Raw genomic sequence first — 72,089 nt, forward strand, 5'->3', positions numbered from 1 at the left:
TATAGAAGAGCTTAACTGAGCCAGTATTGCAGTTTAATGGCACAATGTACAGAATCTGTAAAGTCCTGCAGATGTTAATGAAGGGATCCAATTCTCCTTTCCAGGTTTATCTGTAGATTTTATGAAGGACACCAGACACATTACAATTGTATCCATTTATTTTAACTTTATTTAGTTTACCTTCAAAGATCCAGAAACAATAGCGATGTTACTCAGTGATATTGGAATAAAGGCTGTGTAGTGTCTCTTCGTTGAACTTTCATATCTAAATGTAATAGTGGAGGGTTTAAAGGCTTTTATTTTTCTTTTCTTTTTTTCCTGTGGAGAAATAGAGTTGTGGTATCGTGTAGACTTTGAGCACACTGGCCAAATGAGATGAATCTGAAACCCTTGTGAAAACACTGAGGAAAAGCCAAACACTTAACCAAATTGATTAATGTGTTGTTAGATTCCTACGGAGCACAGTGACATGGAAATAAATGTACATGCCAACTTTCACTATTCAACAACGATTTCCCTAATTTGGATTCAAAGTGGGGCGGTAATGATATGCATGTGCTGAAGCAGATGCACTTTCCAAATTTATTTTCCTTTTGTAACAGTAGACAGACTTGACAGGACAGAGAGTACAAATTTGACAAAATACTGTCCGTACGGCATTGTTCTGCTTCCCCGATGTATGACGCTGTTGACTGTATTTAGTTTTCACTCAGGCTCACAGGAATTAAGACCCTTTCTATTGACCCAGTCTGACAGAAAATTCCAGACTACACAGGCGTTTCATTTCAAGAGCTTGTTAAAAAGGTATCACTAAGGTCATTCTCCTCTGGGAGAAGTTCAAATACACACCAATCTGTCAATCACGATTAATGTCGAACACTGGGAGAGGAGGTAGCATGAGGGAGCGATCCGGCAGGACTTCACACAGGTTTCACTACGTGTTACTGGGTCATGACACACTTTCCTCACTTTGAATTGGGCAAAAATAGTCCTCTACATGCCTTTTTAGTGACAAAGTGGGCCAATATCTGCATAAAGTGGAAAAGCTAATGCGCTCTGTCATATGCTCAAGAGTCCTGAGTCTAAAAAGCTTTGCCCTTTAAGTGATTTGTCTGCTATCATAAATAAGATGGAAAATAGAGAAAGGAAGCACTAGACAAAGCTACACAGTATAGATACGGACCCAGCATTTTAGAATCAATAGACAAGTTATTCAATCAATAGGCCGTTTGGTGGCAAAAACCCTCTCTGTCTGACAAAAGTACTGCTAGATGCTGAATAAGATGGCCGATTAAGTGTCATGCAGACATAAGTGTCTCATCTTTGGGCTTTGCACACAGAGCATGTCGCCACCCTCTTGAGCTGTGTGTTGAAGTGAAAGGTAAGAATGACACTGAGCTTTTTATGGAGCACATTGAACGATGAGTTTCGTAGTTTGTGCGGCTTTTAAATCTCTTATAGAAGAGAGCTCTCATTAGCATTTGCTCTAAGCAAGTATCATAGATAACGATGAAGACCATCTTGGCTGGAGGTGGTTTCAGTTTGAGTTGGCTGGGATTTTCAAGGTTTGCATCAGTTTGCATGCATTAAGCACATCACAACATATGTTGATTCCTGCAACCTATAGGAAACCTTTTTTTTTTTTTGCATTTCAGGACATTACCTAAAGCACACAGCAATGTTTATCATCTTCGCTCTGTGTGTGCTTTATGATGTGAAAGGACTGTGTTTGCTCATTTTGTGTTGTACTGTTCAGATTGAAATTTAAAAAAAAAATAAAGATATATCGTATTTAAGAGCACTGTGACATACTATCAGGAATATCCAATTGAGAAACCCAAACTCAAGTGAGCCATCATTGATTGTGTGAAAGGGATAATGCAAAATTGTATTTTAAAGTTTACTCATTTTACAGCCATTTCACAAGTGCGATGCCCTAATACACCCATGATCCACCCACACAGGTGTTTTCACTTGTTTTGGCTGATTAAAGCTCGCCTGAGGACTGTGTGGGTGTGTACAGACGAGAGCCCGACTGACATCTCCCTCACTCTCCCGTTAGTTTTATTGCACCTGTAGGGTCAGTCAATTTACACCTTTATGATTATTAGTACACGGAGTTTGGGGACCGCATCATGTAATTCTCAGCCAAGCTCTGCCCATCAGAGGTCTGATGCAGCAGAATCGGTGAAAAATGCCTGTGCAAAGACTTTTGCGTGTCGGGTGTCAGCGCCTTGCAGACTATGCCACATCATAAAACATACAACATGTCTGCGTCTATGTTTGTGCATGTGCACAGTGAGAGAGAGAGAGAGAGAGAGAGAGAGAGAGAGAGAGAGAGAGAGAGAGAGAGAGAGAGATGCTAATTACAGATCTGTCAATGCTTTATGGGAAATTTTACAGAAATGAATAATTTAGCATTTTAATTCTTTTTTTTTTTGGTGCAGTTTGTTTGTTTTAATTAACACTGGAGCTCAAATTATACCGTGTCACCTTTTCTTCCACCGTCTTTCACATCCTGCCTTTTTGCTGTAATGCACTCTTTTTCGGGACTTGCTGTTTTCACTTGTTTATTGTTAAGCCGTTTACAGATGCTACATATTGTTTCTTTCCCCCTTCCAATCTATCGATGTGCTGCAGTTTCATTCTATGTAATACTTGGAGAAGAATGTCTATATGGGTCACCTTTTTTTATTACCTTATACAGCTCAGTCAGTGAATCATTAAACTTGTCTCACTGTGAATAAAATCATGTTTTCTGAGTCATGTGTCGGTTACCAGTCACCTACGGGATGTAACATTCTTTTAAGGTTCAGTGGTTAGAGCAACTGGTAGATAGGAAGTAACCTTAGAGCGAGAGGTCATCTTTCACACACATGCAACTCGGTATACACTTGTAACACATACTCAAGTACATAGGCTAAGTTGTTTTCATGCAACTTTGATATCATGTGATTGCGGTATCATAAATAAAGCATTTCAGAGAATCATCTTATCCAACTATCAAGGCGTCTCTTCCAGAGATGAAGCAGTCTGCTGGCAGAAATCTATGAAAGGCAGCTGCCAGGAACTCTCTCCTGCTTAGAATGAGCAAAAGTAGGTTAACCACAACACTGTGGAAGTTGGGTAAACATCGCTGCAAGTCAAGCCTTTTAACCTCATAATGAAAGCACTGATCTCTACGAAGTGTTATGGGTTACTTGTCACAACTCAACCTCAACGTTACGGGATTTCCGTAAGTCATACAAAGACAAGATTGTCCATGCAAATACATGCGACAGCTAACAGAGTTCACGCAGCGGTTTAACTACAAAGATAAACACGTAGCGAGCCTCAGTGTTATTACAAGGGATCGCGTTATTGCGGTGTCCATGATTATGTGTAATCTATTTAGTCATTACACACAGTGCACACTTGAAATGATGCGCACGTATTGATGAATGTTCTCGTCCTTTTCATTTTCCCTGGCAGCTGCTTGATGATGGGGTCTCACAAAAGGCATTCATCAACCACAATACAATTGTGAGACCCACAGACTTGATGTGGATGTCCTACAGTGGTGTCTTTCCCCAAGCACAGTGCATTAGAGATGTGTAATGGATTCATCATCGATGCCCAGTTAAACTGTAGAGAACAATCCATAATGTTTTAAGAAGTAATGCCAAATCCAATAGTTTTGGCAGCCGCAGAAATGCATGTAAATAGTGTGACCTTACGCCAGGATAAAAATATGATTTGTTTAAAGAAGTGCATGACAAGGTGCCATGGCACTTGAGTGGATTAGTACAACCCCCTGGGAAATCATCCATTTTCAGCTCCTGCATGGGTTTGAATATAATTGCGTGCAATACCATTATGTCTCTCTTCTCGGTCCTGTTCATGATCACTATAGCTTCGTAAAACCCAAATTATGAAGACAGATGACTTTTTAGGTGAAGCCTGCATGCCCTTGAAAGTAACTGATAATAAAAACCTTTTTAAAAAGACTTTTTTTGGGTAATTTTACATTTCAAGAGTACTCTTGACTATTGGCCACAACCGAGTTACAAAATGATGTTTTTGTCAGTTATTAAATCATTATGAAGATTTACAAAAGTTGGAAAAAAAATGGATTCCAATCTTTATATCAATTTCTTTCAATGAAGTGCTATATTTCATTTTCATGTCTTACAAACCAGACAATCTGCTCTAATATCTTATAGAGGGGTGTCTATCAAGCCCACTTTAGTAAGCTCACTTATTTGCAGACTTCCACTCACACATGTTTACATGTAAGCTCAAAGCCGTTAAGGTGCCATACCTTCATCAGATCCAAAACCTGCCAATTGTGCATGTGCATTCACTTAAACCTAAACCAGAGCTCGAATTGTCTGATGTGTTTTTTTTCTTTTGCGATCTTTGTTTCTGCTTTTAAATAATCAAATTCATTCATTTCCACAAAAAACAAATTCCTCCTCATCAGTAGCCTCGGGTGCATCTTTATTTGCAGAGTTGCCATCATCAAAACTATCTTGTATCAAAGAAGCTGCTGCTGAACTGAACCTGCAACACTGCTGCTGCACTGTGTTACTGTGACAATGAGCCAAACAAGCACATCCTTCTATCATTGTGTTTAGGTTTAAGTGGTGTACAAGAGAGAAAATACAATCACAAGGGCAAACTGGACATAAGAGGCTTGAGCTTCAGGATGTTGATCCAGCAAGTTATTATCTACTGAACATTTCACATACAAGTTTGATAAGAAAAATGTAAAGCAGACATTTTTTTGACAACATGACATAAGAATAATGTTCGGGAAAAGGCGCAAGAAAATATCCTCTTAAACTGCCTAGAATTCATATTCAAGAGGCTATAGGGTTTGTGTGGCTTGCAAAAAAAAAAAAAAAAGAAAAGAAAAGAACCCACTGAGTGCCAAAGGGTACAATGCAGAACGTTAGGAAAGCTGAGAACAAAAAAAGAACATGTAAGGGTCAATTTGCAAAGATTTGGTGACCTCTGTGTTCATCCCACAATGATGATAATGGTCCGTAATTAAAGTCTGAAACCTCTGTGCTCGCATGGTGCCACGTCTGTGCTGATTAGAGGTTAAGAAGGTCTCAATGTTGACCTGAATCTTAAATGTGTGCCAGCGGGAGTCTTTTATGAAAGCCATAAAACACAAACAACTAGTTGACAGAAGTGTCAAATGCTAAGACATCAATCATTGAAAAGTCTCCCAAACGCATCCACACTCTGCGGGGCAAAGGGGTATTTTGTCATTTCAAGCAATAACTGGAAGTAAATTTGAATAAGCAAATGTTTGGATCTTTGGGAGCACAAGGATCAAAACTGTTTGTGTTCGAGTCAAAACACTGTTTGCAATATTGACCCCCAGCTGCAGCTACTACAGTGAGATCTGGCTCTGACACTCGCTGTAGATCTGATTCATCTCCTCCCAGACGTTTTAAACGACAGTCTCTGGTTGTGGTTCTTTTGAACAGTCCTTTGTGAAATAATTAAGCTGTCAAAACATCCAAAGTGCGATGGGAGGTGTGTTTACTGTTTGTCTGCGGGCTGAACAAAACCAGAAACAAAAACTCCCAAAAAAACAAAATTGCCAGATCCCCATTTCAAACCTACAAGCCTTAACATACGCAGACTGTAGACTTCACATTAGACCATGATGCAATTCCTCCCATCAAATCCACTCTCATTTTAATTCTCATTGTTGTGTGTCTGCAACAAGGACACCACGTGCAACCCAGAGGAAAAGACAAAAAGGAAAGGGGAAAAAAAAAAAAGAGCAGAAAACAAGACCATAACTCAAGTAGCTCTCGATATTTAAACTTTTGTAATTAGATGAGCTTCTCCTCAAGGTCACTCGTGTTGTCGATAATAACCCCAAAAAAATAAATTAAAAAATGTTTCATAGAAATGCTTCACTGACGAGTTCCTGTGGCTCTTCAAAACCTTCCTCCTTATCACCAAATCCTTGGCAGGATTTTATGCAATTTGTGATGGCAAATGTGTTCTTTTCACTTTTTTCCCCTTTCCTGAAAAATCCACGTGTGGATGGAAATGGCAGCCAAAGTGGAGTTTCATTCGGGCTCAGATGAGGTGAGGGAGCATTTACATTCCCTCAACCGCTCCCGCCCCCCACACACCACCCCTCTTCAGTGTGGGGTATGTAACATGACCATCCACAGCTTTACAGTTAAATCCTACAAAAATCAGCATCACTATGAACCTTCCTGCCGGTCCAAACAAACACATTCTGTTGCCGATTGAACCCAAATCGAATGTGATTAATTAAATGAATATTTTAATAATCAAAATCAGATTAACTTGGAAGGCCTGTCGGAGTCACGAAAATTGCCACCATGGCAGAGGCAGCAAACCTGCTTCCAGGTTATTTGATTGGTCGACATGCTACTAGAGTGCTCCACTGGATATGCTCCAAAGGTACAATAAATGAGAAACTGAACACATTTTGAGCTGCCTTGAACAAATCGAATGTTTATGAGGAGTTTCCTTTGGGGATTTAGTTCTTGCACCAGAGGGAGGAGTGATTGCGTGGGCTCTCGTCATCTTTTTTTCCCAATCCATTATAAAGACTCTTCCGTCATATGTGATCCTTTCCCTCCATCATCTTGAAAAAGGAGATTAGACCTGGATCTCAATACTTCTAACTCACAATCCTGCTTTGCTGCGGCAGACTTTTAGTTTTTTTTTTTTTTTCATAACTGCCTCTAATTGACCTCGTTGGAAATGCGTCATGAGGTCAAGCAAAATGTGCAACAGAGAAGTTTTAAGATATAACCAGATAGCTGCAGTGCTGGGAAAAAAATACTGCTAAAAGAAAACTTGGTGTAAAAAGAAACAACAGTTCATAGCGACACCTGAATAGAGGGTCATTGTGGAATAAGGACAATATCTTCTTTTCTTCCAATACAGTCATTTTTTTCAGGCTGGAGGAAATAAAAGGAAGAACCATGAAGAACTTTATAGGGGAGCGTCACTACTGACTTTAGTGCAGCATCTGACAACCACTTTAAGAACTTTATCTTAAGGCAGTTTTGCATAGAGCGCAGAAGTCTCCCCTCTTTTCAAAGCTTGCCTTTGTTCTACTGGTCTCAGCTCCAAAACACATTTTCTCATGCAGAGTTTCTTTTCATAGCCTTTCTAAGAAACTGTAATATGATAACCGTGCTTATTGTCTGTGTGGAACTCTGAGCTAAGTTTAGCAGTGTAGGTGCAACCAGGTTTGATCACTTGGCCCTTTTAACAGTGAAATAAAGCAAACATTTTGTCAGAAACTGCTCCGTCTATTAGCAGCACGCTTACTCCGCAAATACACAGTTGTCAACACCTTCCCGGAGAAATAGCTCAGAGAATACATCGCAATGGTGAAGAGAATAATTGGCCATTTTAGCAGGAGAAATCCAATGTAATGACATTGCATCTTCTGACAAATGAGTTAGTCCAAAATAAAAGACAATTTAACAGGATGCTGCCGAAAAACGTAGCTTACAGCAAAACATTTCATTGCATTTGCACAGTGTGGGGAGGAAAAAAAACCCGTTTATGCAGCTGATTAGATGAGACTGAAATGGCAAAATACAGAAAAATGCCATTCTATTCATCTTCTATACCTCTTTATCCAATTTACACAGCTGTGGGGGTGGGGGTGGGGGCCAGAGCTCATCTGGTGGCTGTGGGCAATGGCAGAGGCCATCCTGGAAAAGGTCGTCAGTCCATCACAGGGCAAACTCTGACAGACACACACAGTCACACACACTCACAATCACAATTTGAAATACCCGACTGCAAACATGCAAACTCCACAGAGAAAGGCCCCAAAGTCTTGCTGATTGAACATAGCGACTTTCACACATCATACAAATGTTATTCTCAATCAGATGTATTCCTCTGTATCGTTGTGTGACGAATTAGTCCACATTTCAAACTGGATCGCAGGATCTTTTTTTCTTACCCCATATGGAGAAGAACAAAAACAAGGAAACAAAAGCGGAATAAATTATTTGTTGTTTGAGACAACTTCTGACTGAATTTCAGTTTATTTATCTGTCGTGTTTCACGTGGGAATTTTTCCAGAGGAAAGTGATTTACATGAATGAAACGCCGCTTCACAGGCAGCGCAACTTATCATTTGGAAATGTACAGTATCTAAGTGGAAATAATGAAAAATAGGGAAATTGTTTCTACTTCAGTGTGACAGACGTGTCATGTTTTAAATTGAACATTTCAGTGGTGTTCCATAGTGTGGATCAAAGTTATTCTGTCTGACACGGTATCAGTCAGGTTTTGTTCCCTCGGCAACTTCATGGGCTCTGAAAATTATCTGTGGTCGAAATGATTAAAGGTCCAGGTCGATGTGTGCAACTATACGCATCATTTGTCAGAAAATATCCCTCCGCTTCCACAGCGCTGTTATTCAAAAAGTCAAAAAGGTAATGAGCGACATTAAAACCACGTCTGCAGCATGTGACCTTGGTCTGTCTGAACAATCTTTGTTGACAAACCTGATATGACATTTTGAGTGTCTTGGGTTATTCTGTGAATGAGAGTTCAATCATCACATCATTAATAGGTTTGGAGTGGGGCCAATCATTCATGACACTGTGCTTTATAGCTTTGCCAGAAATCTCAGTGCTGAAATGAGAAGGTTGCAGATATTTTCTATGGAGCTATTTCCTGACCAGAGGGTGCCTTTGATTAATGGCTTTCTCCCTGCAAAGCCATTTAGGTAATCCAAAAGAATAATCTCCCGCTGTCTTTGAAACCTTAAACTGGGAACATTGACCAGAGCTGACTGTCTCCTCCTCGTCAATTACTGGGATAATTAGTATTTATGGTTTTTGTCAGTCAAGATCTTTTGAGTCGATTGTTTTGTCTTTATGGCTTTGATTTATGCTTCACCTTTTTTTTTTTTTCATTTTCAAGTAATTCAACAGTATTTCTCTGCTGCTACAACATTAGCCATGTGTATGAATAGGTCCTAGACAACCAATAGATCCAGAGAAGCTATTTTGCATGATTATATTTATTCAGCTCTAGTGGCGCCTTATCCAACAAAAGCAATTTACAGCCATATTGATCATAGGCTCTGTTTTATTAGTCAACAAAATCAGTTTTTATCGGCCACGGACTTCTTTTGGTTAGGAGAGCCCCAGTGTTGACTGATCCTGATTTGTGTGTACTCAAGTTATTGTTTTCTGTTTTTATTTCTTTTGAACTTCATGCCTTCCATCACACTCCAGACTGTTGTAAAGCTTTAAAAAAAAGAGAGAGAAAGAAAGAAAGAAAGAATGAAAGAAAGAAAGAAAGAACCCCCCCCCCCCCCCCCCCAAAATCCATCTCAGTAAGTAAATATAACTGCTTCCCTTCAAAGCCTGTTGAGTGTTTCTCTTGACTCACATTGACTGGGCATTGCCTGGGAGACTCAGCCTGCGCTCCACACCACAAGTGTTAACGCCAATTAAACCCCTGGCACCACCCTGTCAGTCTCCACGTTTGGTGACATATGAGTGATAACACACACCCTTACCTACAGCTCTCATCTGATGCACATTAAATGGCACTAGACCCGCGCGTTTCCTGACATTTTGCAGAAATCGATTGCAATTTAATCAGTGTGAGCATGCTGCTATCAGCCATGCTTGCACCAGCTGTGTTTTGTGTTGCCTGGACTGAGTTCTCTATGCCGTGGATAGAGGTGGAGGGAAAACTGTAAAGATCGACAGCAATTTTTAACTCTAACAATATAAATTTCTCATTAAATCAACCACAGAAAAGATCCGGACAAGACCAGAGCTTCAAAGTTGATAATAGTAATCAAAGATTGGATGTTCCTGTGAAAGCATATTTCCATTCAATTTGCACGCTATTAGATTTATTGTCTATTTTGAACATTCATTACTCCCACCCCCACCCCTTTCTCTCTCTCTCTCTGTCTGTCTCATGTGTCTCCCTCTCTCCTGTTCTCTTTTTCCTCCAGTGGTAAGTACAATAATTACCCCATTATTCTTTGAAGTCTTCATAAAATCCAAGGCCCCCAAAACAATCCCCAAACATGTGAATACATAGTCCTTTTAAGTATATAGAGGGGAGTCCTATGAGGTAGCCCACAGCTGAAGTGTTCACTCTTTCAGATTGCAGGAGGTCAAAAAGAATGTGAAAAACATTGTTCTCAAGAGAAAAAAAAAAGTGTAGATCATGTCATTTCTTGGTGCTTAAATAATACTCAAGCCATTTCTTTTGAAAAAAAGAAGGTCCCGAAGCCAAAATTAAACTTCTGAAAATTATCTCTGAAAACATAGCAATGTGTGCCTTTTGAATCCTCATAACACCGCCGATGCTTGCTGAAGAGACCACACAAACGCTCGCAGATGCCTCAAGGTAACGACAAATAAAGTCTATAGAGCGAAACTCTGAGATTAACAGACTAGAGGTTTCAAAGTGTGCTCAGCGCCAGTTTTCTAAATGACTTAATAGGGTGATGATGTGTTAAAAACAAAAATTTGTCTCTATTTTAAGCAAACCTTGAGTTGTATTGCCGGCTGCATGTACTCACACGTGTGCGAGCACACACAGGCAGGTGTTATTACCCTCTCATCTTTTGAATTTGCAATTAAGTATGCAGAGAGTCTCATCTTTCACTGAGAATTCAGTCAAATGAATATACCAGCACATGTTCCTATTTCTATGCACATTCAGATGAGATATTGATTATGAATGGCGGCAATGAACCCAGGCTATTAGGTGGAATAACATCTCACAAACATGCACTCTCCCCCTAATTGAGTAGAAACATTAATATATCACTGATGTACATATGTCTGAGTCCTACCTGCCACTAGGTATTAGTCTGGTTTTCTGCCTGGGGCAATACAAATATGAGCTGAAAATGAAAGTAACTCCATAACAGTTTGGATGGTGGATGGTCCGATAAACGTGATAGAAATACTCATGCTGTTCATGTCGTCTCAGCCGGTGCCCCTGCTTTATAACTAAATCCACATGAGGGGTGATGGTCAGCTGAATGATCCTCGTCAGTGCGGAACAGGGACACAACATCAAGCCACAGCAACACATGTTGATGCACGCACTCAGGCAGGAACGCGGCCTTAAACATACAGCAATACACTCTCGGGCGGCATGACACAACATGCATGCAAACACACACAGTGAGCTAATTATCATGTGTAAACAAATGAGTGACACGCACAGTGTTTCTCATTACTCAGCGCATATGAAATTAGAAAAACACACACGACCCCATAACTTATTAAACACTCGGGATCAGAGCAGTGCGAGTTCGATACTCGTGTGGCTGCAAATGATCAGGCAAAATCTGATGTGAGCAGAGGCTGTCATTAAAGGCACAATGTGTGTTACCGTGGCAACATCATAGAGGCCTCCATCTTTTTAATGCAGTGGTTAGGAACAATCGACATTGCACCCATTCCCCACGTGAATTAAAGGCACATTGCTAAATAAAGCTCAAGTACCCTGCTGCTACACTTTTACAAGCCACAGTTTGTCTCTTCTCTGTGGGGAATTCTGTAGCAACCTGTTTCTGCAGGGAAAGTAGGCAACGTGTCAGCACTCCACAATCAAAGCGTTTTTGCGTTTAGCCAGATTTTAATTTCAAAACAATTACACAAAAAAACAAAATGCCAGAACTCTCGAATTGTTATCGCAAAAACACTTGTGGATGGCATTAATAGGACGACAAAATATTCCTTGTCTCTGTTCACCCATCTTTGTTCTGACTGATTCAAAACAATCACCAAGGTGACATATTCTTCATTCGCTTGCTGTTTCATTTATTGCTCTTTCTCCAGCCTGGTTAAACTAAGTTTAGCTCCCATTTCATTTTGTTCCACAATGACCTCTCTGACCAAGGTAATTACCTCTCTGAGTCCACTGAGTCAAAGCTGAAGCCCCCAGAGACCTTTGCAGCATCAGAATAGCACTGCAGCTTTGCTGCCTCCTCTGAGCTGCAGAGCAGTTGTTTGTTGTAGACTAGAAGGATAATTTTGGCTTGTTTGTGTTATTAATTAGCATTTGATCTGTCAGCCAAAGAAGTCATCTCTGGTTTACAGGAGAGTCTTGTCAGCATGAAGAGCAGAGATAAGGTGAATGTAGTATTTAATTAAGAGGGAAGGAAGCCCTCTTGGTATCTGGGTACATACAGACACCGCACAGCAATTGACCTTAGTGAACATGTCAAGACTTTATCTTGCTCCCATCAGCCCTGAGCAGGAGTTGTGAAGACAGTAAATAGCTTTGCTCTCAGGAAGCCCACAAACAGAGCATTTTCAAGTGGGTGCTCAACGTGTTGTGGATATTATTTGTCATCCAAGTGTGGCAACATTATTTTATGCTTCTTGTCATAATGTTTCCAAAATACCTAAATGCTAATTAATGCGTGTCATGTTTTCCCTCTGCACAACCAAATTAAGTTTAGCAATGCTTTACTTCAAAATAACTGTGACAGAATTAAATGAGTTCATAGATTTTTTTTTTTTCTTTAAACAAATCAAATTAGGGGAGCATTTCCCCAAGCTGTACCACTAATAGAAGACAGACTTAAAGGGAAAACCCACTCCAAAAACACAGTCTGCACTGCACTACTCTTCAACAATAAAACCCAGTACATTTTACACCCCCCCCCCCCCCCCAAAAAAAACAACTGTCACTAAAAGCTGCAAATCAGAACATTGACATTAAACGTGTGAAAGTGCAGCTTTTAACAGTGTTGCTCCATCTACAAGCAGTCAGTTTTGAAATGTTATTCTTTTCACTGACTCATTCAAACAGGTTTCATCATCTAATGTTCTCCTGCGCAGTGCCCACACTAAAGACTAACAATGAGGGGAATAATCAGGGTAAGCTTACAAAATTCATTCCTAAGTCAGCAGTGACACCTTGAGGTTCAATATAAAATGACATGGCTTTTTGAGAGTCTTGGTGTGGCCCACATGACCATAAGATTTATTGTATCATAACCACAACTGCACAGATACAATAAAACTTGTTTTCCGTTCAGACACGGTCAATCCTCAACTTTTCAAAGTGAACCAGTATGAACTAACATGCGGGCTGCCGAACTTGTTACTTCAGACTACGTACAGGCATTTCCAAGGATGCAGCGTTCTGTTGTGACCTTCAGAGAGTTGGAGTCAGTTGCTTTGTTAACACTGAGCCTGGTATTACATTCAGACGTCGCCTCTGCAGCAGAAAGCTGCCCTCTATTATCCAATTCACTGTTTCCTTTTGCAAAGTCAGACACAAAAGGGGTAATTCAGTTTGTCCTGGCATTTAAAATAATAATGTGTGTCTTTACAGGTGATTACAAAAAAACAGAGAGTGGCTGTAAGCGTTCTTTTCATTGCAGGCTGACTTTTTAATCTGCATGGATTAAAACATAAAAGCAAAAAAAAACAAAAACAAAACCAAGGTTAGTCATCAAAATGCCTTCTTTAAAAAAAATAGAATAAAATAAAATAATAATAAGTCTGCTTCTGTATCTGGATTCACATTACTTGCTATGCAAACTAGTATGTTTGCCTTCTGTAACCCTGTGTTTTATTTATTTATTAAATATTTTGTTTGTTCTGTGGTTAAAACTGTGTAAAGCACCTCGTGGCATATGTTTATGGAAATTGCTGTTTACAATTGCTACTGGTGGTTTTAAACTGGTGTATTTCTTACATTTGACCAACAGGTGGTGCTACAGCAGCTAATAAAAAAAAAAAAAAAACTGATCCCTGATTTTGTTTCTTTTCAAAAGCAGTGGGATGCACACTGAGGCTCATGGACCACCTGGTGTCATATGAGTATGTTCAAAAGGTCCCTGGGAAGAAATGAGATGGCTCCTGTTATTTCTCATTATCTTTTGCACCAAAGATTCCCTCAGGCATAAATGCACCCCAGTCAAGGTCACAGTTGTGTAATGGTTTGTACTCTCACAATACAGTGAATATGCCAGTTCGAGTCTGGGCTTGGGAGCCTTTCTGTGTGGAGTTTACATGTACTTCTTCTGTGTTTTGGGGATTTCTTTACGGGTCCTTCAACAGAACAAAAGCAACGACTGTGTGTTTGCCCAATGATGGACTGACGACCTGTCCAGGGTGACCTGCCCTCGCCTATAGCCAGCTGGAATCAGCTGGCCAAGATTGATAAGGTGGAGCAGTAGATGGATGAATGCAACTCATGCCTGCTTCAATGAGTGAGATTAGATGAGCTGGAGTCTAATCTTGCACAACGGGAGGGACACTCTGGGCATGAGTATTTGTGGAAAAATACCATACTATAATTCTTGTGTATATATAATGTAAATATAGTAGGATGCTAAAGAAAAAGGTGGCCGATACTTGCACAGTTTATTGTATTTGTTAGCTATGCTGTCTAGTTTAATAGAATTTCCATATCAAATCCATGATGCAAACTCTAAAGTGTAAAGTTTAACGCGGTCATGCTGGATAAAGTGAGTACAGGTTACTCTAAGAGCTTATGCAGATGCGTGTAGTTTGAATTAATCAGGAATAAGGGCGATCCGTTGGTTTTAAGAAGCAAACTGAATAACAAAGCAGAGTTTTAGTCCTTTGCAGAAATAAATTATCTGAGTCCTTTATTTAATTTTTATTTTTTTTTAACTTAATGTGATTGAGGAGTGTTTTTTTTTTCTAAATTGGAACATGTCGTCCCTAAAAGAAAAACAGCAGCGGTCATGCTTGAGCAGTCGGTGATGGATTTTGATAATAAAGTATGTCCAGAGTTGTTTGTGAATCCATAATAATAAATATGGAAAATGGAAAAGAAACGTGGCAACAATGGGAGAGACTGACACACATGGTCAGCGTGTCTTTTATTATTGGAGCTGCCTGTCATTGAAGGAGCTGCACTCAACACTGAAGGATGTGTGCGGAGGGTTGGAGGTGTCATCCATTACGGCTGATAATGTGGCCAACATCTTTTCCTCCCTCTCTTCCTCAAGGCAGTGCAGACTCAGGCAGACACTCTCGGAGGCATGTGCTCCGACTGCCTGTTGTTGAAAGTGCTTGTATTCATAGACGTCTTTCATGGCCCTACAGACACACTCACATTCTTCTGCCTGTCTGTCCTTTGTCTGCCTCCATTCACTGTTCCACCAACTGCAGTTTTTCATTGTCCCCATCATTTTGTGGACCCTTAAACTCATTATCAAGCCGATTATACAGCATGTCAGGCTGTCTGCAACGTCCTAACCTTGAAGCACAGTTTCTTGCGACTTGCTCTGACATGATCACTCAAAGGTTAGTTGGCTGGTGTGTAACCTGTCAAAAATCTTGTACATACAACCTATAGCTGTACTCCAACTGCCATGTCCCTCATATTTCACATAGTCAAAGCCCTTGTAAAAGAAAACAGATGTAACACTACAGAGCCCACTTGTGTTACCTTTTGGATGTCACCAATGTTTTCAAGATTTGTCCATCCGTACATTAGTCCGTCCAGCAATAGCTTTTTTTTTAATAAACTGAACAGATTGCCTGTTCATAGCACATCATTACTGTAAAGTACATTCAGTAGGCTGTGTTTTATCCAAGTTACTTGCATACATGCTTGGATTTTTGACCCCACATTGAATTTGTGCCTCTGTTATAAACTTGAAAATCACTAATATTTACACATTTATAACAAAGAAAAGCGCTTGTATTTGCAAAGCTGCATCAATTGAAGTTATATTTCTCTTTCTTCAGAAAACCCTGCAGAAATGATCCATCCTTATTCTCTACAGCTTAATATAACTCAGGGTCATGGAACGCTGGAGCCAATCCCCACTGACTATAGGCAAAGGCAGGATACATCCTGTACCAGTTACCAGTCCATCACAGGGCTGACTAGGAGAGGCAGACAACACGCACTCACATTCACCGATCGGAAATTTAGATTCACTCGTTGCCTTGAGGCGCATGTTTTTTTTGTTTATTTGTTTTTTTCACTGTGGGAGGAAAATGGGGAACCCAGCCCACGCAGGTACAGGACAAACATGCAAACTCCAAAACAGAAAGTAACACTTGTAATATTTAACATTTTATCATTTAATATGATCTACTACAATCCATTCATCTATGAAGCCATCGTCTATACCACCTCAGGGTCACAGGAAGCTAGAACCAATCCTGGCTCACTCCGAGCTGGACTGTACATTACAGGACAAACACAATTTAGGATCACTGGTTCAGCTTGAATACAGTTTTCTTTTTTGACTGTGGGAGGAAACCAGACATTGAGAATATACGACAGAGAACGGCCTGGCATGGACCACAAGGCACAATCTTCTCGCTATGAGTCTAGAGTGCTAACCATTACACCACGGTGCAGCCATCTGCCATAAAGGATTGCCCAAATATTTGTAACGTATAATGTGCTTGATGTTGAATAGATTTTTTTTTTCGTCTTCTTGTGTGTTGTCACAAATGTATCATTTAGTACAAAAGCGACAGTCGATTTACTGCGACTTACTTTTACAGTACCAAAAGTCCTTGTGTAATGCTGTGACATAATATTCCTAAACAAACTCAGCGCTGCATGCTTGTTTGCTTTACAACAGCTCTTCTCATGCAACACAGCCCTGTGAGAGCCCGGACAGCGGGGATACTGCCAGACAATGGCTGAACAGTTTAGTGGGAAGCCAAGTGTTCTTGTATACTCCAGCTGGACACAGATGACGAAATGCAACCTACCATCTGTAAGGAAGATATATCAGAACCGCTAACCATCATGGTTTGTGGCAAGACTCCAACTCCATTTGTGTATTTCTGACCTTGGAGCACATAATTGTTAGTCATCGTCCCTTTTTGTTTTTTTTACTTCCAGTCATTTGTTATGCTGATTCCTAGTGTGCATGCATATGTGTGTGTGGGTGCGTGAGTGGTTGTGTAGGGAGAGACAACTCCCAGTTGCTGAAGATTATGTTCAGTGTCGTGGAAGACTCGGCGGGATATTAAATGAGCCACATATCATGCGTTGCCTGTGTGTGTGTCTCATGTTCCCCATGCACATTATAACCAAGAAGAAAATAATGAATTATGTCACCGGAAGAGATCTTAACATGCATGTAACTATAAACAAATGCTAATACAGAAAAGTGCACATAAATCTGGAAGTGTAATGAATTATTGTTCAAGGTATTTGGGATGTCAGCTATTTTAGTGTGATAAAGTGTCAGCCATCTGCACAGTTTGTTTATCATACTGCAACAAACATAAATGCAAATGAATGCAGGAATAGTGGCATAATGACGGGGTTCAGCTATAGCTGAGGGTCTAACCCACTACGAGGAGGAAATCTCTTAAGGCATTGGAAGTAGAAGCACAAATGAATTGCATGCACACTGAATGCAGCCTTCATACTCTTTAATATGAGCCACAGGCGGTGTCCCTGATGTGCCTGCTCTCCTCCCATGTGAGCAAGAGCCAAGTGGAGAGGATGATGGATATGGCTTCATGAGGACACAGCAGTATGCAACGATACTTGACATGTTTCCACATGAGTGCCACCACATCAAATCTAGAGGGGCATGACAGGTCTTCTTCTTTACCTTTTCCCTTTTCACATTACTGACATGACATCTTGGCTGCAACAGATGCTAGATCGAGATGAATGAAGATGAAAGTGCTGAAACATCCATCGCATTATACATCTGCGAGGACTGAATCCTGCTCGCCTTTCATCCAGGTAGCTGCAAACACTTTCAGTGGGGACAGTGAGTCATACTCTGTGACTCATAGTTTACTATTTATTTGGACTAAACAAAAAAATATCATACTTTCAAGGGAAGCTTGTCACTGGCAGAGGGGAGTTGATCAATACTACACCACCATGAAGAAATCCTGGTGTGTCCATGCATTATGGAGTGACATGATTATCAAAGCTGTTCTGCACAGGCCATATAAGCACTTTAGTGGTGCTTTTAAAGAGTTATAATGGGATCAGTGTGATAGCTCTTTCAGCAGATGCTGTTACTTGGATTTTGACACAATACTCTGACTTCACCATAAAATGTGTTCAACCCTCAGACCCAATAAAACCCAACAACCCCTGACTTGTGCTTGATAGAGGTAATAAGGACAGACAGCTGTCTGATCAGTCAAGCCCTTGAACCGTGTATTTTGGGTGAAGTGACCAAATATAGCAGCCGGGACGTGAGAAAGAAACCTGCCAAGTCGGTGTTGCGGTGATGCAATCGATTCCTGCCAGGTGACAATAAAAACACAGTGACACAAGTGTTTCAGGCTAAATTCCCCCACTGCAACCCTCTGCTTTGGAAAAAGAAAGAAAGAAAGAAAGAAATGATAGTCGTGAATATTGTTCTTGTTTTGCGCCACTGTGACAACCAATCATGTAATAAATCCAATCATGTAATAACGTGCCAGTAATGTAATAGCAAAGTAAAATATTCACTGCAACCATGACTGAGAGAGTGTGTTGCATTTATCTCCAGTGAATAAATATGATGACTATCTCATACACTATTTCAACTAAACTGCATAAAACTTTCAAACATGTTTTATTTCCAAGTAATACAGTTCTATTTATGTACTATAAGATTATTGGCTGCAGCTATTACAGTATTTAAAATTGTTGTTTATTATGTTGTGTCAAGGGTGGCTGTGTTAGTAGAGCTGCTGTCTACCAATCGGAAGGTTGCAGGTTCGACACCCCATCTCCACATGTTGAAGTGTCCTTTGGCAAGACACTGAACCCCAAATTCCATCCCAATGGGAGTGAATGTGATTAATGACGTAAAGCTCTTTGGTACTGCAGTTGAAAAGCGCTCTATAAGTGAAATCCATTTACCATACTACATTATGGGCTGTGTAACGTTGGTTGTTGCAGCACTTAAGCTGCTTAGACTGCTTGATTGTTAAATGCACTACAGAACCAGATGCTGGAGAGAAAAATGTCACACGTGGAAACATCACGGTCTTTTTACCCCACCACCCAGCCCCCACCACCCTCAATGTATCTGGGTCGGCCCCTGATTAATGACTGAAAGAAAAAAAAAAAAAAAAAAAAGTGTTTCTGTTCATTTCCCCGTTAAGAATGACTAGAAAAGCTCATGTTGAGAAAGTAAGGGAGGTTTTGTTTTCGGGATGGATGACATGATAAACGGTTTTTAACACGCTGTTTAACGCAGCAGCACGCCTCGTCCGGTGAATTATTGATTTATTTATTTTTTAAGGGGGGGGACATCTTCTCAGTAGGTAGGTCAACATGTTTTTCGGGGATGCATATCTGAGAACGATGCTCCAGTGCGCTGATTTTTGTTTTGTGCATGAAATGACTTGACGTCCCCCACCACCACCGTGCGTGCGCGCGCGCCCACAGAGCGAGAGAGAGAGAGAGAGAGAGAGAGAGAGAGAGAGAGAGAGAGAGAGAGAGAGAGAGAGAGAGAGAGAGAGAGAGAGAGAGAGAGAGAGAGAATAAGCAACTTTGTTACCAGGCATAGCAGTGTCTCCTCCGGCTCAGCGTGGTTAAAGAGAGGCAGTTGGCAGTTATGGTTGATCAGCGTTTCTTTCGTCCTCTCTCGTGCGTTAGTGACGGCGGACTTGCGCGCGTACAATAGCTCCTGTTTCCCATTTGGCGGATTAAAAATTAAAACATAGAAGAAAAAAAAAAAAAGAAAAGAAAAGATGCGCTGAAACATCCCACAGCCTACATCTCCATCAATGTGCGTGAGGTATGTATTTACTCCAAAGAGTTGACATTGTGCATGCTGGTTTGACAATTTCTCCAAACCTTCTGGAATTTGCACAGTTTTAGTCTGAGGCCGTTCTTTAATTGCATTTTTCATGCAAATGCACCGTGGATCCCCTCTCACGGCGGATTTTAAGACCTTTGTTTCACGCTTATGACTTGCGCTGACCTTGCCTTTCATGTTGTTATTTAGATAGCTTGAAGGAGTTGCTTTCTATCCTGCTTTTGTTTGAGCTATTGTAAATCAGCAGCCACACAGGCAGAAGTTACCTCTGGGTAACGGCAGCTTTGACTCACTGCTGAAGTTGCTTTCACTGCAGCCTGTCGGTTTTACATCACTCTGTGTGTCTTTTGTTTCTAGATGACATTGAGGATACCTTAGCAGGACTGTGAGCTTGGCCATCGTTTGCTGGAAAATGCATCTCTGGATTCCTTATATTCTGCTAAGTGCAACATCAGTGTGCATTGTTGAAATGTTTGGCCATTATGGAGAAATATGTGAAGGACTTTGTGCCTGCGAGGAGAGAGAGGGGATCCTTACTGTGAGCTGTGAAAACAGAGGGATTGTAAGTGTCTCAGACATAAATCCTGTGCACTTCTCTCAGTATCATCTACTGCTTACTGGAAATCTCCTGAAAAAGCTATCGACCAATGAATTTGCTGAGTACAAAGGACTTACAATATTGCATCTGGGAAACAATGAAATATCCGATGTTGAAGCAGGAGCTTTCAATGGACTACAGGGATTAAAGCGATTACATCTCAACAATAACAAAATTGATGCCTTGAAGGAAGAGTTTTTCTTTGGCCTTGAAAGTTTGGAATACCTACAAATCGATTATAATTACATCACTCATGTGGTGCCGAATACCTTCAGCAGACTTCATCATCTGGAGGTCTTAATTCTAAATGACAATCTAATATCCAGTCTGCCTGTAAACATCTTCCAGCATGTACCCTTGACGCATTTAGACTTGAGGGGAAATCAGCTCAAAGTGCTTCCCTACACAGGTCTGCTGGAGCACATGAACAGTGTCGTGGAGCTGCAGCTGGAGGAGAATCCGTGGAACTGTTCCTGCGAGTTGATCGCTCTGAAGACTTGGCTTGAGAGCATATCGTACACAGCTCTGGTCGGGGATGTTGTTTGTGAGTTCCCCTTTCGGCTTCACGGGAGAGATCTTGATGAGGTTTCAAAACAAGAGTTGTGCCCGAGGAGAGCCATCGCTGAATATGAGATGCCCCCGCTGCCACATTTGAGCACCGATGCATACTATAGAACAACGCCGGCTCTCGTTACAGCTTCCCTCACTTCTTCTGGAATTGCACGGTCTTCATCAAGACCCACCAAGGGACCTCGCCAGTCAGCTAAATTAAAATCAAGACCAACTGCTCGCATCCCATCTAACAAACCACAGAACTATGGCCAAATTATTTCATATCAGACCAAATCCCCTGTGCCTTTAGATTGCCCGACTGCTTGCACCTGCAATCTTCAAATTTCAGACCTTGGCCTGAACGTGAACTGCCAGGAACGAAAGATAGAACATATCTCTGACTTACATCCCAAACCTTACAATCCAAAAAAGATGTACCTCACAGGGAATTACATTCCTGTGGTTCGGAGATCTGATTTTATCGAGGCAACTGGATTAGACTTACTTCATCTGGGCAACAATCGAATATCTCGCGTACATGACAGGTCTTTTGCCGATTTGACACATCTAAGAAGACTTTACCTTAATGGGAATTTGATAGACCATCTTACAGCGGATATCTTTTATGGATTAGAGAGCCTGCAGTTCTTATATTTAGAATACAATGTCATTAAAGAGGTTACCTCAGACACTTTTCTGCATGTACCCAAACTTCAGCTTCTTTTTCTCAACAATAACCTCCTGAAAACTTTACCAGAGGGTACTTTCAACGGTTTGACACTAGCCAGACTAAATCTCCGCAACAACCACCTCAGATATTTACCAGTCGGTGGTGTCCTCGATCAGCTTACAGCACTGGTGCAGGTCGATTTGTTTGAGAATCCCTGGGATTGCTCCTGCAGCATACTGGAGCTGAAGATGTGGCTCGAGCAGCTTAGTACAGGCACAGTTGTAAACAATGTGATCTGCGGCTCCCCTAAGAGACTAGCTGGAGAGGATATGAGATACATTAAGACAAGTAATTTCTGCCCTAATAACTCTGATATACTAGCGTCTATGATCCCACCCTCTGAGGAATATTTTCCTGGCAGCACTATCACCATAGAAACATCTTTGGACTCCGACGCTCATTACAGCGCCATCCCTTTATCGGTGATGATCCTTGCTCTTCTCCTCATGTTCATCATGTCCGTGTTTGTGGCTGCTGGATTATTTGTGGCGATGAAAAAGAAACATCAAAAGAGCCAGAACGAGCAGAATAACTCCATGAACGCTTGCATCAGCTCTCTCAATATGGAATATGGCCTTTACAAGAAGGGATCTATCCCCAAAGTCAGAACCTCTGCTGGACATGTGTACGAGTATATCCCACCTCCCACGGAGCCCGCATGCAGAACTGCTGCGCAGACCCCGAACGACAATAAATCAGTGGATGGATTTAGAGACTTTGATGAGTTGAGTGGTGCTTTTCTGGGCAACTCAGATGAAGAGGGAGCCAGTAATGTAATAAGCTCAGAATACAGTGCCACCACTCCAGAGCCTCTTAACAAGCCCTCCACCCCACACCGAGATGATCCGTGCTACTACAGAGATGTACTTGAGCCTGACAAGCACAGGCGCTACAGCAGCACATTGCCGTGCAGGCATGCAGCACATTCATCGAATCAGTATACCTCAGACTTTGATGCAAGGCATCAATATGTGCAGCCGGAGAGAATTCAACAGACGATACTCTACTGTACAGCGCCAAGTACTGTTTACGTGGAGCCCAACCGGAGCGAGTACTGGGAACTAAAAGCAAAGCTTCATATTGATCCAGATTATCTTGAGGTTCTTGAAAAACGAACTACATTTACACAGTTTTAGGAATCCTGACCTTCAGGTGGTCAGGGTGGACATATTTGTGTAATGTTTATTCAGGAATCACAACAATAAACTGGCTTTTTTTTTTTTTTTTTTCTCAAGTTCTCAAGGTGCAGTACATTGTGAGCAACGAAAAGCTTTTTTTTTTTTTTTTTTCACTTCATGCTTCACGGACGTAAAAAAAAAATAAAATATGGACACTGCTCTTTTTAAAGTATCACCTAACACTTTATCTCTGTGTTGTTTTAACAGTTTGGTTTAAATGTGTAAATATGAACACGCAACCCCAGATTCAGGGCTTTTATGACTCATCCTATCATGAAACACATCCTAGAGTCGTATCATCAACAGTAATCTGAGACTGAGCTTTAACTCTTAAATTAGCAGCATTTTAGAAGCGGTAATGAACCAGATGGACATGTTAGTGTCCCTAAATAAACCAGTCAGGTTCTTGTGACTGAGATGGCAGACACACTCATGACGGCCAATTCTGTCATTGCAAGTTTGATGAAAATGAGACAAACACAAATGACTAAATTGAATGTGTGTGTTTAAACATCCATACGCGGAGTGAGGCACACTAAGCAAGTCATTTTGTCCTACAGGATGCACAGCTTTGGGATGATCATATTAGCTGCATTCAAAATCATTCTAATGTGATATCTCAAACCACAGATTATGAGTCTATTAAATCTCTGCTCTCTTGTTTGCAGATTTGGCGAATACAAATTAATGTACTAAAAATAAACTGAACCCTCCTCGTGGATATCCTTTGGAAATTCAGTAGTTGGCCCACAAGTTGTTTATGCATTCAAACCAGCAGTGCTTGTGGTTTAAGAAGACATGTTGTTGCCCTTGTATTGAATTGAAAAAAAAAAAGAAGATGCATCCTCACAGAAAGGTTCATAAGATAATTACAATAATAATCATAACAGCATTTAGATGTATTGTAACTGACTGAAGAATAAGCTTTAACTGTTTATATGTAATTTTACGTAAAGTATTTTAAATCATTTACTATTTATTTGCATCACGACAAAAGCAATCTTAAAACAAAAACAAATGTAATATGCAACCTTTGGCCCCTTTTGTTTATATCAAAAGATAGTCCATAGTGCAGCCTTTTGTAACCATTTAATCCTCAGTAAACTTCAATGTGTATTTCAGTTTTAGGCATTTGAGCATACGTATTTGCAATAGATAAAGATTTCCTCCAGGGATTAATAAAATATTTGTATTCTATTCTATAAATATCCCTTCACAATTCACCCTGGGAAACTCAGAGAATCATAAAAGATTCTTGGTCTCAAGCCCATATAAACATATTTTTATGAACAAAAATCCATACGATATATTTTTTTCATGTAACACGCTATTGACTTCTATCAGTCAACAATGATGTCACTTTCTAAACTGCACAATATACGTACACAGAGCCATAGAACTACAGTAGGTCTGATAAATCATACATAGTGCTTACCTCTTGCACTATGGACAGATTTGGATTATATTTTGACAATCTCGACAGGATACACCCACTGCTCAGTCACCAACTGACTGCAATGAGGACAACATTTAAGAATGCTGTCACGTTTCATAGCTCTTCATTTTAATTTTTAGCACACATGAATAATGAAATGTACTTTTGTACCACATTTCAGATGATTCATTCATTCTAAAACTTTATGTATTTTTAATTACTTGTGTTTTTATGGGAATACTGATTGGCTTTGTGCGTATTGCCTTGGAAAGAAAATAATGTCTAATTTCTTGGCATTGTTTGTCTCATTTATTTGTTTTTGAGGTCATATGAAATCAGGCATTTTGACTGCAATTAGCGATCTCTTTCTTTCCTTTGTAGGGAGGGACTGATGGGTTGAAGCAAATGTGTGTAGATCTGCTTGAGATATAGCCATTAGAATGAAAAGCACAATAAAATGACGCCAGTCGAATTGATATCAGTTATCTTTATGCATAAAATATTCTTTGCTCCGAAGGAATCAAAGCACATCATCCAGTCATAATACAGTTTAAGCATACTCTGGGTCAATCCTATAAGCCAAGAAACGTGACTTTCCCTGAGAGTTTAATACACAGAGTAATTCACATCATATGCAGTATTATGCACTGAACCTGTCATCTTAACTCCGCTAATTAGAGGACATGGTGTATCTGGACTCTGTCTGCATGTCACCAAGTATTACACTGCAGCATTAGTCACGCTGTTTACCAAGGATGCAGTCTTGGTGTGTTGCCTTTTACATGTTCACAGTCATTTTGTGATGATTTTGTCACTTGACTTGTTCGTCAGAAAAACTGGGCTGAAAGCTATACAGTGGAGCATGACGACTACTTTGCACAGGGTTGTTTTTAATCGATGTAATTGCTTTGAAGTTTGTGGCAAAAACACTGTAAACCTGCAAACAATTACAAATATTGCACATACATGATGTTTTTGTCGTGAACAGTGGCTGGAAGTGGGTTGATTGTTTCAGTAATCTAATGAATTATCTTTTTGTACATCCAGACTAAAGCTTTGAAAGGTATTACAAATGACGTATTTATTGTATATAAAAAAAGAACATACATGTTTTGTCATCCAGGTTTTTGTAATCACTGACCAAATGCAAGTAGTTTGCCACATGTGAGATGACAGAAACTGATAATCCAAAAAATGTGTTTGATTGAAATGTGACTGTCCTGTTTATATATGCAGATGATTCATTTGCAACAAAGAAGAGGTGAAGTCAGTGTCTTATTCTTATTCCGGCTCTTATGTTTGCTTTTGCTCATTTGATTTTCATATGAAACAGTGATTTTCTGTGTCAACCTCTGATGTGTAAATAGAACACTTTGTCAGCATTTTTATGCAAACTCGCACCATCTTTGAAAAGCAAAAACCTGGTTTCTTATCTCAAAAAAAAGAAAAAAGAAAAACACAATACAACAAGGAATATGTGGGGTAAATATATCTGCAGTGTGCTGTTTCTTTAGTTGTTAGCTAATGAATAAAAGATATGCATTCATTTGATATACTGGTGTATTTGTCTTCCCTTCACTCTGTGAACAATGATGTGTGCATTAAATGCCACTGTGCGCAGGGAGGCCAGATTTTAAAATGTTGCACAAGACCCACTGGCATTTTTCAGAGCATCGCTGGAATTGCAACATCTAATTGAAATGTGCAGATCAAGCGTCTGTCATAGTTTAATTTAGACATATGGTAAATAATGAGATGGGCTGGGTTACATAATCAAGATGACAGTCTGTGCTCTGTGATGCCTCTTACTTATTAAATTTTTTTTTTTCCTCAGTTCCACTGACTAAAAACTTCAAACTTCCAAATCCTTATGTGTGTATTAAATAAGCCTTTCTCATGCACAAATGTTCCACCATCTGCATAAATGGCAGGAGCTGGAAAAGCTGTGAAGAGTATTTCAAAACGGAGGCCCCGGTAAATGATCCCGTTGAGGAGGCCTGATATCGAGCTTGTTATTGAAAAAGAAATGACATTCAAGATGGTGATCAATGTTTAAATGTGAAGACCAGCTGAGCTCACTTTAACTGTGCAGCCTGAATACATCTGCATGGGTATGCTAGCACACAGTTGCAGAGAAACTATATTCTTTGCAGAAATAGCTTTCTGGAAGCCCTGTATCCATGGAAACATCCAATTACCTGACACAGGGAAAAAAAGAAAAGAAAAAAAAAAAAACAATCTAGAGCAAAAGGTATATGCCTGCATAGAGTGTGAACAAATTTGTAGCTCAGATCTTTGAGGCATGTGTAATTACTGTCTTTTGCACATCCTTTAATTTTACACACTGTACATAAAGCACTTTCTGGATGCATTTCCTGTTAGTGTTACATTAAGACATAAGTGGCAAACAAAGGATCTGTCTCTTGAAACTGTCAATTTTAATTAAAAAAAAAAAACTAACCGTGGATCACCTTTGACTCAGTCTGCTTGTCAGATTGATGGTGCTGTGTTGCTTAGCTGCTTGAAGACCCCAGTTTTGCGAGGGAGAAGGAAATTAGGGCAGATCTACATTATGTAAGCTTGAAGAGATGTGTCAGGCTGTGTGAAGACAGCATATGACTGTAAGCATTCACCAAAAGGAAATGTCTTTGTGTCTATCGGCAAGCAAACACATTGGAAATTTGACTTATTCAAATCTCTTTGATTTTTCTTTCCATGTGAAGACTAGAATAAAATCTGCTCAAGCAACACATGTGTGCGTTTTTGTTTGTTTTTTTTGGGTTTTTTTTAATCGATGTTAGTCTCAGACTAGGTTCTTATCCCTGAAGATTTTTAAGTCTTCTGTTTCCCTGTGCAGCGCTGCTCCAGTTCTCTCTCTCTCTCTCTCTCTCTCTCTCTCTCTCTCTCTTTGTGTGCTTGTGTGTGTGTGTGTGTGTGTGTGTGTGTGTGTGTGTGTGTGTGTGTGTGTGTGTGTGTGTGTGTGTGTGTGTGTGTGTGTGTGTGTGTGTGTGTGTGTGTGTGTGCATAAATTATTGACTCAGAGTGTATTCATGCTTGCCTCAAGGACTTCAGCCAACCAACATGGCAATACCTTTATCCACTTTCCGTCTTTCAATATTTTTCTTTAGCAAACCTTCACACAACTCCGTACAAAACTAAAAGTCTTCAGTAATAATTCATGGGTCACATCTCCACCATAAACTGCCCTTTATCTATGTCCAGGACGCTTGTAAATCATGTATGTCTGGGTAACGTCCATTGTCTTAGTCTGATCTGAAGAAGAAATGACGCTGCGCTGATGGTGTTGCGTTCACACACTTAGAGATGGGGATTTGGATTTAGACTCAATTTTTCCAGTTTATTTGCAACAACTGGAAACAGTATGTGTGAGTCTCACTAATATTTATGAGGGCTTATCCAGGCTTATGACTGCCAACCTGAGGAAAGTGACACAATCCTTTCTCATCCTCCCATTTATAGTACTCAGAGTGAACATGAAAATGATATTTCAAATCAGGAAAAGAGAAAAGCTTCGGCAATGGGCGATATAAAAGCCCATGTTGTGAATACACTGAATTGATGTTTATAAGAGGCTTTCACACTTCTTGAGTACAATGTCAGACAGTTGGCTGTATGAATAATATCATTCCGAAATTTCCTGCCAGTGTGGAGAGAAATTAATAATACTCCTCGGTTCAAGATGATCCAGTCTGAATATCATGTTTTCCTTCCATCAGTCACCAACATACAGTGTTGCTCTAATGCTGCCCTGCAGAGTCGCTCGTCTCACATTAACCTCTGTCTCTGCCTGATATTCAACCTCTTTTATATCAGCCCTTTCTTCCCTATGGCTCCTCATCACATCAAGGGCACGTCCTTCTTTATATCTTGGCCTGAAGTGGCACTATAACCGTTATAAGCCTGGCATGTCTGTTGACCTGCGATTTGTAGTGACAACAAACAGACAGTTCACACCTGTGAATATGTAATAGAATATGTCTTTATCAAAACACTGAATCTCATGTTGTGTTTGTTTCATGGCGGATTTATTTATAAATGTGACACACCAGCCCGAGCCACTGTAAGAGTGTCTCTCTGTGATTTGAAAAAGATGTGACCTGAAAGGCCAGTGTTTGTGCGTCCTCTTTCAGATGAGGGGGAGAGCAGCGACACGAATCTCACAACATAAAAGCAGCTGTTCCTGAATAGTAATGGTGTACTCAAGATTAGAGGCAACAACAAAAGGGACATAGTTTTCTCTAGAAGACAAGCAGTTCTGCAGTTAAAACTGACCATCCAATTTAAACCCTACATGCAGGATAACGACTTCTGCAGGTAAAAATATTTTGATTTTTTTTAATAAATAAATAAATTTAATAAAATCTTTATTGCTTTCTTTTTCCATAAATTCACTGAGATAACTGGTTCCTGGCTGTGAAGCCGCTGAATGGAGTGCTATGATGTGTGAGGAGACTATTTCAGATTGCCCATGTACTGTGAAAGCCTGAATTTAAATGCAGCCGCTGCTTCACCGCTGCATATTTCCTCCTACTCTGTCCTGACCATCTCCTAAAATCAAACCGACAGCTGGGGGAAGGTGGCTAACCACTCGCCTGTAAGCATTCGAATGCTTAGTTTGTCCTGACAGATAGTAGTAAATCTGATCAAGTATTTTCAAAGTTAAAGAGAAAAAGTTGCTTTGCTCAGATATTTAGAACTGCATGCTTATTTGAAGGCAGAACACACATAGAAAGTGAACATACAATTTTTGAGCGGTCAAACTATTCTTAATGTAAAAGTAATGATATACTTCCGCCATGCAGGGGTGTCCAACATATGCTCCACAAGGTAAAAAAAACAAAAAAACAACAACTGACCCATGGGTCCATTCGTGCCCAGTTGGTTTTTCAAAGTGAAAACATTCATTTTCAGAGTAGTAAACATAACACAACATTAAAACACGAAACCTGCATCAATAGTTCAGTGAAAGCTACAGTTACCTTATTGCGAGCAAAGTTGCATGATAAATTATTAGTGAAAAAGCCATACAGTGAGGGGGAATTTGAGAAAGCATGAATGATGCAGAAGTCATGCGGAATGAGAAGTGACAGGCTGTAGTCAACATTAGCCTAAAGAGAAACACTGCAGCAATATTTCAGCTTGAGATTAGTTAGGTTTTTGGATTTTTCATTATATTATTCATTGGGCTCAAAAAAGACACAATTAATTAAACATTATTTCAATGTTTTGACTCAGAATTTTTACCCTGTGAAAGAGATGCAAACATTTAATTTGATGTTGACTTTTTCTAATGTGGCCAAACTTACATACATTTGTAGTCGTAACTCAAAGTACATCATGCACTAAATGCAAAGGTTCACTCAAGGTAATAAAAAAAAAAAAAAAGAATGTATGTGACCCTTGCTCCAATGGGACAGTCAACACTGAATACAAACCTGAAGGTGTAACATATTAAACTCAATAACGGTTGGTGAAAGTGATAGGAGCAGAGAAGAAAGAAGAAACGGTGTAACAAGATCATCCAATATTTCTTCAGATTTCTTTGAAATGTGTCGGACCTCATTCTAAACACAATTGCACAGGACCACTATTCATAAGCGATGCACTTCTCAAATATTCTTCCATGAAGTTTTTTAAGGACAGAATAAAAAAGACTTGATCTAACCCTCAATCATAACCCTCTAAATAGAGTGCAGCAAATACCAGCCAGCACCAAAGCGTCTTATCTCACTATTGTGCTCGGAGGAGCAGCACACGTGGCTGCAGACGCGTGTCCATGTGTGTTAAATGGTTTGTGTTGTGCACCTTAGCCACTGAGACTAAAGTCGTGTCGCTGTTTTTATTTAATCTGAGGTGAGGGCGGGAGCAGAGGGAACAGATAATTTTCTAATTTCGAAAAACAATCTTGTCGCGTTTGACTATGACTGATGCACAAGCTGCATTTAGGCAAAACAAGCAAGGGCAATCTAGATGTTAATCTTTTTTGGAATAGAGTTTATTTTTTTTTACCCTGGTGTGTTGTCACATAAATGATGCAACACCTACTGAGCCACTACGAATTCAGTAACTTGCTCAAGGACACTGCGATGGAAGAGACACAAGGGGTGACAGGAGAAGTAACTGAGGCCCTCGACTCCACGTGTTCTTTTGGCTCTGGTTCAGTAATTTCACAGCACGGGGCACAGTTCAAAACACTACCACATAAACCTCTGGCATGTCCGGCACAGGCTATTGTCCACTTCAATCAATGTTCTCTTCAAGCTGCTCCAATGAAACATGAAAATACCTTCTAGAAATTCTCTTATTTATTGTGCTGATGACCTTTTTCTTTTTCTTTTTTTTCTTGTGCTGATGTTCCTCAGCTAGTTGTACTCTACTTCACATCACACAGAGTTACTCAAGGACTAAATCCTATTCATGTTTTTTTCAGTGTGACTTGGACATTCAGGGAGAGATCTGCGCACATTACAAACATCAAAGAGAAAGTTGGTAGCAACTCAGACGGTGTTATAGTCAAACTTGCAGATAACTTTTTAAGCAGCAAATAGTTCAAGGCATTGCAGGAGTCTCATGTCATACTCAACTCTCGTGACAGCCTGGGAGTGTGCAATGGTTCCTAAAAGCACTTTTCTGTGTTTCTGTCTCTCTTCTCTGTGGGTATCCTTGTGGGATTTACAAGCAGCTACAATGGATCCAGACAGATGGCAAGGTGGGGGTGTTGGGTAACCATCTTCTGAACCCCAGGGAATACTCCCATATACAAGCTGTCAAACAAATGTCTTCACCCAGGGTTTTATTTGTTATAATATAATGAGATCTGGACTTTGATGTTCATTTACCTCAATTGCTCCGACATCCAAAACAACTGTGAATCCACTCTTATTGCCGTACTGTTGGTTCTTGTTAGGAAGTTTGCGAATTTTCTCCCTTATTAATAATATTGTTGTTGTGCCAGCAGCATCTTCGAATCCTCGATGAATGCATCAGGGCAACAAGGCCATCAGGAATTTCCATAAAGTAAAGTAGCAAATAGGTCATGAATAACATTAATATTCAGAAAGCAGCACTTCAAAGAGTGGTAACCCAATGCTTCAGCATTAACTACATTTGACCATTCATATCTCCCCTCATTAACAACACTGAGAAGCATTATTTGCTGAAGGCTGTGTACTCTGGGCTGGTGGCAAAAGCATCAAAACACTTCTTTCAACTTCCTCCTTGTGTTAAGTATCGTGCTGCTACACAGCTCCTAACAAGCCAAAAGACTGAGACGGTTTCCTGCCAGGATGTGTCAGCTCTTGTAATACTGATGAAGCTCATAACAATTTATGTAAGACACTACTTCAGTTGTTCACTGTTGACTGGATAATTGACAGGCTATTGTTGGTTGACTGCCAAGATTCCCCAGATTTCCCAGGAGACATGTCAAATTTGTCCGGCCAGCCACGAAACGACATCAGCAGTTTTGACAAGGATTGTTTTACTTTTTGACTAAAAAGGACACCCTTCAGAATCATCTGAAAGGCGTCATGTTAAAACGAACATCTCAACACATTGCCGCTTAAAAATGTGCCAAGTCCTTTTGAAAAATTCAAACCTTTGTACAGACAAGAGCCCGCAACCTCAGCTTTATGTTTTCTCAGTCATATGTCAACGAATCCCGTGGGACATGCACATCATCTGTTGGATTCAGCAAACTGACACTATCAGATATCGAGAAAATAAAAGTGGCAGAACAAAATATCCACTTGCTTGTGCAACATTAATGTTTTTACAATACTGTGACATGCAGCGTTGTTATAATTGTATCGGCACTTCATGGTCTTGCATCAGATTTTCTGACCCACTTTATGAGACTTTATGGGCCATATGACCCCTCAAATCATCGGGTGTGACGCTATTGAAGCTCCCTAAATGTAGGACAAAGACATTTGGTGAGGCATCGCTCAGCTCTCACCATGTGAGACGCAGAAACAATCTGTCTGAGGAAACGAGTGGAACTGCAAGAGTGAACACATTTACACCAAAGCTGAAAACAATCCTTTTCATCACAAATATCATTTATTATCTATTTACTTAAGAAAAAAATCTAACTATATATTATGGTGTTTAAATACCATTTTAATCCTCAACCTATTATTTTCAGTTGTGTTATATTTGTATAATATGAGTCTCACCCTGCTGTTATATCATTATTTTTCATCCAAATATAGTTTTATCTGGTATTTAAGGCTAGGTTCATTTTGGTCAATAGTTTTAAGGTTATATATGTTTACTTGTGTTCCTAAAGGTCTTTTAAATTAAGTTTAAGATACACTTAATTCTTAAAGGTTTTCATGCTTCTTTTTTTGTTAAGCTGTTTCTTCCTATCACCTGTGGGATATTCTGTAAAGCCCTTTGAGTTGTATCAACTGGCATGATACAATTACATCTTGACTGATTGCATTCATTGTATTTATCTTATGTAATCAGAATATGGCGGCACCTCATGTGGGTTTTCTATGGGTAATCCAGTTTCCTCCCACAGTTGGAAAACATACATGTGAGGTTAACTGAACATCGGTAGGAGTGAATGTGAGTGTGTGTGAGCAATATAGAAGATGGAAATATGGATTTTCACACTCATAGATGAGGAGTGAATATTCATTGGATTGTGAATTTGATTTTAAGATTGGCAGACAGTGTCATCAGGGCATCACAGTAGACTACAATATTTACACAACTATTTCACAGATTTTGCCTTAAACCTTTTCTTCATTGCGCAAAGTGAATGAATTCTAATGATTTGGATCTTTCCCTGTAGAACCGGAAGATTTGATCAGCAGCCTGAGAACTGAATTGCCATTCAAAATGTGTCATTGAATTATGATTTAAGTCAGCCATTAAGCTTTCATAAACACCTGATCGGAAACATGACCAGGTTGAACAACACTCCTCAGTGTTTTTTGTCATTTACAGATTCATTAGTCTTGCTACACATTCCTAACCATTTCTCAGCTAAGAGCACTTCTTTTATATATGTTTTAAAAAAAAAAGGTACAGGGTGGCGCATACTGGCCTAATTTTAAGTTGACAAAAAAAAACAAAAAGAAAACAGGAAGGGCCTTTAAAAACAAACAACTATTGTCATGTAGCTGAGGTTAGCACCAAAGCAGTTCAAAACACATCCAAAGAGAACAAAGCCAATCCCTAAAGAATCTTGAACGCAGCTGCATCTGCTCCTGCAGCATCAGCACCAGCCACCGAGGTGAATCCACACTTGACACGCAAAAACAACACATCACTTAGTCAGGGCAACCTAAAAAAGAAAGAATGACATCTGGGCGAAATAGTTTAGCTGAGACGACCTGACATGATCTTAAATAATATTTGGTGAAAATCAGAGCAAACTAGTAGCTTAACTGTGACTGGATTTGTGACTGTGTGTAACGACGAAAAGGCCTGTAGGTATATTCCTCACCGAAGATGCAACTTGCTTTCATAAGCATAGATGTGCTACACTTGAAGTAAATACAGTTTATTCCCGTGGCAACACATTATTGTAAAGTAAGGATTTGCCCTACTGGAAAGCCTCAGAAATGATATTTACATCGACTTTGTGAAAACCTTTGTGTGTGTGTGTGTGTGTGTGTGTGTGTGTGTGTGTGTGTGTGTGTGTGTGTGTGTGTGTGTGTGTGTGTGTGTGTGTGTGTGTGTGTGTGTGTGTGTGTGTGTGTGTCTGTGTCCTTTAGATCGGTTTTGTGTTGATAACGCATACAGCCAGGCAAACTAAAATGGATTTAAACAGATGTACAAATTAATGACACAAAAATAAAACCTAATCTCTAACAGTGTCTGACAGCAAATCTGTCTCCACAATGGTTTACAATAGTAATATGAGTGAAACTCAAGAAAATGTTCGATGAATTATTTAAAGACTCTATTTTGGATTTCACAATGTCTGTTAATAATTTATCACGTATCCTGCATATTTGAAAATACCTGAGTTGGTGTAGAGTCGTACATGCATATTTATGGTGCGTTTAAATTCAGGAAAATTCAGAATACAGTTAACATGCAAAAAAAAATTCAATAAATTACAAACGAAAGAGACCAACATGACTTTTCTTTGCCCCTCTGTTCTTTCAATAGAGTGAAATTGAATAACCCAGACTCTATAAGAACAGATCACATTACTGTTTTCTCTCTTTCATCAGCGTGTCGACTGCAATCTTGACAGGTTCTTATTCCCACCGGGAGGATTTTCCCAATGGTTATAACACAGTTAAACTCCTCACCTAGCCACCGGCGACCACATCAAAGCAACATCCACTCACAGGAAAACAGTCCAGCAGGGAAAAGGTTGGTTGCTATAGCAACTTATACCACTTCTTTCATGGTCACACTGCAGGTTTATTATTAGGACAAAAGTATATTGGTTACATTAATCAAGGTGATCTTTTTCTCAAACAAGCGCCTGCTGTGATAGCTGCAGATGTCAGCAGCAAGGTACATAAAGACCTCAGCTTGCAAGGTAACTTTGTAACATGTTACATCCCGTTTTTTTTCCTATAACTCAAACTCAAAGTGTAATTGTAAGTCATCCATCCATGCGTGCCCACTTAGGATCGCGGAGGCTGGGGTCGATCCAGAGAGAGACAGACAATAACACACCTACAGGCAATTTAGAGACACCAACAAACCTCAGGCGCGTGCTGTTGGACTGTGGGATGAAACCACAGAGTGCATGAGAAAAACCCTTCCTCAACAAGAACATGCAAACAGACTGCTGAAGTCCACATTGGAACAACGGATAGTGAAACCTTTGAAAGTGGTAACCACTACACCATCATGCAGCCCTTTTTTATGTTTGATTTTGTTATTTTGCACTATTCTTCTTATATTTTGTACTGTGAAAGTAGTGGCTTTTGTTATACGTGGTATAATCACAATATAGGCATTCCATTCCAATATATTGTTAGGATTGTAGATATTGTTTTTCTGGGACAGTCACAAAATGCACTAATGTATTTATCAAATAATACATCGCCTGCTTATTCACTTGTAATGAATGTGTGCCCCCACATGTCTTCCACTCCTGTGCTGGATTGTTTGTCACATGCACTATAAACCCTGAGAAAGAGGACTGGTGTTGTCATCCTCCACAAATAAACCCTAATCTTGTTGTGGTTTTGTTTAGTGATTAAAGTTTGAGTTGGGAGTCGCTGTAATTCCTGTTTTCAATTTTGGCTCGTGATGGTTTGCAGGTTTGATTTTAATTTAGTGGAATCCCCCAGATCCAGAAGCCTACTGCATTGCTGGTCAGAGCCTTCTCTCTTCTGGTTTGTCGATTCATTGCTTCCTCATGTATTTTTGGGGGATTATTTAGCAACAGATTGCCTTTTCTTTCTTTTTTTTTTTCTTTTTTTTTGTTCTATTAAAAATGTTTTTTGTTGTGGGTTCCTTTAAGCAATAGCTAGATGGGTAACAGAAAGAGAAGGGCCTAGTAATTATTATTTTAAAGCACCAGTGTGCAGGATTAAAGGAATTTAGTGATACGGTTTGCAGACTGCAACCCAACTAATTACTCCCCCCCCCCCCCCAGCTGCTCCTGCCAAGCGTGTAAGATAACCTATGGTGACTACAAAGCACACAGAAAATGCAAAAGCACCCCCCTCTAGCACCATTGTTTGCTTTGACCGGCCTGGGCTGCTACAGAAACATGAACTCACACAACTGGCAGGCAGCAGGGAAGAAGACCTGCTACTGATAATACTTCTGAAAATAACAGGCTTGTTCTGGGAGAATAAAAACATTGTTTTCTAGGTTAAATTTGAGAACATTTTGCACTTTTGCCTTTGGATGTCTCCAACCTCCAGTCGCAGGGGCTGGAGTTGATATAAGGAAAGTGCACTCGGGCTTCCAGCTCATCACAGTCTGGAAAACAGACAGACATAAGTAGGCAGAGACAGTTGGGAATGGACAGAAAAAGACAGAAAAAAAGAGATGAAAAAGACAGACAGGCTGATTCAGATGAGTGGCTATAGTCCCAGAGTCCCGAAACTTTTTTTTACTGCGTAGAACAAGGGTACCAATGCATGCAAAGGGAGAATGTGCAAACAACCGCAGCCAGAGAAGGGAACAGAATGAAGGCAAGGATATTCTCTCAAGTGCTCAACACAATAGACTGAGACACGCTAACTGTACTATCAAAACAGTTTTTACTTTTGTTTCTTAACCAGTCATTTTTAGACAGTAAGAACCAAGTTGTTCTATATTTCATCACTTACAAAACATTTTAGAAAAACTCCGGCTTTGCTTCCCTGCACTGCCGCCAGTAGATAGCTGTTATCTGCTGCACCGCTTCAACTTAGAAGAGCCAATTCTCATGGTTGCTTTCATGTTCCCAGGAGTCTTGTTTTCTTCCACTATTCCAAGACGTAAGTACCTGTAAGAACCATTTTTGTAGTAGTGCGTAGTATTTTATTGGCCCCAGATTAATACGAAGCCGTGCTGCCGGAAAGTGTGGGCTGTATAATAAAATGATATTAAGATATCATGCAGTATATTAAACTTCAATATTGCTGGAAAGAGGCTGCCAAAGGTCTCACTGCAAAAATATTTTACCAGGATGTATCTGGTACAAATGATCAATCTTTAAACGTGAGACTTTTTTTCATGCATGTATGTATAAATCACATTTACTTTGCATGTATGTCCTTATGCCCCTCTCAAGAGGCAGAAATTCTTTATTACAGGATGGTGACAACATCAAATATGCACGCTCGGCTTTACCGTACTCAGAGTAAGAGCGCCCTTGGAAGTCTGACATCTCCTGTATAATTAAGTTGTCCGGATTAAAGCAGGAACGGAGCCTAATCAGCATCAGGATATGTTGATAAGCATTAAGCCACAAAGCCCGAAATTATCAAAAAAAACCTCTTCTGATCAGAAGGTCCCATAATGCATCAATTCTCAGGAATGAGGTCAACCCCATTGGATTTTTATACAGTCAAATCCATTAAACGTGGGGCTCTGAGAGAAACTGTAGTGAGCTGCACTGACTCACAATGTGCACACACAGTGGGGTGAAGGAGCAAAACAAAAATAATGTCCTTCACTCACACAGAAACTATGTCTGCACACAACAAGATAGTTTTTTTTTTTTTTAAAAAGAGACTTGACATTTCTGGGCACCTTAAAATAGCTCCTGTTTTTCAATTTATGTTTTGAATGTGATTCTTTTCTCGCAATTTTTCCTCTCCTCTTTCTGTGCCCTGACATTTGTCCTATCCCTTTTGGCAGTTTCTTTTATTTACAGCCCACTCTGGCCTTTTGATAACAGAGTACAATTTTTTAAATTCTTTTCACAGCGAGTCGTACACCTTGACACCTACTGTAACACGCCGAAAAAGAAAAAAATAACTGCTTGTTTTCCACTTTAACCATCAATCATTGCTTGATGGGGAATAATAAGAAAAATGCGTGTCGGAAATGGACCATTCCATCCAATTGTGATCACTCTCAGATGAAACAACATGCTGTCACAGATCAGATCCTCCTCTTCCTCACATACCACCAAGGTCATGAAATGAGAATGTTCCTGAATAATGTGCAGCAGAGCACAATGTTTTCCAATGTCAGGGCAATGTGAATGCTCTGTAAAAGCCATCACTTATTCATAAACAGAAGTAGGAACAGTGGAAAGATTTTAAATTTCTCGAACTGGATCATCAACTGCCTTCCCCAGCATGCTTATTGTTGATACAGTAGATTATAGCGGGAACAGTTCATTCTCCGATGGCACCAGGTGTTGTGTTTCCAGACGTGTGCGCGCATACGTGTCTGCCGGTGTGCTCCTCTGTCTCAGTAATTACCCCTCTCTCACATCTCAATGCCCGATCCTTCAATGTAATTAATCACGACGCAACTGTTAACACTTTCAATTGATCTACCAGGGTTACTTGGGTGTAATTGCTCTCTGAAATAGAGACTTTTCTTGTGCATCTAAAGGCATATGGACGAGTTCAGTTCCAGCTCTGGGGTTAGCTTTACGACAATGTTTAGCGCACCACTAAAAGATAATGCACAGTTCTATTTCTTGAAGCAGATTTTGACTTGTTTTCTGTGAAAACAACTTGACAGCAGATCAATTGAAGCTGGAAACGGAGAAAAAAAAAGAAACAGCTTTTCACATCTTACATCAACTTTCATGGTTGAATGTTTGTTCTAGTTCCCGATGTTGCAATCTTGCATCACCTCTTTGTGGCATTTTTCCTTCTGTTTCCGAGGGCCTATATTTGGTTTCATGGCATGACTACATTTTAATTTTGCCCAATGAAGGAACTGCGTGTCCTGAGATTTTCAACTGCCAGCAATAAATATAGTCCCATATGTCTGTTTACTGAAGAAATTCAGATAAGAGGCGAAGAGCCATTCAGTCTTTCATTTGTGGTGTTTTACAGTGATTATAATTTGGGGACCGAGTGTCTTTTGAATTAGTTGTAAACTATAAGAAAGAATTACAGCCAGAATGGAAGATTAGGCAGGAATAGACCAAGAAAAAAAACAAAACCCACACAGCTATTGGAGATATAATATAAAGAGTTGTTCGGACATGGTTTCTGTGTTTCAGAGGCTGTCAGGAAATACGCTGTGAGACTACAACACTGTACGAAGCCTTGCTTACCAGAAACAAGCCCGATTTGGGCTTTTCCAGAATCCTTCTGAAACATTTCTAACCTTTTTTTGACAGTCTGGGGAGAAAAAAAACCCCAAAAAGTCTTTTTTTTTATATATTTTAGATCCAGGCCAAGTTTATATGCGGACCTAAATCAGACACATATCTGATGTTTTTCCAAGCAACCTCAGTCTGAAAAGTCAGGTCGCATTTCATCTGACTTTTCAGTCATTGAAATCAGTCAGGCGTCCCAATTCTGCGCCAGAGGCGGGATCACATCTAAACAATGGACAAAACACTGCATCCACATGATTCTACTGGACAGAGGGAGAAGCATCCTGAAAATCTGTGCTCCCTTTTTGTGATATGTATTTCCATAGACACACACTGAGTGCAACTGACACGTCGACTACCAAGTAGACGATGGCTGAATTAGCATGATTGAATGACATTGCTTCAATCTAAAATCGTCAAATAAAACAACCGACTCGTTACGTTGCAGTTGAATCACGAGGAATGGCGTCGGCCATGGTTGAAAATTCAACACCGGTTCAACATTATTCATAGCGCTAGCTTTCAGTTTGCATTCAAATTATAGTCACAATAAATAAATCTGACCTCGTCAAAAGAATTTGAATTGAGCATTGAGATCTGCAGGGCACATGCAGCTTTAGCACATGCAGGCAAAAATCTTTTTCACTTGTTACACTAAAATCATGTTAATCACTTAATTGATTTAATTAATTCTAATGATATATTTTAGCTGTTATTTGTGGAGTGTAACTTCATAGCAGGAAAAACTGTATTAATTGTGCCACCTAGAGTCTGAGGTAGAGTTAACTAGCTTACGTTGTGGCCTGCAAGTCCAGTAATGATAGAGTTTTATCTCTGCTGCTCACTTCAAGGATGAAACAAACAAAATACATGGAACTTCACCCAGAATCATTCAGTTGTTGAAACTTGAGCACATTTGTACATCGTAGTGAGTTTTCCGACCTCAACATTTCAGCTATGATTATGGCTGATTGATAATATGCTTGGGTGACATGCATGCACATATGCACATACACAAAGCAATACAAAATATAAAATGAAAAACTGCATCAATATCAGGTTTAACAGTAACTGCATTTTGAGTTACTTAAAATGGGTATTTGAATAGTTCCTCAGTAAAAAATTTGTAGTATCTTAACAATGTGCATATAGCACCGTTCCTGCAGTTTTGTGTGACACGACTGAGCTGTCAGCACAGTGTGGATCAGTCTAATTACTGAGTCACTCATTAAGATCTGCTGTAGTTAGTTGGGAGTCAAATGGTGGTGGAGGCTCATTATTCTGGTGTGCTTGAGTCAATCAGTCCAGCTCCTCTACAAAGGTGATCCACTTTTTGCATAATAGCAGTATAGTTGGAGGGAAAAAAAGACAATGAATTAATGACAATGGGAGGAAACAACAATAAAACCGGAGAGTTGATACCCTCATTAAAGTAAACTATCTTGTTTTTTGTTTTTTTTTGGGTGGCAAATACATCACATGCTCATATTTATGGTACTTATAGTCGGATTATCTTTGGGATGCTGTAGGAGTAACAAAGGGCTCCTCGTCCAGTAAAAACTAAACGTAAAAAAAAGTGATGATTAGGACACAAATGCTAATGTGAAACCTCACAACATAGAGACAGCAGCTCCACAGCAGTTTTCATCTATGGCAGAAGTAACAACATTAAAACCTGAACTGCTTGTATCAGCATTATAATCTCATATTAGTGATCACTTACTAGTGCTACTGCCAGAATCAGAGGTGTGGTTGAGACTATGTTTTGCGTTTTATGGTTGTCTGACTAACAGCGCTATCGTTTCATAGCAGACACATGTAAATAGCATGTATGAAATTTCCCTTCAAATACACTTCACATCTTAAGAGTAATGAGATATTGACAGAAATGTATAAAAACTGTTTGTAAACCAAAACCTAAAACACAGAAGGGAAGGAGAATAACTTCACTGCCCTATATCTAACATTCAGATATGGAGCGTTTCAACTAGAACTATTAAAATATACAGTAGTGTGTTATGTAACATTCATGTGACATAGAATTTTACTTATTACATTAAATTCACACTTAATATTGATATACAGTATGTCTCCATTTTTTAAACAGGGATAACATATCACTGCTAACACATTATTAATGGCTGTCAAATGTCATGTTGTTCAATTTGTTTCTGGACATTTTTTACTTCCACAGTCATGTCGCTGCCCTCTTCCCATGACGCCTCACACTCCTACACGCTCATTTCAAAACCAGCAAGTGCTGTGTGTTTCTACTCGTGCTTCTGGTGCACTGAGCTTTTGCCTAATGTACTCAAAATAAAGATGTCAGTGATCCATGCCAAATTGCAGCTCCTGTTCTGTTCACTGCAGCTGTTACTCATCTTCGCCCATCCTGCAGAACAAGCAACCCCGGATCCTGATATACGTCAAACCCAACTTTTAGTGCAGTGACTCAGCTGTTGCTGAAAGTGTTCAAGCTCAAATGTTTAAAAGAGAATACTTTAATGCATTGGAAAATTCATGAAAAGAATAATTTGGTCTATTCGCCCATCTGATGCTTTCAAAGATGTTTTTTTTTTCCCCAGGATCTTGCATGGAGATGCCTCTCGGTATATTTTGATTGCATGTCCTTTATGTAGTTTGTATTTTCTCCACCCACTCACAACACAAGAATAATTTAATATTTGTTTGATGTTCACATGTGATCTGACATCACTTGTTGGAGAGATGCATGCAAAATGTTTCCAGTTTTTTCAGTTTCCAGATTAATATAATTCTGTTTGCAGCTCCTCTTTGCTCTGTGAAAAACTCCTGCAACGTTCACCTCACCCACATCTCACCTCAGCTTAGTTTCCAGCTGCAGCAGCGGGCAGCTGTGCACTACCTGCTTGTGCCAAAATGGCAGACAGATACAGTCAGTAACAAGCTGGTGAGCACAGCGGATAACGTATTCATTACATACAAAGTAATTGAATGCAGTTTATAAATTAGAGGAACTTAGATTTCAGTCCTGTAGCTACCTGTGGTTTCTCGTTGGAAACGGCTGGGAGCTCGGCTTAGTTGTTTTATTAAAAAGACAAACATTTTCTCTGGCAATGAGCTCTGTGTCACATCCAAAATATATAGCTATACATCATTTCAGCAGGAACCAGTGTGTGGTGAGCTCATTTAAATCCCACTCTAAGCCTTACAAGAGCATTTATTTGGATGAAAATGTATAAATAGGTAAGACCAAACATACTGTATAACCTGCGAGATCACTTAAAGTGGTATATGTGCCTTTTTATGGAGAAGTGAAGCTATGAAAAACTGACCTTGACATGTCTTCTGACACAGCAGGCAGCATGTGCACTATCATGGATTTTTATAGTGGCGTGACCTCTTTTGCAAATGCCACGTTGGGAGCATATTACAGTAACTGCTGCACATCTCCACTGTGCTCAGTGAGCTCACATCACTCCTGCTTTGGGCTGACTGATTTGAGTGACCACATAATGAGTGGACGGACAGAAATGTGGTTACGCAATACTGTTACTTGCACAAGTGTCATGTTGAGCTCATCTCACACAGGGATGAAGACACGTATTGTTAATTAGCATTGAAAACATGGCAGCGCTCTCCACAGTAACTTCATCCTCTACAAGCGTACTAAAAATAGTCCCTGCTGTATGATGGAGGGTTTTTTTTTTGTTTGTTTTTTTAATTGAAGCAGCATATGCTTTAATTACAAGGATTTCTCATTTGTAAATATTTATTTCTGATGAACTTGTGAACTGTATTACCAAGTTAGTCATTATTACTAGTGATATTATTATAATTACTGCATTTTTTTTGTTCAGCTTTCGCTCCCTAATGTGCCTCTGAGTCATGAGGGATCTTCACGGGTCAGTTGCTAATGTTTCTTGGAAAAGCATGAACTAACTACAGCCACTGTACATGGAAAGGAAGAAAAATGTCCATACAGAAATATTTGCACTCCAAGTGTTTGTCATATCAAATGCTGCAACAGCATCATCCCTGCTCGGTCATATTTCTTCATTCTGACACTAAAGCTTCAGCAGCAGAGCCTGACGGGTATTCTCTTTTTTTCCCTTTACTTGGGAAAACTAATCTGAATCCAGTGAAATCCAATGTGTCCTTAAGATGGGAAGGTTCATCTCCTAATAGATGAAGACTCAAGCAGCAAACTATTAACTTGTTTTAGTTTTTTTTTTTTAAGGTGTATCAATGGCAGCCAAGACAAGTGCTGAATGCAAACGCTCCCTATCAGTCGTGTCCCTGGAGCAGCTGGTTAAGCACAGTCTGTGTGTGTGTGGAATCTTAAAAGCAAAGACACACATGCACTCTCACACACTCACACTATTGAATGCCACTGAAGAGGTCAGAAAGGAAGCGGTGCTGAGAGGAAGTGATACAGAAACACTCAAAACGCTGTCAGTAGTTAGTGCCAACATGCTGCAAAACTGTGATGGGATAATTTAACGTAACACTTCGGGCAGAATTCTTTGCATATATCTGGCTAATCCACACCTATTCCCTTCACTTCTGAGCATCAAGCGAGCCAAGTGCAAGTTGAAGTAATGACAAGCAGCAATACAGGTGCTGCATCCCGGTGTTTAAAGAAAACGTGACACCAGGATTTGTCTGTTTATACAATGAGCTAAATGAAAGAATTATAGCAGACAGACACTACTATCTCTACGTTGAGATAACTTAAGAAATGTTGATGCAAGCTTAGGCCACATTCAGACGGCACTGGATTAGTTTCCAGGCTGAGAAAGGAAAAAGAATTGAAATGCAAATAAGACGGGGATTACTGAGAGAGCATTCACTCTATCAGAGGCTCCTCCATTAGCTGGTGAAATACTGGTCACGTTTAGAAAAAAAAGCGTCTAAGCCTAATTATTGAGCCTGATTATTCTCTGTTCTTGACTTGCTTGTGTTTACATCGACTTAATAGCTCAATGAATTCCTTGTCATCGGTGAGACGTGACAAATACATGAACATTTAGCACCTCAGATTACGCCAAAAACAAGACGCACAATGATCCAATCTAAGCCGAAAATCATTCCCATTATTCAAGTCACATATACATGGTATACAGGAAGTCCCTATTCCCTAAACATGTTTGCACCAACCTGAAAATATAATATGCAACCCCCCCGCCCCAATATAGGGGCGAGGGATTTCTCTTCCAATCCAGTGAGATGTGCATGAATCCAAAGAAAATGGTGCTAAATGAGAAACTGAATCATCTCAACTTCAAAAGCAGCTTTCCTGCACACCCAGAAGTGTGAAATTTGTAGCTGCAGGGATGGCACTGACTTGAAAGTGCCCCAATGTGAATTCTTTTTTTATAGTTTTTCAGATCTGTAAAGAATAGAGGAGGTATTTATTGACTGTTTTCCACCCGTTGAAAATGCACTAACCCTTTGAAATGTGTTTATGTTTATTCTGGAGTGGCTCCACAAATTCATTACATAGTTGAATACACTGCAATATTGACAAAACACTTCCCTCCGACAATTTAATCAGATCCATAAAACTGATCTTTTACCTGATCTATGTGATGCACATCTTTCATGTACATCACAGTGGTTTCCACAAAATAAAAATAACATATCGAGGGGACACAAGACTGTCGTCAAACTGAGTGCTCATGTCAATATGTAAGAGGAGTTCTCCCCCTGCTGGCCAATCCTGAGTAAAGCATGACAACCAGCCACCCACCTCTCTGGATCCAGCCTGGTCTCATTTATTCTGATCAGGGAGAAATGTCAACACAGCAGCGTAAATGACCCTTTTCCCTCCAGCTTCCACCGCCTCCCCCTGAGGACCATCAAGCACTCCCACACATGTGGACAGATGTAGAGGTGAGTGAATTTGTCTTTTCTGCTCTTTTTCCATCCCTCCCTTTTACATCACTGGTGTCTCAGCAGGAGGTGACTTAAAGGAAATAACAGAGGCGAAGAAAGAGCGCCTCGCTCCAAAATATAAATATTTTAAATGCACTCTCTTTAGAATTTGGACTTTATTCCGACTTTGCATCGTCAGCAAAGAGCTATGAAGTACGTGCAGCTCGGGTTGACTGTATACATTTACAGCTTTAACCTTTTTGCATATAGCTTTTTACTTTGACTCTCTAAGTAGTAAAAGTGAAGATTATAAGAAACTCCACTTTCAGCAGTGCTTCTTGTTTCTGAACTTTATTGCTGTAATTCTACCCAGCAGGATTGTTCTCGTTTTTCTGTCCTGGATGGCGTCTCCGACAAACAAAACCTTGACGCTGCTTGTTTTCTTCGGTATTAGGACAGTTGGCAAGATTAAAGCACTGACATCATTTTCAGGGACACAAAGAGAAGGAGAAAGGGAGGTCGGGAAAGGAGAAACATTTATAGGAGGAATACAGCGCACCTGTAGCGAGTCCTTACCTCAAAGGTCTAAACCCGTCTTTCTCAAGGATAACCTGCCTGTGTGCCTATAGAACTGGATATGACAGACAGTAAAACACGTTTTCTCCCGGTGCAGAAAGCTACACGTTTATACGCACACCAATAAACCGTGAACACCAACAACATGTTTGATCCTGCCTGAGCTGTGCCATTCCACAAAGGGAATACAAGTACGTCTACTTGTCCTTTTTTTATGTCCAATGTATTGTTGACATTTTAAACTCTGCAGAAAGGTGCACATCTTATTAATATTTTGTTGGTGGGATGCGTCTCAGGGATGTCTTGACTACATTGTATTCACGGCAACACTCACATACACAATTACAAGATGCAAACGTGACGCGATTCTGACAGCTCAAGACAATAAAAATACACATCTGTTTGGCACCCAACTGATGTAACTCTGCTATTGTTGCACCACTCCATGTTCAGTCATGCTTACAGAAGAGTATCCTGACAATAAAGTGTCAGAGAAATAATACAAACAACATCTTTCCACCTCAGAAGATACAGAGAAAAACACTCTGCAACTGTATGACCAATCCTATTCATGTTGCGGTAGTTTAATGAGAGATACGCATGACTTTCAGAGCAAAAATGTCTCTCTAAGAATTGGTCCATGACTGTCAAACATACAGCCCAGTGGAGATCCACTCCAGCACAGGATAAATAGTATAATTATATATGAAGAGGATAAATAATGTAACTGCTCTTTACAATGAATTAACTAGGGATGCACTGTTTTACTCAAAACCATAACGGAATAATAGAAACATCAAAGCAGTGTTGAGTGAATGAGTTAGTAAAAACATGCATTTTGTCAACACTGGCCTGAAAAAGACACACTGACTGACAGAATGTCAGATCTTTCAGCAGATCCGCCAAATAGAGCTCAAAGTCAATTCATTAATTACAATTTTTGGATGAAACAAATTTCAAACAGAGAACATGAGGTACAGATGGAGAACCTTTTCGCAGTAAATGAAAGAGGAACAGTTGGAGTATGCCATCATGTTACTGGTCAAGCCCTGTGTTTTTACCTGTGAAGGACTGGCGACCTGTCCACAGGGCCCTCCGCCTTCACCCACAGTGAGCTGGGTTCGGCTGCGGTGCCCCGCGACCCTGAAGCTGGATGAAGGATGGATGACTCAATGGATATATTATACTCATTTTGCTGTGTCATAAGATCCCTCTGTGAAAAACACATTGGTACTATTTGCTTCTTTCTTTTCCTCAAAACGTGGAGACTGATATTGTATAAAGGTAGGCCTGACAATAACATCAATTTCACTTCCCACGGGGCTTTGGAATAGCCTGATCATCAAAAACTCATGGGAGCCTAAAACGTTGAATGAGTTTTTGAAGCCACTGTCACACCTGCCTTTTAAAAAAAAAAGAAAAAAAAAAGCTGTTCAAAATGTATGAGCAACTTCACCGGCGTGGATGCCAATTTTGCCTGGAACATGAGGGGGGGAAAAAGCTCCTCTGTATTATGTCTGAAATGGAAAACATTGTTGGAAATAAAATGCACTGCGGAGCCGTAGCCCACAGTTGAAGCAGGAATGTAGCTAATTACATTCAATTGAACCCGCCAGAGCGAAGACACAAAGAACGTGAGCCTCTCTGAACTTGGTAATGAACAAACTCTGCTTTACAGGCAAATATCTCAATTCAATTGTGACCAATCTTTTGGCAGCCCTTTGGTCGAAGTGTGTGACGTGCAACTTCATCAACTCAGTCTTTCGGTTATTCAGTTACAGAACATAACCTCAATGAGGCCAACAGCAAAACTAACATGGAGGAATAGGAAGTAAAACAAAATGCAAGCTCAATCATATCACCGCTTGTCATTTATTTACCTTCTTGAAAATACACATTTTAACGTTTACATTTCATGAAATATACTTAGAAGTAAACGCATCAAAAAAATAAAATAAAATCCAACCATGGGTGGAGATCATGTGAACTGCGTTTTTGCATTTTGCAAAGAAACTGAAAGAAAATATCAAAAGTCGGCACAGTTAGAAATGCAGTCAATCTTTCTGTCATCTTATTGGGCTCTGGAAGGCCTAACAGTTCTTTAAAGAGTGTCGTAGATTTTGCAGTGTAAATACGAGAGCTTCTCAGTCCGGCTTTTCCTCAGCAATGGAAACCACTCGTGTGGTTGGAGCTCCACAACCCTGAAGCCTGACATCTTCAAGTGTCGTTTCTTCATTGCATGGAGTCCCAACAACTGCGGTGAGTGGATGCAAAAATGGTTCCTGGTCCATACCTGGACAGCAACCTTGACAATGTCTTTGGAATCCGTCTTTTGGGGTTTGATGGGGGGTTGTGGGATGCCACTGGTCAGATCGAGCACTGAGTCAAACAGTCGTCCGCCTTCATCAGGCTGTAATCTGTGCAGGGACACAGGCTTGTCTACTGAAGAAGTAGCTGCAGTGATTTTGGTTTTAACAAGCTGTGATAAAAGATCATCTGTTATAGTTACGCCCATATTAAATTTCCCCCAACTCTTTTTGGAAGGCATTGCTGCCGGACCGTCTTGTGGAGCTTCTTTGTTGACAGGAAGCGGTTTTCCAGTAGGACTCAGATGTACCTCCAGGTCGATGGAGCGAGTGTGAGGCAGGATCATTCGCTTACAAACAAATTCTTCTCCTCCAAGCAGGTCCCGCAGAGCTGACTCGGCCTCCACTACCTCAGGTTTCTGGCACACGTCTGACTGAGCAAACCTCCACAGCATTTCTTTCACCTCTTCCTTCAGGTCACTCCCTAACCGTGGTCCAGTCCACTGCGGCAACTCCAGAGCTACAGCTTCATCCAATGTGGAAAAGTCTTTTTTCAGCTCAAGCTGTGTGTTTTTCAGTGCTACGTTGACAAAGTCGGGGCTCAAGGCCAAGGCAATAAGGTCCTCTGGGAACTGAGAGACAAAAGCCAAACCTAGAAGGCCGGTGAGCAGATGCTCCGGATATCGTTGGAGTTCAGCTTTGCTCTGCCTCAGGGCTTCGATGAGACTCGGATAGAAGCCAGGGCTCTGCGTCGGGGGAAATCCTAATTGGCCAAAGGCCCACAGGAATTTGCATGTGTCTTTAATCCTGCAGTGTGGTACTAGCAAAGGCACTCTCTCAGCAATAGCAGAAAGGATGTCATCATTCCTGTAGTGGAGTGCTGAACAGGTCAGGGCTACGTGCATCAGGCCCTTGACACCCATCCTGTGGGCCCGCTGAGGAACTTCCAGAGCCATCGCCTCGAGCCACGCCTTGTGATACAGGTAACTGAAACGCTGGTATTTCAGCACATTCACAAGAGCCAAGTCACTCAAATCCTTCACAACAGAGCACGCCTTATCAACAATCTGTTTCGCTGTACCTTCAGAAATCGATGTTTGAGATTTGAAGAGCCCTAAGCATATCGTGCCAACCTCCTCCGGGTGCAGTTGTTGTGAATGACACATGAGAAGGTGCTCTATTGGACGAATCAAGTCTTTTTGGCACTGCCTACTTTCTCCCATTATATATATCAACTGGACCAATTCAGGGAGTCCCACTTGTTCCAGATGTAGTTGAACTGAGTCATAAAGGTGCTGTAAGAACTGAGGCACCTGCTTCCCTATGCAGCGCCACAAGTCAGCGGCTAACATCAACTCATGCAGAGTCATTTGTTTGGCTCGACGACGCAACTCAGCCTCATGCACCTCAAGCACGGTGTGGTCTGACGGCATGTCCAGCCGCACAAACGATCGCAGCACCTCCAGCAGTTGAAGGTGCGTGAAGAGAGAAAGGCGTTCCACTGTGTACCGGAGGAGCACGATGAAATGTTGATCGCGCCTTAATGACGCCATCTTGGTAGGGTGCAACCTACTGAGCTCCGCGAGGAAGAAGGAGACATCAGACGGTGTCAGGCTACTCTTTAGAACGCCCACTTTGTCCAACACTCGCACAGCATCTTCCCATTGGATCGGATTAGGCCGCTGGGCGCGGTCATGGCTCACAGAGGCATACTCCTGGCGGCATTTCAGGAAGGCACGCGAGTCTACTCGAACATCCGGTGGTATGGGCTGTTTGTGGTGGCGAGGTACAGAAGTGACGCTGGCTTCGGCACCTTTGTTGAAAGTTAAATCAAGTAGGGTGTTTTTTGTGCTGTAGAGATGTCGAGAGCAACTCACACTGTAACAGTTGCTCTGCTGCCAGTAAGAAGGTGTGTGGGAGGAAAGACACTGTTCATCCTCTTCATTATCTGCTTTGCTGTGGGAGGCTGAGGAATTCCACATGTAATAGGACGACGGGCGATAATGGAGCTTGTAAGCACCTTGAACAGCGACGTCTTGGCGTTTCAGAATTCCTCCCTTTTCGCCCCGATCGTCGGGATCATCCTCTGTTTTAGGAAGCGTGTGTTGAGCCCGGGCAAAACCCCTTCTCAAGCCTGGGAGGTGGCGTAGTCTCGAAGCCCTACGATACAGCACGCAGGCAGCCATCGAAGTGCCAGACTGAAAGGAGGGAACAGACACAAAAGCAGAAAAGAGCTCCATCAAAGACATGCTCACATACATTCTCAATCTTTCAATTGTCAGGCCTCTCTCATGTGGAACCAGCTCCCAGTGTGAGTTAGGGAGGCTAAGGCAAGTCCCACACATTTAACTCTTTTTAATAAAACTTACAGTGATCGCGAGTTCAGGCCAACTCGGACCATGTTCTAATTAGGCTGCTCTAGGTTTAGACTGCAGAGCTGCTCTCTTTTCTCAATCTGTCTCCACATATCCCTGTGTCACTCGTACATGTCACCAACAGTCTGTAGTCTCTCCATCCTGTCCACTCTCTCTCTCTCTGCATCTTCCTGCAGGACCTCCGACAATGGAAGTGGAAGCTAATGATCTCATACCTCACACTCTCATCGCATCTGCAGAGAGCGGATTAGCATACTGTCTGATGTGAACTTATTTGTTTCTCTCGGCCTCTGCCATATCCTTTTTTCTCTTAATAGCACCAAACCCCAAATGGAACAGCTAAAACTCTCCACCTGGGAGTCTGGTTCTGCAGTTTTCTTCCTGATATAATGAAGTTTTTCTCTTTCCTAGCATCGCTCCTGCTGCTCATGTGGATCTGTTGGGTTTCTCTCGGGAAATGTACAATGAGATGATTATGTTGTAATAAATAAACGGAATGTTTTTTGTTTTTATTATTATTTTTAACACAAGCCTAAAACTGTTACAAAGACATTGTAGCAGCTTCTTCCTGCCCAGAATCCAAAATTTAACTATATTAAACACCGTCTGGACAACGACAAATGAATTGTCAAATTGTGTAAGGGTTAAAAAAAACTGTCAGTCATCTTAAGGCAACTTAAACTTGTGATTTTGTTCAATTCAAAAAGGTTTTAACGGGCAATATACACTGTGAGTGCCTTTATATTCTGAGGTCCAACAGATAAATGAAGCCGGCAAAGTAGCAGTACAGTTACTGAGAATTTTCAAAGGTAAATAAAACCCAATGACAATCCTTGGTTAGTTGTTATAGGAAACATTATGGTCCAACTGGTTATAGGTCTACAGAAGGCAGAGGTGTTTACGACGCCAGATTGGTGAGGATATAAAACTGTTAAGAGCCATCAAGGAGAGGAGAAGCCATTGCGGTGTCAGCTGGACCTTAGTCTGCAGGAACCTTTTCAAGAAGCTCACTGGACATTTTCAAAAAGTAATGATTAGCACAAACAACATAGTTTAGAAAATGTGAAAGCGCTTAACTTCTGACAAAATGTCACCAAAGTTCTAATTTGTACAAAAACAGGAAAGGTGTCATTTTGAACAAAATATACAAATGTGCTCTTTCAAAATTTTGAAAAAATTGATTTAAAAAAAATAAATGGAGGGGCGAGGAGGATTGTCCCAAAACTACACCTAACAATTATAATGAAAATAAATGTATTAATACATCAAAGAACAACCCAGAAGATTGGTAATATTACAATGTTCATCAGTCTGTCGGGTGACGTTTTGCCTGATAAGAGAAAAAAAAGAATGCTCAATTCAAGCTCAGCTTGGTGGAGCAGGTTCATTCAAAATTCAATGGTGTTTTTTCTCATTCACATTTTGGACGGTATGTTCAGGCTGTTGCATGTTTCTTGCAATTACCGTACAGTATATTTATGGCATTCATGGCATGTCTTGCTTGTATTTACATCTCGTGGCACACACAGACTACACCTCTTATCCATCCTCACTCTCAGTTTCCTGACCTCTGTCCTCCTCACTATAGTGGACATCAAATATGTAATCGGGAGCCTAACATACAATACATCGCCCTGCCATGGTGCAACCACGCCAATGAATTCCACGCAAGGCCTCAAAAAAATCCTCATATACTGACAGATAAAAGTTTAATGTGACGAAAGGATTTCACACAGGTAAAACAGGCTCTCCTGTGAGTGTATCTGTCAGATAAGGATGTAGTACTTCAGCTCAGTTTTTTAGATAATTGTTATTTCTGCTATAATAAAACACAGAAATCTGTTAAATTGACCTGAACACAAAATAAAGCTTTGAAATGTGTCGTACCATGTTAAAAACATTGCTGTCTGACCCTCATTCCATACAGAAATAGGTATCATTATTAAAGCTGAAGAGTACAACTTTAGATTTTTGTATGTATCAGTATTGTAACAAGTGCCAGTTTGTATTATTTGGTACCACTGAAGTAGACTTCAGTTTTCAAAGTGTCGATGATCACTGATTTAGAGAGACTTAAGATTTATTTATGGGCAATAAGATAAAGACTGATGGATTATCTTCAGAATCAAGTCATTGCTGTCTAACATCTATTTGAATGTGTTAGTTGCCCTTCCTGGTTTTACATTGGTGTGTACATTTCAAATCATTATTTAATACTGGCTCTATTCAGCTGTAGATTAACCTCAATTTACCAAGCCAACAAGTTCATTTTACTCCTAACTTTGAGCAAGAGTCAACAAATAAGGCTTTGGGGTAGGTTCTGAATGATATATTTAATTATAATCACTTTAACGAGTACACAACGGCCTTAGGCATATCTTTAAACTATTATTTTAAGAAATCAACTGTGAATTATACAATGCAAAGTGTTCCACTTATATCCCAGTACAGTAATATGAGATGAGACATCAGATTATGCCTTTTAGTCCACTCTCATCTGCAAATGACTGAAAAAGCTAAATGATGACAGTGCAACACTTTTAATCCAGCTGATGTTGTTGCCGTGATCAAAATAACGATATATAATGCCCCGTGTCAAGTTAAACTCATGAGTTCGTCCCCGACTGTTTAAACTATAATGACATTTGAGTCTCGTTGCAGTTTTTAAACCTAGAAATGAGCAGTCACGTGTTAAAAGAGGAAAGGGCTGCTGGTAAAGTCAGATTAACGTCAAACAAATCCCGAGCTATCCTGCACAAGTGATCTAACTTGTAATAAGATGAACACAAGTCTAGGTTTAATGAGGTCGTTTAACTCACCTTTCCCAGGGATATTGAGAAAAGGCATGCACTTATTCGCACATTCAAGACTCGACACCGCGTCCGCAAGGGAAATTATTTTCGTTGTCAGAATAAAATCAACATAATGTGTTAAGTTAATGGATACAAATTCTGTTGGAAAGAAACAGCTAAGATTGTTGTAATTACTTGTATAAAAATGTAGGCATGATCAAACACGTTCAATGGCATCATTACGTTGTAAATTATATGAGGATAAAAGTGTCGTGTCGGGGTTGTGGTGTTTTATTGTGAAAGTGTACTCCAACTTCCGGATAGTGCAGCCATTACTGAACAGTGTGTGACCTACGGCATCCTGGTAGGCTCAAGTGTGAAGAAAATGCGAACCACGATATAAAAACAAACCGCTTGACAAGTTCTACTTTGTTGTTGGGGTTTAATCGGAGGAAACATACGTAACATTTCGTTTGATATTAACTTCAAAATCTTACTTCCGCTCTATAAAGCTTTGAATGGTCTCAGACCTAAATACATCTTAGATTTAACACCCAGACCGTTGAGCTCCTCAAGAACAAATGTTCCCAGAGTCAGAAGCAAACAATGTAAAGCAGCTTTTAGTTCCTATGCTCCTCATCTGTGGAACAAACTTCCTGAACACTGTGGATTGCTGACATACTTTAAATCAGGTTTTTTCACGTTTTTCCATAATCTTAATCACTTAAGATTAAGAGCCTCAATTGCCTCGTTCTAATGTATTTTCTTGATTTCCTTGTAAAGCACTGTGAATTGCTCTGTGTCTGAATGAAACTATGAAAATAAAGCCTTGCCTAATATAAGCATGCACACAACATTGTGTGTTCTTGAAAGAAACAATATGCAATTTAAATAATATAATCTTATAATGAAACCAATTTTTTTTTACTCATAAGGCAATTGATGAAATAATAATTCATGTTTGAAAAAATACCTTTTAATCATAAAAAAGAGCACATTCGTTTTTTACACAACTTTATTCTGGATCTTGCCTATTCTTGTTTTATGGACTTGGACAATAATTGAAAGCTTCATCTAAACCTAACATTTCTCAATAATGTCATGACACCACATACTTGCACAGTGCAATAATAGTTGAATTTAATCACAAACAAATTGTTGCAAGTCAATCATTCAAAAATACTGAGTGAAATGACTTGATTTCTTGCCATCAAATACATTTAAACCACAAAACTTTTTGAAACTTTCGAATCATTACAGCTGTTAGATTAAATTACATGTTCATAAAAATAATAAAAACAATAGAAACATAGAATAAACATAGAAAACAAAAACAACATATAAACTATCCGACACATTCCAAAACAATACATAGTTCGTACTCACTTTTCATAAACTAAAACTACATTTAATTGTTTACTTTTGAAGAGTGAATGATGGATTGTTTTGGCTCACTTTTGATCGTTTTTATCACATTGCTTTTCTTGTTTTTTTTAATGAATTTTCAATTCAATAACAGTTGTAATTTGATTAATTTGATTGATAATTTCTGTCCTCTCTCAGAGACATGTTACTACCACTCCTTTAGCATTCAGACGTACATTGTTGACAACTTGTGAAGAGTATGTTGTCTTGATCAAAATATTTGCTTGTAAATAGACACAGTAACATTAGTATCATCAAACAAAAAAAACAAAAAAAAAACCTTCACAATAATCAACATGAAAGTGTCTCAAATCACAACGAAGGCAGAAATGTCATCTCCAAATGTGTTGACTAATGAAGTTACAGCTTCTTTATCTTGACGCAATCAATTAAGAACACGCACACATAAAGAGAAGTACTTACCCTCCTGCATTTTACCCCTTCTCTAATTTTAATTTGATCATCTTCGTTCGGCTCAGGCGGCAGCAGGAAGGCCGCTTCGCATTCTGTGCCTCCATTGTGTGACTTCACACATGATTGCATCCAGGGGTGAAAGGTGACGCAGACTGACCTATGGCCATAAGCAAGACAATCCCCTCGTCTCTGCTGGGCGCACTCTTGGGTGTCCTTTCAGCGGGAAGACTCTCTTCAACTGAATTTTTAAAACCGCGTCAGCAGAATTTACTTTACTGAAACAGCAGAACCGTGCTCTCTGCACGTTTTCGAACAGTTCCATAAATGTTACACCCACATAGATGTTTGTGATTTCCTGTGAAATGTATTAAAAGGGAAGAAAAAAAAAAAAGTTATCCGCTTCAGCATGACAGAAAAAAATCCCACTGTTATTCTGAATAATGACTGTATATTTATATTGCATTGTAATGAATAATGTCAAATAATAATTAAGTTTACACTTCTTCCTGCTTCCTTTCAAACGTGTAAATCTAGATTGGCACATATTGAAGGCGGGTTGTGTTGTCTCTTCTACATTCGTTTACTCATTTGGATGTTTTTTGTTCAAAATAAAGATATATCAAATCAAATCAATTGTGTAGGAGGTTGAAGATATGTACTATGATTACATCAAATCGCAAAATGCTGCAATGATGACAAAATATCTTGGTTTGATTGTTGGAAATTAGAATTTTAATTTGTTAATACTATAATACTGGAAACAAAGTTGTTGAGAGACTTCAACATTCCAAACTACAAATAGTCAAAAGTATCGGGGAACCGTTTGTGGATAAATTCCTCAATTACGATAGGTGTTAAAATTACACAAGAAAAAGAACCCTCATGAATCATGACTGCTTGAAGTGATTTTTAACTACCTTAAATTGTAAACAGCAAAGATTTGATTCAATTACACAGTACTTGGATCCAATATCTACATTCAGAACATTTGTTAAACACAGCTTATAAAGCTTTATTCAGAACATAACAAAATGGCAACAACAAAAAAAAGTGGCAACTCAGCAGAAATTTCCTGAATCAACGTAAAAAATGCAAATCAAAAAGTCTGAATGTCAGTTAAAATCATGGGTAGTGGCTTATTACTCCAAGAGTAGCAAAGCAGCTTACATAGTGTTGATGGTAATGAGGAGGAGTAAAGATATCTGACTGAAAGAAAAAAGCAAAACGAAAACAACTAATACGATACTTGTTTCCACTAATTTCAGAATTCCCACCAACGGTAATGAAGAAAAGTTCAAAGGAAAACATGGATTTGGAATTCAGCGTTGTCATGACAACTTGAACAACAGTGATGTTAAATGATCCTTGACAGTGCAAACACTGATACGGTTAACAATCTATCAACTCAATCTCGAAAACTCGAAACGACTGAATTCCTGCTCTCCGTTCAAATTGTTGTTTCACTCTGAGCTCCAGATGATTTTGTCAGTACAAATCAACTGAAGAAGGAAACAAACAAAAACGGTTTGAACCTGGAACTTAAAATAAAGTAAATAGATAAGTCGTGTCCGACCTCAGTTCTGCATGTTTTAGATGTTTCCCATCTTCAACACGGGAATCTTAAGATTTTTGTTATCATCCAGCCCCTTAAAAAAAAATAAAAGTCATTGATGCAATCAGGTGTGTTTGCAGCAGGGAGAGACCTCAGATATGCAGGATCAGGACTGTACATGAACAGTTTAATTCAGATACTTAGGTCTACACAGGCAACACAATGGCAATTCTCTATTTAATACATAATCAAGGCGAATTAAAAGCTTTTGCTTGAGTCCACAATGTTGCTTTTGTATTTGTGCAACTGTTCCATTTCAAAAGTCATACCTGTTTGGATAGTTATTTGAATAATCTTTTTTAGTTTTCTCAGACTTTTTGTGAACAAAAAGCTCCTTCCAGTTAAAAAAAAATCGACTTTCGTTTCCACCATGGAATAAACATGCACTGAAACAAGAGATTTACCAAAACAATTTGTTTAGATACCACAAACCATGCATTGATTTATAAATCTTTGGGTTTATTTAAGTTTTGATGTAAAACTTTTGCATTTACATTTGAACATCTGCAGCAATGTGTACAACCGTATTCCCTTTTTGTTGTTTGTTTGTCTGTTTGTTGGTTTTGCGTCGTGGACGTGCATGTTTCCCACCAGTGGACATGAAGTGGAGAAACTTGGAGAGGAAGTGGCTGATTTATGCAAATGACTGAGTCGAGCAGGATCCTGAGCAGCTCTGAGTTCTCTGGCTGGGAGGGAGGGAGGGAGGGAAGGAAGGAGGGGAGGGGAGGGGAGGGAGCCGCCCTTCATTCACCACATGGTTAAACCCTGGACTCCACTCGCGCCACTTTCGCAATCTTACTACGATTCCCAAACTCCTCGCAAATCATAGCAGCACATGGTTGTGCACTTTTTTTTTCGCTCCCTCCTCCGACTGCACGTCTGAGCTCAATCAGTCAATCCTGTTTTTCTTTCCCCAGTTTGTTCCTCCAGAAAACAGTGAGTAAACGGTAAGTCTGTGAACAAGTGAGTGGAAGATGGTGGATTTTTTTTTTTTTATAGAAGCTTGTGCGTATTAACGCGCCTGGTATTGCCAAAGAAACCTGTTGTTAGCCTTTTTTTTTTTTTTTTTTCTTGTTAGATGCGTAAACGTCCGGAAAGTGTTTTGGATCGGGTTTGTACGCGGACACAGGAGTTCACTTTTTTTTTTAATTTGTTTTGGTTTTTAAAGCGTTTTACGCTAGTGCATAGGGAAGGGAGAAAAACAAACAAACACGTTTTAATCGTCAGTTTCCGCATTTGAAAACAATGTTGTAGAGGCGCATGGCAACCTCTCCTCCATGGTTGGAGAATGAGGGAGATTTGAAAAGCATGTGTTGCTGCCGCTGCGACTCGATCCGCGTTGCCTCCTGGAAAGTGATTCCCCCCCCGTCTTCTCCGCCAAATGACGCTTTTGCACGGCTTCATTAGCGGCCGCGAGACCTCGACTCATGCGCCTCCGTTGCAGACTTGACGGGAAGTTTTCGGCCGATTTGTGCGCATTTAAAAAAAGTGCGTCCAGAACAAAGCGGCAGCACATGGAGGGGACGCAGCAGGCCGCGGGCGCCACAGTTAGCTGCTAATGCTAACCCACCAGATAGTGAAATAGATTTAAGTCGGAACATTCTGAATGCGTGGTTTCGCTCCCTCGTGTTCGACCGAGTGGCACGTTCAGAACACCACGTGAGAGCCTGATCAATAAATAAACGATTATTGGTTAAAAAAAAAATTAAACATTGCTATTAGCGGAGCAGCTATGTTGCTAATAATCGAGAAAATGTAACGCTTTAAAAGTGAAGGCTGACTGGTGGCTCACACGTTACCTTTAGTGCGACTCAAACCTTCTCAGTTGTTTTAAGTATTGTTTGAGGAAATAACTTACTTGTACTGCAATTCTGTTATCTTTAATCTTAAAGCTAATCGTGCTAGCAGTTTGTGGTGAAGTTGGCCTCCAGCACGTTGCTTATTGGTAAACTTAAACATGGTACAAAACTGTACAAATTCTTAACTTTATTGCTTTAAGGGCCATTTAATAACACATTCATACAATTTACATTGATTTAATTAAAACCTCACCTTTACAGAAGCTACCAATTCCACAATAAATGATTGCTGATATTTAGAAATGTTCTGTTATTGGTGGGTTGTAGAGATGTTTTATAGTCTGGTCGTAAACCGTTTTTCTAACTAATGTCACTTGTATTTGATTTTTAGTTAGTCAGTCATGAAAGTATCGTCTCTGTTGCCAGAGAACCAAATTTACAAGGATTTATGATAATCATTCGTTGTATGTCAACAGTTTTAATCAACATGCATGCAATTGATATTATATATGTCAAAATAATCTCATGTAGTACGTACATGTCGAAAATGATCATTATCCCACTTACCTGTGAGGTCTAATTTTGGAAATTGGCTCACAAACTAAAGGGCCAGGGGCCACATGTGGCCCATGTCTGCTTTAGCTCTCTACTAGTCTGTAGGCCAAACAGAAATAAGACCTCAGTTTAAATAAGAGTATCTTGAGACTTCAACACAGTATAAGCACACATATGGGTTAGACTTTTGTGATGATTGCTAAACATTGTGTTTTTGTAAATATTGACTTGCCTTTCAGATTCAGGTAGCACTTTATAGATCACAAACATGTGCTTCAGTTATTTCATATGTGCAAAGATAACATGTTTTAAAACCTCTTGCACCAGGTCCACATCAGAGAAGGGTATACCATGCATAGTATCCCAAATAGAACATCCAACTTTTTTTTCTATTTTAATGTCAGTTAATCATTAAATGATTTTTTTAAGAGGAAATAGATTACTTTGTCACACCAAACTATTGTGTGGCTCTATAAATGACTCTTCTTTGACCTTTTCAGATTTAGTATAGATTATGTGAGAGATGTTTTAGATGCATTTGTAACTTGAAATTGCAGACATTCAAAATTTCCCTCTTTTTTTTGTTCCACATGTAGAAAATCTTTTGTTCTGGTCTGACTTTGTTAGATCCACATGTTGACAAGAACTTAAGTCTTTGTTGAGATTGCTTCAGAGCATGTCCAGATGTGAGATTGTGAGTTTAAAGTCTTGACTGATCAAGATAGTTAATTGGATAAATGATCCACAAATAGTCATGTTCTTATATGATAAACTTCTAGGATGAGTCACTCAAGACAGGAAGATGGAGCTGAGTGAGTTCTGAATTAATAATAAAGAAAAATATGTAATGTATGCATTCCCTAAACGAAGATAAAGGTTTATGGGCCTTAAAAGTTGGTTTAAAGTGTTAAGATGAACAGTATAACGGAATCTTGAAAGTCTGCGTTCTCTTCGGTGGCTGAAGCGTCGAATGACAGGCCAACTTCGGCGTCGTCCGGTAGCACGCGTTAGCTTGTTGTGTAGTGGGAAGTTTGGAGCACGCGCCCGCTCGTCACGAGCCACGCTGCTCGCGTGCGGCGCACTGAGACGCGGGCGCACGCATGGCTCCCGGGGCGTCGGGTGAAGTTTTATTTAATTTGTTTACCAGAGAACCGGATCTCGCTCGCAACATGTAGAAAGTGTTGACTTGTGGGCGCCATGTTATCGCGTGGGGGAGGGGTGCAGAAATGTGGCCCGAGCGCGAGTGTTGCTGTCCCGAGAGCCGCTTCTCTTTCAGTCTTCTTGCAGTCGAGCTTCAGTCCTCCCCATCAGACCCGCATCAGGACTGCCCCTCCCGTTCGACCGATCCCACTTCAATTCCCCTTTCAGAACCGTTTCAGTCCGGTCCTGCGCTGGTGCTGCTTCCGTCCATCAACTTCAGTAATGGAGAGTCTCAACACATGGACGCTCCTGCTTTGTTTTCATCCGTGTTCTCCTGCACTTCCTCCTCATGGCTCGTCAAGCCACAACTCTGTAGCGCTCCTGTAGCTTTCACAACATTGTGTTCATCAGATCGTTAAAAAAACAAAAAAACAACTCTTAACCTCATCTTAAACTAAACTTTTGGTAAGTACAAGTTGCAGCTCCAAGCAAGTTTATTTGATGTAAAGTCTGCAACAACGTCCTGGAAAGTTGTAGAACCCTGCAGTAGATATGCCTTTATAGTGATTGTACTATTTTCAGTTTACTTAATTTAGTGGTTATGTTTGCCTCTGCATCGTTTTATGGAGCGACCGAGAGGCTGGAGGAGCAGACTTGCGATTGGAAGTTCACATGTTCGATTCCCACAGCAGACGGGTCCCTGAGCAAGACCACTGACCGCCATCAGCTCCCCACCGTGCCATAATGTGGCTGCCCACCAACCTGGTAATAGGATGAGTCAATAAGGGATTAATAGATACGATGGGCATCAGCTTCCTGAGTTTTTACAGCTATGAAGTCATGTTATCAAATTTATTGTGGCTCCAATTCTCTAGAAAACAAGTAAATATGTTGCAGCAAATTGAATATATAGACACTTAATTGTGCAATCTAATGTCTGCCTCTGCTTGCCTGAAAGGATTCCCTTCACCTTTTCTTTTAACTTTGTAGTTTGCAGCCGTGTGGAGCTAAGCTGCAATATATTCCGTGTTTATATTGTAGTAACGTGTTGGAAACTCCTCAAAATGCAGTCCATGTAAACACTCCCAACAAACCAGTACCCAGCTGATGAACACAGTCCTAATCTCTGGTAGAAGTGACCTCCGTCATGGAGGAATTTAAAGTGGAGCTCTTGCTGTGGTATAAAGAACATGCAAGTGGCCGATGAGGGTGAATCAGTAGAATTAATTTGATCCGGATTCACTCGCAGTTCTAAATGCTTTAGAAATGTAGAATAAGTTCTATATGTATATATATATATATTTAGAAATGTGGAATAAGTTCTATATATATATGTGTGTGAGATGAAGTATACATTTAACTCCCTTTGATGCTACATGTGATCTCTGGGAGCGGTATTTACAGTCTCTCACACGTCCTTTCCTTTTGGAAAAACAAATCTAAAGCTGGCTGAACTGTTAGATTATGTACTTGTTGCTTCCTTTCTGCCTGAAAGATGAGCTGCTCCGGTCGTGGTTCAGATTTGACGGATCACCTAATGCTGTCTGCTTTCTCTTTCCCCACAGATGGTTTGGCTCAACAGTCTTCATTGTGGATATAAAGGCACCACCTGTGAAAGAAAACGCCCCACGGACACTTTCTGGTCACTGTGGTGCCAAAGTGCTTACAGTGCAGGTAGTTTTGTATGAGTCTACTGCAGTGAAGGCACTTTCAGCACTCTTCTGACGATGCTCACTGGAGGATCGGGCTTGTTGCTCCGTGGCAGGCCTGAATGGGCCCAATCAAAACGCTTCTGTTATTGGAGATCCGACAGAACTTGTCATCTTGCTGCGAGGCTCTGTGTTTACAATCCGAGCACTTAGTGTTGCGCAGCTACTCATGAATTTAAATACCAACCTCTTAATGTAAAGTATTTTTTTTTTACTTAATGCCTTTGTAATGGATTCTCACGTGCATTTGCAGCAACGCGCTTTCATTGGCCGGCCGTCCACCTTTTATGCTAAGGTGCATCTAGTGCAGATAGTGAAGTAGACTAGCATCTACTGCCCTAAGTGCTCCTTCTGGCATAAGGAGCCTGGACTCTCATCTTGATTTATATGCATGTGTGTTTACAAGCTCGACTGTGACAGCTCTCTGTTAGTTTTGCATAGTTGCGCTGCAAGAAACAGTTAGTTGTGCAAATCTATGCAAAACTGACGGCGGCCTGTGTTTTCCGTTTGGCGTCCTCCTGTGCGGCGTCACTTCCCCCCGCGGTGGTTCGGCCACCGGGATCCTCCTGCAGCGCTGTGGGAAAGGCACAGACAGGTTTCAGTAGTATTAAAGTGCTTATAGTGCAGGTAGTCTGATTGAATTCTACTGCAGTGTGAGCACTTCAAGTACTTCTAGACTTCTCCGTCTTGGGGGGGGGGGGTGCGGATGCGGATGCAGCAGTCAGTGGCATGTGGGTCTCTGGTCAGTTTTGCTGGTTTGCTTTCAGCTTTTCAAATGTACTGCTGTGCAAATCCATGCAAAACTGATCATGGAGCTGAAAAGAATCGGTGAGGAGCGACCCCTTTCTCTGCAGGCCGGGAGGGGTAGCAATGCTCAGTCCCTGTGTGGTATTGCACTTGTCCCGGCCTGTTGAGGACGTGGGAAATGGTCCCGCAAGTGCTTCAAGGAGATCTCTGCATTGGCCTCGGATTATCGTCCTCCTCCAGTCACACTTCTCCACTTCTCCTGCCGTGTTACTTTTCAGCGCAACGAAGCGGCTTCTGCGCTTCATCCTGATGTTTGATACAGATCTGTGGAAGAAGTTTAATCTAACTTTTATGAAAATAAAATGCTGAATATAGATTAGAGTTCTGTTTTTTGTTTTGCATGGAATTATGCAACCTCCAAATTACTTGTTCAAAAATCCATACTAAAAATCATGTTTACATTTTTGATCTTTTCCTTGATGCATTTATGCACATAAACCAATTTAACAAAAAATGTAAATGTAACTTATGTATATATGAAGGATTTTATTTTTAATTTGAGGAGCATAAGAATTTTTACCCTCGAGATTTAGGAAACTTTTTTTGTCTTGGCTTTTTAGAAAATGAAAATGCAATTTAATCCTTCGTTGTATAAATAGATGGGTTGAATAATGGGTGAAAAATGCTTAGTAATGCTTTTCTTGTTGGATTTTTGGAAAGTGTTTGTTTTCCTGAAGAAAAACATCTTGGTGTATTTTGCTATCAAAATTCATGTGATCATCAATGATTGGCATTAAAAAAAAGTTTGTGCAGACGTATTCGTCTCAAAGTAAATTGTTAAAACATTACACAAACGACACCTAATTCAATATACAGCACAACTTCTTAGTTGTATATGCAGTGATTTTATTTTTTTGCTGTTGAAGAGCAAATTGCCATATGTCAAAGAGACATAACTGGTGAGCTGTTCAGCAAAGTCCTGCTTGTTTAGTTTTTTTTAATTATTGAATGTAAGCAGCACATCCCTTTTATTGAATGAAAACAAATGACCAATTACATGTTTTACACCGACATTTACTTCAGACTGTTGATAAGAGGGTCAAAATCCAGTTCAAGTACTCTGATCAAGTTGTTTCTTTATATTGATAATTGAAACTTTATGTTTATAGCTAATAAATTAATTCTTTGCAAAGAAAAAAAGGACCTTCATTTTAATGAGATTTAAAGTTTAATATATTTTGTCACAAATTTGCTTTGAGAAAAGACATTGAGACAACTGAATTGAATCCTTCCTAATATTACAAAACACGTTTACTTATATAGCGCTTATCAAAAACCAGTGCGGTACAACACAGGCTAACACCAAAGAGGAATTTAAAATATCTATAAAAAAAAAACTGCAAGATACAGTGCCATGTTTAAAAACTTTTTTTTTTTTTTTAAATAGAATTCAAACTAAAATATGATTATAAATCTAAAATAAATACAAGACATCACAACTAAGCAACATTCCTCTGAAGGAAGATGCTTCTTGCTAAAATATTTATTTCATATATAATACATCAGATATTCATGAGAACAATACTTTGGACATTTACTGGAATGTCCTTAAATTCTTTTTAAGTTATAACTGGCCACCGTTTAAAACATGTAACTTTACTTAAATGCAAATGATTTGCTGTCAGGTAGGAAGGTCGCTGAAGTGAAACTTGTGTGCAATCACAATTTCCACCAGTAGATGGAGCCACCTGCACATAATATAAAGTGTTCCTCCTGGTGTCAGTAGCGACAGTTTACTGCATTAAAATATCAGGACAGTTGCATTCAAATTCCCCCGAATTTTAAAAACTTGAGTGTGTTAAAGAGCATCTTAAAAAAAAAAAAAAAGTTGTGATTAGAATAATTATTGCAATAGTGATTTTGTTTACCTCAATATTCCAAATGTTTAGTTTTTTTGTTAGTTTTTTTTTTGGGGGGGGGCGGGGGTTCTTAGATTGTAATTCCTCCTTCAGTGTCATATGTTTAGATGGATGTTCCACTTATGCTACACACAAAGGCACACAAACACATACAACACATTCAATATCCGGCAATCCACTGGTCAGTGAGCACAGTCTCCATTATCTGGTGCTGTATGGTAGGCTGGCAGTGGGAGCCATTCACTGGAGTGTTCACCTTTCATTATCATGTCCTCTTTACTTGACAGACAAGATAAATGGGAAGCATCCAGAGAGGACATGAACTCAGAGATGCATTTCAGCTTGTCAGTCCACGTCTATTTCTCCAGCAACCTCTATTTACGTTGATGTCTAAAAAAAAAAAAACCCTTATGCCTTATTAAACAACAGAAAGCTGGGTGATCGCAGGCTGCCGGACTGACGAGCGCCTTGTGTCTTGGAAGTTATTGTATTAATGTGCGCAAACTGGGTAAAAGATCAAATTCTGCGACGCTATTCATTTTAACTACAGGGTAAAACAGTTAAACAAAGTCCCATTTTAAAAGTGCACCTGTTTTTTTTTTTTTTAGCCTTTGACGTGACTGCGTTGTCAGCTGATTCTTTTTTCAATTCACACTAAAATATATCTACTTGTATCTCTCTAACAAGATTCCCACAGTCGTTACAAGCCTTTGTAGCTCCAAAATAATGAACCCGATGACTTTATAGATCTCCTGACGTTCAATTAAGTGCAAATGTCTGTTACTTTGAGTGAAATGGGGGGAAAAAATTGACATTGTGGTATTGTAGCTCAATGCCATCCGAATACCTTGTTGTCAACAACTTGTGCGACCTCACGCTTTGTGCTGTTGCACCAATGTGAACATCAGGATGACTGAAGTGAAGACTCTTCGAAACACTTTATCCAACGTAAAGGTCACTGGGGGCTGAAGCCAATCGTAGCTGACAATGTACGGATGCAGAGGACGTCAAGGACAGGTTGGCAGGGCAAACAGAGACACACCACTACACGCACTCTGAGTCACATCTTTGGACAATTTAAAGTCACTAATTCGCTGGACTATCCAGACAAAAGCCATGCTGGCATGTTCATGCCACACACAGAAATGCCGCCAATCCACATTCAAACCGAGCATTCATATGTTAAGTGCAGCTCTATGGTATAAAAAAAAAAAAATTTATGTAATCGAGGCAGTGACTTTCACATGATGAAATCTGGGCCACATATTAAAACAAATTGACAAAAAAAACTGTTTCGTTCATAATGTTTAGTTAAAGGGACATTATTTACTTGTTGATGTGTCATCTGTATGCTGCTGGAGTAGCGACAAATGGCGGGAGAAAGTGCTAATAAAGGAAAGCTGACATTTATTTCGGGATGGGAATGCATTGCATGTGCTGTAGACACAGGCTAATGCTAATATTAGTCGCAGTTGGACACGTCGGTGTCAAGAGGACCAGTTTAGTTCAGGATTCTCTCGAAAGGAACCAGGAGGTAGAAACCATGAACACAACAGAGAGAGACAGCAGCTCCTCCACTGTTTTTATATCAGACACAAGGAACAAGCTGATAGAAAGTTGAATAGTTGTCGCTGTGTCATTATTTCATTATAGTGATCAGTTACTCAAACGTAGTGGAATTAATGTTAAATGCTTTTCTATAAGGTGGTATTCCCTCCCACCTCACAATGTGTGTGTGTGTGTGTGCGCACGCTCACGCTTCCATTTTCATCCAAAATGACTCCGACCCGATTGTCTTGGTCGAGCCCATCATAATGTGGGTTAGGTTATAGAGCAGACATCCAAACTGATCACTTCATGAAGGGCGACTTGCGTCGAACAGGTGAAACCGCCTGACGCCACACACGCAGCTTATTGAAGGCTCCAGTGTGCTCTTCGGGATGTGTCATTGTGTTCGGCGACAGTGGCTGTAAAAACGGCGACGAGTAAATGTCTGTTTGAGAGGTGTCTGTTCATAGCCCTGGGAAATGAAGGCTTGTCTCTTTGCAGTTCTAATTAAGTCACAATCCTCTCAGCACAAAAGTGCTCTTTGCTCAATGTATTGGGCTTTCTGCCTTTCTGCTTGATTGTGTTGTTCATCTTGTGAACCTCCCTAATCTGTATTCACAGTTCACCCCCACCTCTCTACTTCTTTCCCTGAAATGATAGGATTTTTTTATATATATATATATTTTTTTTTTACAAACACCTGAACCGGTGTCTGCTGTTATTCAGCTCTGACCTTTCGCGGTGAACAGTCGCTGCCCTCGCCGTCCCCTGGATTAAAGGAGATAGTACGGACTGGCTAAATGAACGACGCTGCCGTTCATTCATTACGTACGGGCGGTGGGCTCTCTCTTCCTCCGAGGAACAAGTGAAATCTGACTCGGAAGAAAAGAAGAAAATAAAATCAATATGCCATGATTCCTGGAGGATCTAAGTGACGGGAGCCTGTTTTTGCACACTTAAATTATTTGGGTTCCCTGGTGCAATGAGTGTGGTGAATCTGTAAAGGATTACAGAGAAGGAGGAAGTATGAGCTTGAGTATGAGTCATCCTTCATGGAGGTTTGGGTGTTGTTGGTTTCATCAACATTTAATGGCCCCCAGCACACTGCAGACCGCCTCAAACACTTAATCAGCATAAGTCCTGAACACAGGCTTTTATCCTGATAGTAATTATCCAACCAAGCGTGTCTGCTCAGAGTAATATGTGCCACTCATGATAGTTACAATTTAGCCCATATCAATATTTCATTTTATTTTATTTTTTCCCCCCTTCTCGTCACCCGGAGAATCTCAAACCTGTAGAGGTCTGCAGAGGTACTACTTTCATGCTTATCAGGGTGTGACTGAATTTAGAGAAACCTGGTTCACTGTTCTTAATACTCACAGGGCTAATTGAATATTCAGAGGGGACCTTGTGTGTGTTGATGTTGTGTCTCAGGGGATTGTTTACTTCTGCTAACAGACGGGGGGGGGGGGGGGGGGGGGGGTGTCAGCCGTGCTGCTGAGGCTGCAGTTCACGGCTGGCGTTCACTCTGATGAGGGTCTATTCCTTCAGCTGACCTCTGTGAGTAAACCGCGGCTCTATCTCCAGGATCAGGCCCGACCGGAGAATGAACTCCAGTTTTACGTATGCGCGTGGCACACCACAGCTGTCAATTTATGCTAATGCTCTTCTGAATTAGCCATGAAAAACAATTAATTTTCTGAGCAGGTTGATGGGGGAGTTTTCACAAGGAGCTTTATCACAATCTTCTTTTTTTTTTTTTTTTTTTTGCTTGAACACTTGCTGACTGTGTGGCTTAAGAGGAGGGACATGGGCTGCATTCAAAGAGTGTCCATTTAAGATTAGGAAACAATCCTCCGCCTGCTTGATACACTGTACACATTCTTGATCTTGAGGGATGTCAAGATGAGTCATGCCATTTATTCCAGTCAGTGAAAAATGCAATAGTTACTCCACGTTCTTTTCTGATAGTCATACAGACTAATGAAGAAAAGATGCAGTGCAAGAAATAGGACATAATGAGGCATGAACAGCGCTTTTTTCACCTTGAATGGCTTTTGTAGTAATCATGGTCTGATAGTAATACGCGGAACAAAAATATAAACGCAACTCTTTTGTTTATGCTCCGATTTTTCATGAGCTGTAAAACATTTAGCGTACACACAAAAGACCTATTCCTCTCAAATATTGTTCACGAATCTGTCTGAATCTGTGTTAGTGAGCGCTTCTCCTTTGCCGAGATAATCCATCCCACCTCACAGGTGCGGCATATCAAGATGCTGATTAGACAGCATTATTACTGCACAGGTGTGCTTTATGGTGGCCCCCAGTAAAAGGCCCGCAAAAATATCTATTAGATTTATATCTTTGTTCGGTATAGATATAACATTTTAACACAAAAAAACAAAAAGAAAGGGCTTTTACGCACGTTTTGACAAAACAAGTGGGTGACAGTAATATGTGGCTATTACTCCAGTGACTCAAAATAAGAGAAATGCATCAAATCCATTTAGTTATGATACAATGCAGCTTGAATGTGCAATAGTTTCATAGAATATTCCAGCATCCCATCACATACACACACACACACACACACACACACACACACACACACACACACACACACACACACACACACACACACACACACACACACACACACACACACACACACACACAGAAAGGATTAATGATAAATGACTAAATGGCCGGTAAATGCAGATAAATAGAGAGAGAGAAATAATTCCTTTTATGGTACGTTAGCTGCATTTGAATTAAAACAGAAACTTTCCACGTGAGTAGCCGTAGCCTTTTCAGCATTTTTTTCCCCCACATAAATGGGAATCTCTTCTAAGATGTTGTTAATACGTAGGTCCAGACGCCACTTCGGTTCTGATCGCTTTATCCTTTCACCTGCCAGCACCTTGCTGCACAAAACACTCGTGCTTTTGTCTCATATCGTCTCATTGTAATGAAATTCAGATTAAATATCGAGCCATACATTCGGCATCATATCTCTGTTTCACAATGCCTGATCAGCACATGTAAACAAACTTACTTAGTAAACTAAATGCCCATCTACTCTTTCTTTTTTTTTGGTCTGGTACAGGGGTCTGCAACATGTGGCTCTTTAGCCCCTCTGCAGTTGCTTCCTGAAGCTTTCATAAGATTATGTATATAAATGAACGCTGCGTCTTCTTTTTATTCTATTGACACACCAGAGATATTTTTAAAAGGACTCTTATCTCATAGCTAAAAGGGGCTGTGAAAAAAGGCACAACAAATAAAATGGGAAAACAGGTTAAAACCACAAGAAATAAAAAAAAAAAAATAGGAAAGAAACAGCTTTTAAAAGAAATCTGGATTGTAATTTTCAAAACAAAGAAGGCTTGAATATTAAAACAAAAACATGCAATACTGCTTATGTAAAATGATTACAAAGCTAAAATGTTGAAATGCTCACAAAGAAGGCTGAAACCACTAAAATCATGTATTGCATTTAGCCTTGTTCTACAGTTGATTTTGATTTTTGTATAAAATCCCCGAAATAGCTTTTGGGTCATCAAGGTTGCAGACCCCTGAAGACCCTGTGAAATACCTGTGACCCTTGAGAATCACTGGTCTGGAGTCACACTTCTTTTAAAGAAAATATCCTTTTCTATGGATGTGTGTAACTTGAGGAAACTGTATTTTTTTAATAACGTAATAGGAAAACACTTTTGCTAAAATTAAACACAAAACATTGAATTTGCCACATTAACCCCCCCCCCCTCTCAGTGGTTTGGTCCATTTTGCTACCGATAGATCAGTGGAAGTGTATCAGTGGGAAATGATCTCCTGTGAGTAACTATTTTACATAAAGGTTCCACATAAAAAAAAACAAAAAAAAAGAAAGGTCAGACACTTTCATTTGTGTCTGACCTTGGTAATGAATCAGATGCATTAACTCATCTAACCACACTGCATTTTCTTCATTTCATGGATGAATCCTACCAGTGAAAACAGCGGCTGTATAGAGAATAAAGCCCCTAAACATCATCACCACAATGTTAGTGTGTTTGTTAACCCTTACATATTTATATTTCGACACTGTAAGTGCCATATTTTTTGTATATTATCTCTCTATGTATGGTTGTAAAATGCAATTTACATTTGACAAGCTAATTATCTATCCCTTTTCTTCTATATAGTCATAGTAAAGGTTCTAGTTCAGCCTCTAGTAACTCCACTGTCTGAAAATAGCCCTTGTTCAGTCTTCATTTAATGCCTCCTTCCTCAAAAAAAAAGAAAAGAAAAAGAGACATAAAATGTCCACTTCTGTGTATGATAGAGCGGTGAATGTATGATTTGGGTAACAAAGGCTGGCTACAAGTTATATTTAGCTCTTGATGAAAACATCTTGAAAAAAAGAAAAAAAAGGAGGGAAAACCAAAAAAATATAGGCCAATTTAGGGATGATTATGGGAAGCTGCGGTGCCAAGTACAGGGACCCAAAGGCACTATGTGGAAGAAAGCACCCTGCTGTGGTTATATGGGCTGGTAAATCACACAAAATGTCTTTAACCACACTGCTTCACTGCCACCAGTCTGTGTCCTATTTTCACTCACCCATACTGTCACCTGTCTCTCATTTCCTTTCCTCGGGGAGTCAGAGTTCCCTTTTGGCTTGAAAGACTCTCCAATCTTTTTTTCATCGGTCCAACTAATTTCCAGTAGCACAGCCAGTAAGATGAACTGGCAGAGGCTTCAGCACTACAGATGTTAAAGCACCAACTGCTCCACAGTATTTCTGGCCCTGTATTCCAAGAGACAATTCCAGCACTGTTAATTCAGTTCGGTCCGTTTCATCCTATTTGCTGCTTGATCGCATACTTTAGGACAAGTACATGATGACCAAATACATGGCATGCTACTCTCTCTTATTGTTTGTGAGGGTTGTCTTGTTGTCAGACTCAGATGATGCTGGTCATAGGAAACCTTTAATGAAACAGCTGTCACTTTTCTGTCCAAATCGCATTGTGGAATAACAGAACAATTTTTATATGGATTTGGCGAGGTTGGACGACATTTAAACCAAATGCTGTCTCCCGGGTTTGGGTTGTAGAAAGGCCATGAAGGGCAAACGGTGGTGAAACATCTGTGTGTATTCCATCAATATTTAATGGTGTGTGCTATCCAAAAAGTACCATCTGTACCTCCTTTGTAGATATGCAGTGATTTTTGTTGGCAGGATATATCTATTTATACTGCTAATGTACTGGAGCCTATACCTCAGCATAGGGAGAGTACTTATAAGCTGCAAGGCACAGTAAAGTACAATAAGTCCAAGAAGGGGTTTCAATGAAAACAGCTGCTTACTGCGGTTGTAAACAGGTTGATGAGAACAGTCAGATTGGACTAAAATAGCAATGATGTTGGCTATAAAACTAAAGAAAACGAGAGTTAAATACTCCAACATGATAAGACAGATTAACTGGGTGATGTATCCATCCACCCACTTTTCATACCATTTCATCCAATTTAGCTGATCCCAGCTGACGACAGGAGAAGGTTACGGGTCACAGGCATGCGTCGAGTTCGACACGGTGAGGCAAATCATCACGCACACTCACATTCACACCTTTGGTCAATTTGACATCAAAAAATAAACAACCGAATTTGATTAATATTTCATCATCTGGAAAAAAAAAAGAGGCAAACTGACCTTGTTCGCATTTCAATTCTTCTGCTACAAGTGATGCATCATGGGAGTGGTCAGTTAGTTTAAAGTCCCAGTGTAGATATTACAGGACAAAGAAATCCGATTATGTTTATGAGGAACAATAACAACATACAAAATCGTATTATTTTGTAGCAATAATATTCAGTTTTTTTAAAATACCAATATGACGTTTATAAAAGAAAATCATAAATACACGCATTTGTGCACAAAACATTGCTTTTGGGGTTTGTAATATGAAAAAGTACTAGGAAAGTGGAACTGGAAAGAAAAGCAGATGAGGGGTTCTTTATACATTTCAGTAATGAGGTTTTACCATTTATCAAAATATTAAATGGTATTTTTGTTCACGCACTCATGCTTCATGAGACTCACCCTGAAATTCACCAGCTGTGGGAGGAAATCAGTGTAACCATAAAAAAACCCAACATACAGGGAGAACATGCAAATTTCACACAGAAAGGTTGGAGTACTCACCACTAAACTACTATGTATAACTGTATGACACGTCCTTGAAGTAAAAAATATAATATTAATTTTTTTTGTATTGCTTTTAAAATGAGAGCTCTCCAATTGGGGGTCAACACATGCTGAACACAAATGGCATAAAA

At 40.0% G+C, this 72,089-nt stretch overlaps 2 protein-coding genes across 2 annotated transcripts; one reads left to right on the top strand and one right to left on the bottom strand.

Annotated features, from left to right (window-relative positions):
• Positions 1-20,168: 20,168 nt before the first annotated feature.
• On the top strand, positions 20,169-25,793 carry slitrk5b (SLIT and NTRK-like family, member 5b; the record flags this gene model as incomplete). The annotated part of the gene is made up of 1 exon (XM_080479018.1): positions 20,169-25,793. One exon carries the CDS (start codon positions 20,169-20,171, stop codon positions 22,770-22,772), a length of 2,604 nt encoding a protein of 867 aa, XP_080335144.1. The 3' UTR covers positions 22,773-25,793.
• Positions 25,794-47,274: 21,481 nt separating this feature from the next.
• fastkd5 (FAST kinase domains 5) lies at positions 47,275-52,976 on the bottom strand. Its single transcript, XM_080477990.1, has 2 exons — positions 52,916-52,976; positions 47,275-49,919 (listed from the first exon to the last, which is right to left on the bottom strand). Exon 2 carries the CDS (start codon positions 49,905-49,907, stop codon positions 47,517-47,519), a length of 2,391 nt encoding a protein of 796 aa, XP_080334116.1. The 5' UTR covers positions 49,908-49,919; positions 52,916-52,976; the 3' UTR covers positions 47,275-47,516.
• Between the last annotated feature and the right edge of the window lie 19,113 nt (positions 52,977-72,089).

Source organism: Lipophrys pholis, assembly GCF_963383615.2.
Source record: "Lipophrys pholis genome assembly, chromosome: 13".
In the NCBI taxonomy this organism is placed as follows: Eukaryota; Metazoa; Chordata; class Actinopteri; order Blenniiformes; family Blenniidae; genus Lipophrys; species Lipophrys pholis.

Excerpts from the sequence above, each read along its gene's own strand:
- fastkd5 (XM_080477990.1), bottom strand. The coding sequence starts at position 49,907 with ATGGCTGCCTGCGTGCTGTATCGTAGGGCTTCGAGACTACGCCACCTC.